The sequence below is a fragment of the Gymnogyps californianus genome, chromosome Z (genome assembly GCF_018139145.2).
Source record: "Gymnogyps californianus isolate 813 chromosome Z, ASM1813914v2, whole genome shotgun sequence".
In the NCBI taxonomy this organism is placed as follows: domain Eukaryota; kingdom Metazoa; phylum Chordata; class Aves; order Accipitriformes; family Cathartidae; genus Gymnogyps; species Gymnogyps californianus.
In genome coordinates, this window is record NC_059500.1 from 50,360,696 (window position 1) to 50,432,784 (window position 72,089).

Genomic DNA, 72,089 nt, shown 5'->3' on the forward strand with positions numbered 1-72,089 from the left:
GGTATGCCGTTTATACTGTTAGACTGCTTGCATAAACTATTGCAGAGTTTTGTTTAAGAAAAAGATTTCCTTTTGCCTTGACACAGTAAGATTTCAATATCCTTCTCCCAGCTTTCCTCTGCCGTCTCCTGAGATGGAAAATGATTGTTCAGACTAAAAACCACTTACTACTATGCTCTCTAGTTTTTGAGTCCTTTGAGAGGCAGGTCCAAAGTCTAACCTTTCTGTTGACTTCATAAAGATATACATCAGGGCTAGTGCATGCTATACCTTATGTTGTCTATTATCCATACAGAGGTTTCCCCTACGGCTGTTTTCAGTCTGGAGGTTGAATGGATTGCTAACTTTGCACCATCTTGCCAGCCTATCATTTTCTTTTACTACTTTTGATCTGCTCCCATGGAAAATCCACACTGACTTTCATGGATCAGGTTCAAAAGCAGAACTTCCAAGCTATGCAGTCCATTTCCTCTCCATTGGTGAGACTGGCAAGCAAAAGAAATGCTAAAATGTGGGGTAACATATTTAATGCAGCCTTCAAGAGGAAGTGTAGCTCATATCTATTTGTATTGTCTGTTGAAAGACTTGGGAAGTTTTTTAGGGATTGCCTACAATACTTTTTACTGTCTTTCTTGGCAAATGTCAAAAAAGCTTCACAGGTTTCCCAGCTTTTAACTCATGTTGATCTTTGTTATCTCAATGGTATGGACAGGGTCAAGTGAGCTTAAGACCTGTTCTAATAAAGTCAGAAGGATTGTTGTGGGGAGAAGAAGCACTTGTCTGCACAGGCAAAGCAACGACTCAGTGGTGTCCAGCTGAACACCCACGTAGTCATACTAGTAATAGCAATGATGATGATAATAATAGTAATAATAACATGAACTGCTATATTATCTGACAGCCCTGGCTAAGATCAAGACCCCATTTTGTTAGCCATCCAAACAAAGAGTGAAATGCTTTTCCTGATGACTTCATCAGGAAAGACAGAGTCAGGATGGGAGACCAAGTCTGTTATGCTCCTCTGGTACAAATGGACAACTGGGATGCAAAGAGATCAAGAAAAGCATCCAAGACCACACAGGAGTTCTGTGGCATTGGACCGAGAACTTCATTTGAGTCTCGTTAAGTCCGAATCATTCCTTAACTACAAGAAGTATGCTCTGTATCCCACTGCAAAAAGTAACTGAGAAATGTAACGCAGGTACATCTTAGCAAAGGATTGCTGTGGGACAGATGGTAAGGAGCTCTTCTGTATCTCTTAGATATTAGCTAGAGAGTTTTGTCTCTATAATTGGGCCAGCTCATCTCTATAGACTTAAAAGTACAAAATAAAATAAAGAAGAAACTTTAAGCACTGTGTTCTTCTTGATTTATTCTATTTATTTTACATGAGAAAGAAATTCCTACTTTTTCCTTAGCAAATTGGATAAACACTATTTGTACTTTGCATACTGGAGAAGGATTTTGCTTTTGGGAAACTACCTATGTCAGTATTTGTGCATTTATAGCTACTATCCATGCATTAACACATATTTAATATCCTGACTTTTCCCCTTATGTATGTAATTTTTTTCTGAAGAAATTGCTTGGAAATTTGCATATATAAAGCAGTGTTCTATTTTCTTGTTTAATTCTACTTGTATTTTTCATTTTGCCAATCTCTCTAAATGCTTCTCTTGCTGTCTGTACCTATGTTTTTGCTGAATGAGCACTTAAGGACAAAAATGCAGCACTGTCTGCTTATGATTGATAGAAAACAAAGCTTCCAGGCAATGCAGACATTTCATTGACCTCCAATGGCTGCAGGTGCAGAATTATAGTTCTCATTTGAGTACACTGTCAGTGTTTATTTAGGTGCAGTGACTTATTTAGGTGCAGAGATTCAATGACTGGTGATTTTAGTACACCTAGATCTAAATCATATTTCTTCCTAGCATAATATACAAAGAGAAAGAGCAGAAAAGTTTAATGTACTACTATTTTTTGTGTGTCACTTAAGTTCTGCTGACCTGGGATATTGTAAATATTTCTTCGAGTCCAGGGAATTACCTCCAAAGTTCACTGTAAATCAGTTTCCTTCTGGTATAATTCAGCCTAGGAAAGATCAGATAGCCTGATGGGATTCTGAAGCAGCTTGTTCCCAAGAGTATTATACATGCTGCTTTAGAGTGTCCAGTTGGGACTCTGATGTATGGCTGAACTTGGCCTTGAGTGAACTCTCTCTTGATTAAATCCCATATTAGTTAGGAAATATTACATCCAGGTTCTCAACTAAATCTAAAGTCAAAACATTGAGGAGAGACAAAGAGTGAAGGGGACTCTCTCTCAGCAGGGGAGAGCAATAAGCAGGGGAAGAAAACATTTGCAAAACTGACGTTCCACTTTTGAGGAAATTTTGAAAGGCAGATATGCTTTGTGAGAGTTATTGCAGTTGTCTCTAATGCCAGTGCACTGTAAGCTTCTATCCTTCCCTTGGATGAATAAATTTATCTGTTTGACGTGCTGGTTGGAGCTAGTTTTCCAATTAAATGAAGATTGTGAAGATGTGTCTTCTAGGGAGAATTTAATGTTCTGCATAATCATCTATCCTCGGCCCAAGCACATGATCTGTTGCAATTAGTCAAGGACTTCTAGGGAAGTCTAATGGTGTGTGTTGGGCTGGAGGTCAGCCTGGATGAACATCATGAAACCTCCTGACCTTACAGCCTATGGACTCCTTGCTGAATAAGGATGTGGCTGTTAAACAGGTTTATTCCCTGGCTCCACATTAATCTATATAGAAGTCTAATTGAATGTAATTGAAAACAAGTGAATGCTAGACGAAAGAAAAATATAACATTTTCCACTTTTCTGGATGGAGTGCTGTCAGTGTAACAGAAACCATCGTTTCCTTTATCTCATAACAGGCAAGCAGGATTTGAATCTATACTCTTTCATGTCATGAATAATAAAGGAGTAGAAAGGTAGAACCAAGTCTTTTCTTTGTGACAGCTGTATAAGCCTACCATACCCAGTAAAATAAAGACATAAATTGATATTTGTACAACAGAGACAGGTGCTGAAAGTATGAGACCCCTTTTTTCAGGTACACGGTGGCATCTGCAGTGGTCAGCAAACATGCTGACATTTCCACAATACCATACATGTTAAAGAGAACCTAGGGTTAGTTTTTTCCCCGATTCTTTTAGCAGGACTGAATCTCTAGCATTAGAAATCTGTACCTCTCGTCTGCAGAAATATGAAATGGCTGTGCTCCCCAGAGTAGAAACACCTCTCCTTTGAAGAGCATGCAGTTTTGAGCACCTGAGGAGTGTAGTGGCACGTTGGTAACATCCTGTATACAGCACATCTCCAGAGATGAACACACATCTTTCTATACCTTTGATTTTTAAAACATCAGTACTTTTCCTTTGCTTAACAGAAAACAAACCTCTGATTTACCTACAGGAAGCTGATTCCCAAAGACAGCTGAAATGTTGGGTGAAACTAGAGCAGGCAGAAGAAAGTTTATGAAGTTTAAGAAAAAGCTTACTTAAGAAATAATTCTAAATAATTTACTATGGATTTGTTTTAGATTGTTGGAGTTCTGCTTTTGTGGTAACTTAGTTCATATCTTTCCCTCAATTTTCCAAATTTCTGGAAATCACACAACTTGTTAGCATTTTAGCTGTACCATATGGAACAAAAGTGTCTTCCTCAACTTACTGTATTTTTAATTACAGGACAGTATCTATTTTCTGCTGCACTAATAACAGATTTCCTACTTTTAAATTTTGAAGTATCTGTCCTATGTAAATATCCCATAGGAAATTAGAATTCCAATCTGTAATGCACTGTGCAGACACTTAAGCATGAATCATTGTCCTGAAGTCTAAATAAACAAAAGGCTAAATTTATGATCTAAATTAAAGAGAAAATAAATAATGTCTGACAAAGAATTGTTCCTACGTTGCAGATGGGAAATGGAGTCAATGCAAGATTAAGTGATTTGACGTGACCAGGGTCATGCAGGCAACCTGTGGCAGCTATTGGCATTGAATTGCTGCCTCCTGACTGCCAAGCTTAACGGCAGAACCATCTTTCTTTCCATGATACCTTCTCTCTTTTTAACTCTTCCATGTTTTGATCTGGTAAGTGGATGTCACAGGGTGGCAGAATGCCTGCTGTATCAAGCACTCTTCATTAAGAACATGTGTCAGAGCTAGAGTACTTCCTGTACTTTCCCCTTCAATGAAACCTCATCTACATACCTCCCGCACAGCTGTTCTAGAAGACACAGTTTAGCACCAAACGGCCCCCTCATTCCTTCTCCCCACCATTTTGCTAGACACATATGTTTTCCTTTCTGTGGTAGCAGCACTAACGTTCAGACTTTGTCTATTGCTAGGCAGATGTTAGAGCTGTAAGGAAGAGTTCTTCTGCACGACAGTGGGTTTTTTGGTTTCTCTTTTTAAAGCACGGAGAACAGGTCACCTCCACACCAGTACTTCATCTTGGGTTTTTTTCACAAGAAGTATAAGGAAGTGGTAAACCCTGCTGGAAAGCAAAAAAGCTAGGTTGTGTTTGATGTGTTTCAGGTAGTTACTTTCTTATGAAATGCAATCGGCTCCCATGGAGTCCTACATCCTAGTCTACCAAACTCTGGGCTGTTCAATGCATTGTCAAATGAATCATGCCTGCAAGTTCATAGAAATAGTCTTTGCTGTAAGCACAATTGCTCAACACTACCCCTCCTGAGCTGCAATGTGAAAAGATTTTACAGGGAGCTATGTCAAAGGTTTAGAGAGCAGAGCCTTGTCACCGATGGAAATATTATACTTTAGCTCTATAAGGAAGTTACAGTGATCAGAAAGAGGAATGCAATGCTAAACAATGTTATCATCAGTGCACTGAAGGAATGCTTTCACTTCCTATAATGTTACGGGGGGGACGACCTCAGCCTGTATGCAGCACTGCGCAGCACAGAGTTGCATTAGCTAAACTTTTTTGACCTTTTGTCTGCAGTAAAATTATATCCTTCACTACAGCTGAGAAAGATGGAAATTCTCTTCCCGTCCATCTGCCTAGTCTCTCTAGCAGAGTTTATGTTGTTATGCTATTTGTACTCTTATGATATTTAGTTTATACTAAAAGTATCCAAATAAATCCAATAAGCAAGAGGGAAGAAGATAACTTCTTTTTTAATGCACACCCCCTTTCTAGCACTGTGCACGTAACTGTCCTGTATGCTACATGATCAAAATACAGCCCATGTGAATGCATAGAGGATGCAATAGGCATCCCCCCTGTACTTGCTAGGATTCAGGTTCCCAGGGAGCACTGGTATCAGTCTGGACAGTTTGATGTAATCCTACCAATGTAGCTGAAGCTATCTGGGCTCAAGGATTTATTAGTTGTGAACGTTCATTTTTGTTTTTACTGGGTTAGTGCCAGTAAATAAGTCACCAAAACCACTAGCTGAGTGTCATTTGATAGGAAAAGGCTGGGATCACAAGTAAGCCTTCTGTCTCTTAACAAAAAAAAAAAAGTGCTGAGGTAAGCAGTGTCAAACCCAGCTGCATCAACATGATGGTGGGAAGACAAATGAGAGCTTTCACTGCTGGATACAGGGGATAGAGAGCCCACAGTTCTGAAAAACCTCTTCATATCCCAGAAACAGCTGTCATAACTGAAACTGCAAGGGACTGCTTTTTAAACCACGAGCTTTGATAAGGAGAATTCTCTCACCAGTCCTTTCTCTAGTCGATAAACACACTTCTTGCAACACAGCCCATCTGAAAGGTGACTGGAGATTTAAATACCTTCAAAGGTTTCCAAACTCCTCTTTTTATAACCTCTTCCAAACACTTATGCTGAGTTCCCAGCTGGTATTTCTGAAGTATCTATCACTGTAGTATCTAGCTGCTGAGCCATATGAGCTCAACAATTACCATGTAATGTAAAACTTCTTAGATTTTTCCTATGGGAGGCTGAACTTTACGAAGTTACATCTAACATTTACCTTGTTATCGGCAACAGTGGATCATTAAAAAAGACACAATAGAAGGGACATGGGGTCATTTTAGAATAAATATTCGGGCGATGACAGTTTTGAAATGTTCTGTCGGCCTTTCCCGGTGTCTATTCCGGGAACAGGAGGTCACGCGAAGTCAAGGGTGATGAAATGCATGTGCTCGTGGTCTGACCCACTGCAAGGAGGGGAAGGCGTGAGCGACATGCAAGGGTCTAAGCTCTGCATGTGCAAGTGTGTGTGTGCATGCACGTGCATGCAACATTTGTGTAGGGGAAAGAAGGAGAATGGAGAATCGTGAGGCGGGGGAGGGAGGTGTTTGGTGCTGGTGGTGCAATGAAATCCAGACAGGGACTGCTTTTTCTCCACAGGGCCCGCCAGCAGCTTGTGGCTGTTGCCTGGGCAATGGCTGGGGAATTATGAGGAATGCTTGGAAACGATATCCTTCTTTTGGGCTCATGGATGGAGCAGAAGGGGGTGGATGGCTTTTCTCTGTCTGTTTCTTTTTTTATATTCAGCAGATTAGACAGGCAGGTTGCTGTGGCGACGACACGGAGGAGGTCTCCTGCACACCTGCACCACAAACAAGGGGTCCTGCCAACACAGACTTAAGGAATCCCGAAGGCATCTTTTTTTTTTTTTTTCTTTTTTTTTTCCTATGGGGAGTGCACAAGAGGAGGGAAAAGGGGAAAAAAGAGGAGGAGATGGCAAAGGAGGAGATGGGAGGAGGGAGAGATGAAGAGAAAAACCAATCAATATTCAATCAGCTTAGCTGAGCAGCAGTGTTTGCTTGTTGCAAAACAGGATGTGCATAAACAAGACGCACAGGCTGTCCATAGGAACACTCTGAGCAAACTGCCATTAGGAGGGAGAAAAGAACAAGCATTATTTTGGTTTTACCTACTGAGTGTCCTGCATTTCATGATGTCTCTGGGGTAACTATGTAATAAAGTAACTATGGAAATGGCAGAACTCAGGCACAGGAGACGGAGATGTGGATGGGGTATGTAAAGCTGGAAACTGAAGTTACTCCTTTGCATCAGGCTAGGGAAGATGTATTTGTGTTTGTGTGTGCACATACAGATATACAATTTCATTTCTGAGGGGAACCCTGCCTTCAGAAAAAGAGCTGCAGAGTGGTGTGAAAACTGACATTATATGCCTACTCCTTTGCTAAAAGAAAGTATCCAGAAGGAGGTAGATCTGGGAGGGGGGAGTCAAGAAAAAAAAAGAAAACCTTTATAACCAAAAGGTCCTCAAGACAAACGTGTTGCTCTGGGATGCCATGGCATTTCTCCAGCTTCTCCTAATGAAGTAGTCAGTTCCATGCAGACTTACTGTCCTTGCCTCACCTCTCCTGGACATCCCACTGTCTCTTTCAGGGCTGCCTCTCTTCTCTTCCCCTTGTCTTCTTTCTCCCACCTATCCCTTTACAATCCCTTTCAGTAATTTTTCACATCATCTTTTCCCAACATCTGAAATGATTGTTTGCATGCCTACAGGACTATCCAATGTACATACAAACAACAGATTAAATAAAATAAAAAATGTGTGTATAGGAACACGTAGTGAATGCACAGATGGGTCCTTGTTTCTGCATATGCCAAAGTGTGGCTGTTCAGAGACTTGTTTCACTGCCCTGCCTGTGTCTCTTGCCACTGGAAGGATGAAGGCTCTCACCAACCAGGATGTTTGATACTAGGGAAAAAAAAAAGTTTGAAGTTTCAAACTGATAAAGTTAACAAGCACCTGGAACCTGCACTATAAACAGTGAGAGAGGAGGGAGAAGTGGAGATGCAAAGGGGGCAGAGACTTTAGCCACTGTCTGGTTCTTGGATGCAGCAGGTGTCAGAAGTATTTCTTAGCCTGTCAGGGAAAAGAGCACTTTGCTGTTCTCATCACTGCCCCCCTGTCCAGTTGTTTTTCCCATGCACAGAGTTTCCTGTAACTGGAGAAGGGTGCAAGAGAGAGTTTTCTGCAGATAACAGTGATAATGAGCTTACAATTAGAGTTCAGATGACCCAAATGTAACGAAGTTCACTTGTTCTCATGACCAGTTTCATCTTTGTAAAGAGTTGCACAGTCTATTTGTGAGATGAGACTAAAAAAGCCAAGTTTCTCCTGCTCAGCTATCAGTAATTTTGATGGAAGGTTATCCACGTTTATCGAAGGTAATGGCTTGTTCAGGTCCTATTATTAGATTTCTCTTTCCTTGCCTTTGTTTTATTTTAAGGCTGAGTCTAGCTTTCCTTCTGGATATACTGCATTACTGTGTCTGCGGCCATGTTTATAGATAAAGCACTTTTTGTGTATAATTTAAAACTACCATAAATGTAAAATACAGCCTATTGCTCATCAGTTTATTCAAAATCTGAGCTTAGAGTTCATGTCAGTAACATCTTTGGAAGAACAACTTTAAAAGAGATTGCACATGCTCTGTTCCAGCTAACGTCAGTGCATAAGGCCTCACTTCTTCAGTCAGAAACCTAGACTGACCTGAGGGGCCTCACACAGGGACATGTTTTTACTAGCGATGGCTGCAGGTTTTTTTCATGTCCTCTATTGTGCTCCGTTGAAGTGATATCCCATGCTGAACTCTATTCTACACAGACAATCCAAACAAAGCGATGAGGGAGCAAGTATATGATCCTGGACGTGATGGCAAATGTGAACTGACTGTTCAAAAAAGCAGACTTTGGCCTGTCCAGAGCTGGCTGAAGTCAGTGGGAGTCTTTCCATGGGTGTCAGTGGATTGCTGATCAGGCTTTATACATTCAAGGAATAAAAAGTCAAGTGTTTTACTCCTCTCCCTCTAGAACCAAAATGTCACCTGTAAGGAGTCTATGCAAAAGACAAACCAATGTGCAAACCATGATTATGTGTAATGAAGGAAAGAAATTGAATTGAGATACCAAAGCGAGGGAAACAAAGGAGAATTCTTGGAGGAATTGTCCTTCTCCCTTCCTATGTACTGGCTTATGTCTACCACGTTTACTTCCCCCATCTACAGGTTTCTGAGACCCACATTGCCCTGCCAAATCTACCCCAAGCAAAGCACTCAGAGAACAGTGGCACGGGAGATTGGGACTATGTATAGCTGGTGGGTCTCCTGAGCATGCAGAACTCTGTAACATGATCCAGCCAGTGCTGGGAACATGAACTGAAAGATGTCAGGGCTTTCTGAGGTGATACCCATTGATCAGATACAAGAAAGGAAAGGAAAATCAAGATCTGTAGACACTGGAAGTATTTTCTGTTGTAAATGAAGTAGATACTATTCCTAGAATTTTATCAAAAGAGCTAAAAATACTAGATTCTGAGCCACATTCTGATCTGATGCTTTGTAAGCCTCTTTTCATGTTAAGGGAGTCACTCCAAACTTACAGTGGAGTAACTAGGTGGAAATCAGTCCATGGTTATTTATCAGTAATACCTTTTGTTGGCTTTCCTTTCAAAATGCTGTATTTATGGGTTTAGCCCAGTATTTCAGTGGTATTTTAGCTGCTTACCTGCAGTAAATATTGAGGCAAACCATTTTAATCATGGTAGAATCAGACTTTGCTTATATTTCTACCTCCTTGTGAACCTATGTTTTTCCATCTGTTATAGAAGTCAAGTTTTCCTATAGGTCAGTTTATGATTGTGTATATATATATATATATAAAAATATATAAATCTATCTATCTAAATATATATAATTTTTTTTTTTTAAGAAGAGACCAAGGGTGTTCCTCCTTCAGTGGACAGTACTGCATCAGAAAATATCAACTGCAAAGAAGACACTAGAATTCAACCTCTCTGAAGTGCTCAGATGAAAAAGAATTTAGGATAAATAAGAGTGTCTTTTAACTGCATGTAATAAACACAGAAAAGACAAGCCACTTGCAGAGAGAGAAAGAGATTTTGATTAAAGGAGCATTTGGTCAGTGAGCATTAGTTTGTTTTAGTTACATGAAAAAATGATGGATTGTTTGTTTATAACTGAACTGAGCTGAACTTTCAACTGTGCTTGCAAGTTAAATTTAAATGAAAAAGATGTGGAATGGTCCGTGCCTGACACAGAAATGCAACAATTCAGAAATCTGCATAAAACACCTATTAAAAGAAGATTATCCTTGGACCTTAGTAAAAAAGGTCATACATTTTTCTTTTAAAATACTGCATGAAAATATATGTTGTTAGCATTTTGCAGCCCCTGTTACTTCCCGGAGGAGGAAAAACCAAAGGGAATGCAAAATGTCTTGAGAGTCCAGCCATGTGCGAAGTGAGGTTTTACAGAGGCCATAAGACACTACTATATGCTGTTTAGTCTGAAAGCTTTTAAAATGCCAGATATCGACTCCAGATTTTTTTTAAGGGTTACAGTCATTGATCTGGAAAACTAATAACATCCAGCCTGAGCAGGTATGTGAGCAGGGTATCTAGGAAGGAGCTACTGAAAGCTGTTCGCCCTCCTTTTCATATCTCTAGATTTATTCCCAAGAAGAATGAGAAGGTGGAAATGGCCTGGTCTCTGCTTAGGTGGCCCCACCTCTCTGGAAGGAGAGGAGTGCAGCTGGTGGATGTGCTGCGCCACACTGAAGGAGACCTGCTGTTCTACTCTGCTCTTCTAGTCGGAAGCACAACTGCAAAAGTAGCTCTGAGTGGGAGGGAAAAAAAGGGACATACGGTAAAAATCAGGGCAGGGCTGCGTCTGGAGCCCTAGGCAGCCTGAACTGCAGTTAATTCCCTGCAGATACCGTAGGAAAGGAACGTGGGCTCTCATTACACTCTCCCCAGGCATGGCCATCACATCCAGCGTGCAGGCTTCTTCAGAGTCTGAGGCGAGAAACAATGCTTTACAGCTGGCTGACACCCTTCCCCTCCTTGTCTCCTTGCGGAAAAGGGGAGATCTGTTTGTGTGGCTCCCCTCAGACCGAGTTGTTCTGGAGTTGCAAATTACTTCAAAACTGTTCAAGATGAAGGACTATGTAAATGTGGGACAGTTATCAATGTAGGCTGAATGCACATGCAAATTAAATACTATGAATGTGTTTGGAATGAAATCAACATGTTCTTGCTTGGAAATTTGGAATGTGATTAATCAACGTGCTCTGAACGACTTTGCAAATATTAGTGATGTATCTATTGCCAAACTATATCTGAGAAATTTAGTAACCATGTAAGGTACTCAACTAGGTCCCTGGAAAGGCATCTGTACATATACTATAGTATATTCTCATCAGCCTTCTTAAAAGCACTAGTTTAAAAATAAACATTGCAGAAAGCATCATGTTCCACTTTTAAGCCAGTTCTGAAGTGTAACCACCTCTGGGCTGAAATGTGCCAGCTGTTTAGCAGTGCCCAGTTAACCCTGCCTTCCATTCTTGGAGAAGTGAATAATACAACATATAGATTCAAACCGTAATAGGATTTTAGATGAAATATTGTTATTTATGTTGGAATTTGATCAAGAAATGAGAAAGGAACCCTGATTCTATTGATTTTCACTGAAATACAAGTATTACTTTAGGGTTAAGTAACTTCACAGAGGATCTAAAAACTGGTAAATATTCTATCTTGGTTAAGTCTTTCCTTCCTTGTGAAAATTTTGTTTTCCAAACAGTGTTTTATTTTACAAAATATGGTAGTGTTACAGACCTGTTTTTAGATTCTACTAATCTCTTAACTTGATGCTGGTTCTCTGAGAGATCATTTGAGCCTTCATTGTCCATTCCCAATATTCTTGGTTTTTACCTGCATGAAGGCATTTCATTTTGAGCAAACAGTGACAAATTAAGATTAATTCTATATGTGCTGATTCCTTAAATTCCACTCTTCTTACACACTGCCCTTCAGATATAAAGTGTTATTATCTAGTAATGCTAACTGTTATTACAGATTCCTTCTCTTCCAAAGCATTTTGGGAGCTCAGTGTTACTCTGGAAGCTGCTCTGGCTCAAGCTCCTCTGTCTTCTTCTTCAGCCAAATGTAACACTTGAGGATTAAAGACTCAACATGTCTTCCAAAGTTTTCATTGCATTCAAACCCATGGTGATGAATTTGATTTATATTTTTTGTATGTTAACTGAAGTGAACAAACGGGAAGCCCTGGATAACTGACTCACCAAATGCAGTAATACCCTGAGTAACAAAAGAGATAAGGTTGTTTTTTGGAAAGACTTTTCAAAGTCTTTCAAAATTTTTGCCAATAATTTGTACATATACATGCATATGAATAATTTATACATATGCATGCATATGAGTATGCATGTGTCTGATTTTTGTTTTTCTGTTAAATGATTCTTGATGTCCCATACATATAGTATGAGACCAAAATCAGGACAATGGACAATAACATTCCATTGCCACATCATTATTCTGTGAGTTGTGCCTGTGTGGTCTCTCTTATTTATTAATAAATTAGTATTTCTTGAAGTTTTTCCAGTCTTTAGCCTATCATAGGCACTGGACCCTAACTGACTGCTTCCTCCTTTTTGACTTTTCAAATCTAGAGGATTTTACCAGGAAAATTCTGCTTAGTTTCATTAAGGTTAACTGATGTTAACAAGATGTTTTCACCTTCAGCTGTACTCTGCTTTATTGCAGTAAAAGCATCTAGGTTACTCACTAGATAAGAAAGACCATATTTTCAGGCATACAGATATTATAGCTATTTTAGACTGGGATTTGGATGTGATTGTACATGCAGCCTAAGGGGGAAATTTCAATGTATAATGCTTTATTTTTAATTAAAAGAAAAAAAAAAAGGAAGAAGTGTAGCCAAACTGCTGTAGGCTGTTATCATGACAGCATAAACTGTTTAGGCCTGCAAGCATGTCCTGCACTGCTATTGAAAGGGATATTACTATTAGAATTGTTATTAGACAGCTTGATTTCTCAACCTCACCAGAGGTACTGCAGATAGATGTGAGTTCAGCAGTGGGCTTTATGGGCCAATGGGTCAGATCAGAAATGGTTAGGAGCGTAAATCCTGCTAAGGATATGGGCAGAAGAGATCAAAATAGTGTGAATTTGGAGAATGTGGTCCACGTGGGGTTTGCAGAAGTTCTTTCCAGTCATCTGTTCACAGGGGTTCAGAGGCCTGCAATTTCCACTCAATATTTTAAGCTGTTCTGAGCTAGGATAAAGACAACATTTCATAACAAAATCAGTCTATTTTTCAGGTTTCCTGTGATGCCTCTGAGTTTGCAAAAGTTTTCATTCTTTGAGAAACTCTCTTTGAGGTTTATCTAGGACACTCAACATGTGACCAAGCACTTCTGGTACAAAGCCAAACTTGAGCCAAGCTCATATTTTGTTATGAAATCTATTCCTCCTTTTCAGAGACAGCAAGAGAATTATCTGCTTCATCTATCTTACAAAATAAACTTTCCAAAACCAGGAGTATGTCATACTTATTACTGCACTCTTCTGGGGCAGCTACAGCTCTGAAACACATGTAAGTGAAAATGGTGCTAGAGCACTTCTGCTCCATCTCGTCTAGTTAAAAGATCATATGATGTTTGCCAACATTTGCAGTTAGGTATGTTTTCCGCCTGCTTTTTCGCAGTCACCTTGTAATCTTAGGGTTAATGGACCATGGATTTGGGTTCAAATTCAAAGCTGCAAGCAGAAATGTGCTTTATGATCTCATCCTACCTCTCTCCTCTTGTGACCCAAGCACTTAGCCAAAAATCAGGTTACTGGAGGTTGTTCCATGGTATGGAGCCAGATATCTTTCTTATTTACAAAGGAGATAGAAATTCCTTTTTTCCCTGAATATGGAGAAATCAGGCAGAAGATAGCTGTTTACTCACAACTTCAAATCTTTTTCACCTCATACTAAAAGCTGTTTAAACTTGTTCTTATATCCATTCTCTGTGGGCCAGGCTTCATGCGTGCCTTCTTTTTCAAGCTTTTCTATTTTCTTTGTTCTTTCACTCTGAGGCAATTGATCCTTCAGAGAATGAACTCCCACCATATCACTTTGTACTATTGCTCTGGGTAGCAGAGAGTGCCTGCATTGATGCAAGGGCCATGTTTGTTTCAGCTGTAAAGGTACTTACCAGACCTCAATGGCTTCTTTGCCTGCAAGCTGGTTCTTATGTTCATGGACCTCCATCCTTGTAGTGTGACCCAAGCCCTGTCATTAACTTCCAGCTGAATGACTGATGGTTACATAAAATAGAAAGAAAATCTTGTAAACTACTGCAGTGGATATATGAACATTAGCATCCAGGGTTAAAACATAGAAAGGCATGTGTATTAAGTTTTTCCAGCACATCTAGTTTCTAGGCATCAGTCTTAGAGTCACAGTTCCTCAAACACAAATGTGGATAAGAAGGTATTAGGATGCAGTTGTTTTACCCTTCCATTGACTAATAATGTATCTGTTCCTCACCCACATCATTGTATTAATTGCCTCTAAGCTTTTTCATAGCTTAGTAAAGAAATATTAATCCAGCTAAGTGTCTGGAACAGGCTACCGCTCACACTGGCTCTACCTATTTGAGCTATTTATTCCCCCACCCTCAACACTGCTTTTATCCCTCATGGCTTTATTGTAACTCCTCTGCAGCATACCTCCTCTTTACTCCAAAAGTCAGGGTACACTGCTCTTGCTAACTCCTTTGCAGAAGAACTTGATTCAACCTTGGTGAAAGTCAATGCAAATCTTTCAATAAACAGGAATAGGCTCAGGTGTTATTGAAAGAGACATGAGGTCAACATGTCCATAATGCTTCTGGTTCCTGCCCCGTGTCAAAATGCTGCTGCAGTAAAACTTTATTGTTTAACCTATCCACATTAAGAGCACTGGGGCAATTCTTTCCCACCCAGAACTATCTGTAGAAAGAGTTGGGAATACAGGGAAATTCTTCAGTAGTTCAGACTGTAAAAATCACATTCCTTATCTCCCCAGATGGCCTAGAAAGAACCTTCAGACAACACACATTAAAGATAAGCTTTAAATTTCCAAGGAAAATATACTGTGGAATTCTTGCACATCTGTGGCATTTTCTCACTCTATGCTGAAATGATGCAGTGAATTGAAAAATGTCCTATTGGGGCCAATTATTTATCGTATCACACATAGAATTCTGGAGTCAATCTAATGAATCTGATGTTGTTAATAGCTCTAAATTTACCCTGGGACACTGGAGATCGGACTGAACTGTGATCTCTAAGGCAGCATGGGAACAGCCCGCTTGTCTTGAATACTTAAGCTGCTTGCCACCCTCTTTGTCTTCTTCTTCTGTATTTCTTTTTTCCAGGGTAGCATTCTGGACTTGGAAAAACAGAAGAGGAAAAATACAAAGGCAACAAAGTAACTCCAAGATCTCAACAGCTTAGCTATCCCACCATCTGTTTAAAAGGACAAAACGTTAAAACAGAACAAAACTTGTGGTCCAACAGCTATGTCTGCAAAGGAGAAACAGTGCTATAGTTGAAATTCTATGCAACATGCTTTGGATCAAAATATTACGACAACAACAAATAGAAGTGACCACATTTAATGGATACTCAAACAGCTAGGCCATGACTCAGATTCCTTACTGTTGTTTGGAAGTGAAACCTGAGAGCAGAGAAGAGAGAGGGAAAGAAACCTTGTGTTAAGCTGGCATGCACCAGTGAATAAATGGCTGGCATTTGCAAAGCTGCATTGCAGGGGAGCTTTTAACAGTTTGCCACTGCCAGCTGATGTCTCTTTAAGCATCACTGCCAAGAAGCCAAAACTGGAAGCAGGTGCAGGGGCAGAGGAACTGAATGTGGAGAGGGAGAGAAAAAGAGAAAGAACAGAACTTCTCTTGTTAAAATTCTGTTGCTTTCATTAAAACCTAAACAAAGCTTTACTTTAAACTTGAATAATAATTTTTAGTGTGATAGACTCCTGCCTATCCGGTTTGACAATCCTCTTACATTTATGCACTGAGCTAAAAGATTTTTCTTGGTTTCCCCCCCGCCCTGTAAAGCCTTGGATTGACTGAGAGAATGCTGTATACTGATCACAGCAGCTTTCCTTTGGAGATTGAGAGCATCTGCTTCTTAATGCCCCTTGTTCCACCCCCCCAAGCAAACTGCTTTTTACACACTCCCACCCACATTAGTCCAGGGCCTGGGAACAGAGCTGCTTCCCCAGCTCAAGTCTCTGTCTGCACTGTACCATGTCAGCAGTTTAGGACCTTAGTACACCGTTATCTGATAAAATGCATAGCAGGAAACATTGGGTGCTAAGAATTTACATTCTTAAATACACTAAGGCAATGTGCTGCTCATGATTTTGTGACATGTCTTCTGTTCCTTTTCTAAAGATCAATTATAAAAAGCAGGGAAAGACAGGTATGGGCTGGACTGTAGGGTAATGGTAAGTTCTGCAAGAAACTTTGCAAGAGGTCTTGGCTACCTTTGGGATACCTCAAAGAGGAAATAAATTCCTTAACTATAAGGAAAACAAGGTCAAAAGAAAAAAAGAAAACTTTTTATGATGGCAACAAACCAAAACCTTGAAATGCATGTGGCAGAAGGTAGGAAGCTTTTCTTCAATTCTTTGCTATGAACTTTGATTTTTAATCATTTAGTAGTTACTGTTCCCACAGATTAGAGAAAAGATGTGCCACCTTCTAGTCAGAGCCCTGAATTTGGGCTTCCTTATTGTTCTCTACCCTTTAAGAAACTCCTACTACTCTCATTTAAAAGATTTTCCTTTCTGCTTTTCTTTTCCTATAAAGAAAAGGCAATAGCTAAAGCCACACTGGGCAGGGTAAAAAAAAAGTAAATCAACATACATGAGCGCTTCTGTGCGCCTTGTGTTTTAAAATCATTCCCTTCCCATGTTCTAGATACTATGATTTTAGGTCACAAACTGTGCTTTCAAGCAAATTGTATTTTTTTTTTCCTCCTCTTGTATCTCTCAGAAGAGATTGTTGAAACTAATTTGGTCAGTGTCTAACTGTTTTGCAGTAGCACAGTCTTGACAAAGCCTTGTTTTTCCAGTTATACAGACTGTTTATTCTGAAGGAAAATAATTTCACTTTTTCAGTTTATACTGCGTATTAAACCACATTTGCATTTATATTGACAGTGAATTTTCTTCTCTTTAACTTTTCCTTAATATTCAACTACTTCTTACTCTCCTTCTTTCAAAAATGTCCAGGAAATTAAGCACTGAGATATAGACTTGTCTGTATTTCCATCCGTCACTCATCTTTTCTTTATAATGGCACCTTGTTTGGAAGGTGCTAAGGGACTGCTTTAAAGTGATATTCTTCCTCTGGGTCAACAGGAAACATTCAGTCTGCCTCAGGATAAAAAGTGTACAGAATGCAGCATGGTGCAAAGGAGAACTTACAAATCAACAATTAACTCGGCCTGAGCATTGATCAGTAAGTGTGAGCAGTCCTTCAATTAATGAAATTGATATAGACATTTTAGGATTTTCAAAATATCTACCCTGGGCTTTCACGCTGTTTCCTCCAACTCTTACAACCTGTGGAGACATAGTCTTTATTCTGACGAAAGCTGAGATTCTCAAAAGAACGACTCCTGTAGCTAGAGTTTGTTAGAAAGGCACCAAAATGTTTGGATAAGAATAAAATGGAAGTAAGCCTGTGATCTTTTCAAGAAGGGAGAATAAACGTAAGTAAATCTATTCTGTTCTCTGTGAGACACCACTACATATGAGGGTGCCCACATGTGTTAGAGCATCGAGGCTTTCTTAACACACAGGACTTTCTCAAGCCCTGTGGCCTTGTTTTAGATATGCATGGGTAGTTTTGACAGGTCAACTGTCCTCATTAGGAACCAAACTGAAGTTGGTTCCCAACAAAAGTCCCATGTGTTTTCATGTGGAACATAGGCCAGGCTGAAACATAAGTGCAGAAGTCTTCGAGCAAGCTTCCTGGAACTGCCATGGATGAAGTTGTCCAGAGTCTATAAGAACTGGATGGAGCACCAAAAGCAATGATATGCATTCATGGTCTGTTCTGATGTACGGTGGGAAGTAAGTCCTACAGGCTGGCAGTCTCTGTGTAGATGTTGGATATGAGACCCAGAGGAATCAAACCCAAGTCATCTCTTTCTGCTGTTCATTTTAATCCTTGAACTGACATCTTCTTAAATTTTTTTAGGAGCATTTAAATTGATTGGAAGAGAAGCTGTATTTCAAAGGATTAACACAGCAAAATGGAACACTGTAACTTTAAGCACTTGATCCCTGCTAAACAATGCCATAACTTCTCTGATTTTATTTCTGCAGCACTCAGGAAAGCATTTGAAACTCCAAGCACTTTGCAGTTTTTGTGCATGATTACAGTTTGAAATAATGAGTGTTCTAAGATAAATATATATATATTTGTATGTATAGATAGATAGGTACACACGCAAAGACATGCCTGCACTCTAACAAAAGCATAATAGCTCATTTATAAAGTCATGAAACTGCTAATGGGGTACATTTTCTATAAACTGAACTAGCTTATAGTTATATATATATATATAAAAAATACAGCCAAGGCCTGTTAAATGAAACCATAGATGAAGTGAACTTATGTCATCAGTGTTTGAATTTTGTACATTTTGAACACTATCCAAAAATTATAATCCACTGTTTGAAATATTATATCAGTGGAGAAGCAGAAACGATCTCCCCATTACAAACTTATAGCCTCAAACATTCACATCCTGCTGTAAATATATCACATACTGTATCATGTTGCTTATGGAAAATGACTTTTTTTTTGCTTTTAATTTTCTAACCCTTTTGCTGAAGATTAGTGTATGGCAAAGTCAAGACTCTAATTGTTCCTTTCCATTTTACTCCACAGGAAATAATGCTCTCTCTGATCTAAAATAAGTTATTTTATATTTCCATGTTCACCGTGATCTGTATATACAAATAATGAAATCCAATGCACCTTGAGGATCATGTGACTATATGTATGCCTGTGGTTGCTTAGTCTCTGAACTACAGTATTTTTGTTTCATGTGCTGCTGCACTTCATGATCTTTACATTTATAATGTGCTGCTTGGAGGGGCTCTAAGTGTTGTGTGTCTAAAACCATAATAATAACAAAGAAAATATGTAGCTGAAGGTCAAGCTAGCTTGAATATACCAATAACAAGACTAAATAACTCAGCATAAGGAAAAATCATTCTCACTAGAAACGAGCATGTTTGCTGCTGGGTATATTGTGCTGGTGGAGTGCCAGCAATACCTCAGAAACACTCAGTACCTTCCAGGATGGGATCCTCAAGTATTTGAGGCCCAATTTCTACAATAAAACACAATATTAGGTCATTATTAATTTCTGGCATATTTTGAATACATGAAATCAAAGCCTCACTTTAAGCTTTTCTTGTTTTATATTCTGGTAAGTTGCAACAGGACTGTTCCTCTGTAGCATAAAAAAGACTCTACTTCCATTAACAACGCACTTGCTCGTTTCCCTTTTCAGCACTTTTTCCAGCAAGTATCATTTTTATTGTGATTTCTTCGGTGAGGAAACAAATGCTGCCATATAAGTAGCTTGCAAAGTATTTATTCACTATTGAGCATGGCATGAGAGAAAAGATTTATAATGACTGTCCTCATTAGTATACTTCTACAGTATAGTGTATTTCCTTACATTTGTGACCTATTAAAAATGTCATTCTGGCTCCGTACATTTTGGGCAGCATCACCTCTCTGATTTATCAGTTGTATATTCTCTTACTGTTATTTGTGTTATTTTTACAATATTAAAATTTAGTATTTGTTTCTCAGAGCCCATGACATTTCATCAGCACCTGGTAATTGTCACATTTCATATAGTTATGAGAAGTGGAATGGAGGAGGGTGTCCCATATAAGCAAATAGGAAGTCTGGCAGCAAAACGAAAGAACACAAACAGGACATAAAAATTGCAAAGCCAGAATCACTGCGAGCCAAGATACATAGAATGGGAGTTGTGGTTTCAACTGGGGGGAAGCCAAAATGAAGTAAATAATACTACTCCAGATTTTTATATTAATGGAAATGGCAACTGAAATTAAAAGTTTTCATAATTCTTCACTGTGCATAAATAAAACCTGAAAGGTAATGTGCATTACTACTGCATACATTTGCCTTGGTAATTGGAGGTGATTCTGTTCTCAGGCATGGATGGGTTTTGGCAATTTTTTCCTATAGGTGTTGCAGCCAGGAGGAATGAAATGTAGATGCCTAAAGAAAAAAGCTTTTCCTTGTTCAAACACACACACGTTCTCTGCTATAAACTCTTGAAGAAGGGCTGAAGCAGGCCACAGTTATGTTCAAGTTGGCTGCTGGACCTCTATCCCAAAGTAAATTCTGTCATTTGGAACACATTTTTTTGCCCCAGATACTATACTCTCTTCATGCTCTGTTTCACCTTCGCCTCCTCCTTCTTTCTTCACTACTCATGTGCACCCAAATTTGCTCACTTCTTGGTAACAGAACAGTGTGTTTCAGCTTGTTGTACAGCTGCTTTTTCCAAAACTTTGGACAGAATATAAGTGAACTGCTTAAGATACAGAAAACAACTCTTTTCAGCTATGATATGAATACATTTTTTCTGGCTGCTTTCTGAGTAGAGCAAAAAAAAAGCTTCTAGATACAGAAGACCCAGAATATCAGAAGCAATTGTAAAAATAACTGGAAGGTTATTGGTAGGCAATATACTATAGTAGAGAACAGGACACATTGCAGAGTGAAGATGTCCTCTGCAGAGAGGTCCTGAACACGAAGGTACTATCTAACTCCCTCTTGCTGCTAAAAGGGACTTAAAACTATTTGCAGGTTTTGTGCAACCGCTTTACAGACAGAAATCCTTTTTTCCTGGCTGTACCAGAAAAAGTAGCTGATATGTCTTATTGCCTTACATATTAATGCTAAGGCTATAGATTTATTATTTTTATGGATTTTCATAGCAAAAAGATGCCTAGGCCTTAATTTCTAGCACACTAATTTTTTTTGAGATGAAAATGAGTGCTCACCAGGACTGTCTTGCAGTGGAGGCTAGCTGGGATCTCACCCCCACTAGAAACAAAGTTCAGCCAAAGGCAAACATGAAGAAATTACACACCTTTATTACTTGTCAACAATAATTGCTTCCTGATAAAACTGATCAATCATCAGCAATGATGAATTATTTCACAGGGAGTTTGGCAAAGACTACTTTTGCCCACCATAGAAACAGGCAAATGACAAGTTTGTTTCCTAGCATCACTGGGGATCTCTTTCTGAGCATTACTGGGGTTCTTTAATGCTTCTCTGGTCACTCTGACTTGTCAGAGCACCATCTAACGTGGACTGTGCAATTTACACTGAAGTCAATTGGAAGTGAGGGCACTCAGCAGTTGCAAATCTGCTTCGTAGTTCTCATGACCTGTGGGTCACACAACTGTCATTAGTAGGATTAAAATTGTCATAGAATAAAATATGGATACACTTATTGTGAGATATTTAAAGCTGCAGGAGGTTTTAAACACTGGCTTCCACAATAGTTAGTAAGTTGACTGCCTAGATCCCTTTTGTTGTTGACTAGAAATCTCCTGCTTAATTCTTCTGCTCAGTAGTTGTAATCTGAACAGTTGTTTCTGAGGTTTTTCAAATTATTTTGAAATTTCAGAGGGCCATTGACCCACAGAGAGAACATACATGATTGCAAACTTTGTTATTTCAACAGGTCAGCATTTTTTTGTTTATCTGAGAAGAACAAAAAAGTATCTAAACCCACTATTTTTTCTATTTTGGGGGGAAGAGTTGTCTAGCTCAAAGGAAAGAAAAATGTTTATTTTTTGAATTTGGATGGAAAGTGGAATATATCATTGTACTGTGTACTTTTTTGCTCAGTGTTAATTATAATTTATAAATTACAGCTGAGTCAGAAACCACAATTTCAGATATGGTTCCAGTCTTCCTCCAGAATCTGGGAGGTGTTCAGTTTTGGTTCTGTTTATTCTTTAAATGAATAATGGTAATAGTCCTACAAAGCACATTTCATCAGTAAATCAAATGTTTTTATAAAGGAGTCATTATCCTAATTTTATGGATGGGAAAATAAGAAACAGGGAAAGAATGGCAGGTCTGAGGTCAGTAAGACAGTCAGTGTCAGTTCTGGGACAACAGCTCGCTCTGTTTACCTGAGTATCAGAAGGAACCACCTATCGTTACTGATAAGTAAAACTCCACAAGTTCAGCTGTTTGGTTTGGATAAAACCCTCAAACTTTGAAGACTAATCGGAATGAACCTAATCTTTTGGTGTTAAAACACTGAAAAAACTGCCTGTTGTCTGAGGGAAAGTGGAACACTGAGTTGTGAGGCAAAGCAGATGCATTGTAAAATTAATGTATTTAATCTGGTTTTGTTTGATATGCATTCTGCATATTGAAATTTTGCCTGAAATAAAAATTTTCCAGAGGCAAGGGTTTTCTCTAGTTCTACTGGTGTGTTTCTAACCAGAATATTTTTAATTTTCTACAGCAGTCCTCCAATTTTTCCTGACCATTCTAACTTTACCATTGCAATGAAGGCAAACAAGCATTTCTTTCCTTTAGAAAACACTTCTCTTGAGTCATCCAACAATACTATTCTATGTATTGGCCAGTTTTCTAAGAAATGCTGTTTTGTAAATGAGCTTGCAGAGCATTTCAACTGCCTTTGGGTTGTATGGTAGAGGTATAGTGATTCAAAATGGTAATGGTTTCAAATCAAGCACCACGTTAAACATTTTGGGGATTGCAATGACACTCCCTCTAACTAAAGAGGAGTTATTTTTGTGTGGATCCTGTAATTCCTAAACAAAAACAGGAACAGACACAGATAATTTACTTTACGTGCCACACCTGCAAGAGTACAGACTTGTGCTAGTAGCAAGTTGATAGGACAAGGGTAATGCCTTTAATGTTTATTCAATAACTCCATGCCAAACAGGCATTTTTCATTCCAGTATGTCTAAAATGGCTGTTCAGGTAGGGCTCTTGATGGGTGATGAAAATGAGAGACAGGCCTCTACTGAGGATGCTAATATGTGCTACAAAGAATGACTTAAAAAAAAAAAACCACAACTTTTTTTAATAAGGACTTTTACAGCATTGATTTTTTTAATAGGTTCAGTATCATAAATCACTGGAAATCCTTTATTGTCAGAAATATAAACCATACACATGGGTGAAATTACGGCCTTAAAGGGCTATTTTAGCATGAACCATAGGTTCATTTTAGAAACAAAACTAATGGTCATTTGCAAGAGTTTAAAGACAGAATGAGAACAAAAACAGGCTGAAAAATACTCCTACTCATTCCACATGCTTATTCTCTGTGTCAAAGATATGTGTTTGTTGGCAAAATTAAGGATTTTCAAAATCGTGACAGCTAGACTCAGTTCTTGTAAATACTTACTTATGTCTGGTTGTTTCAATGAATTCATACTTTCAGAAGAAAGTATCAAATTCAAACTGGTCAGGGAATGTGAAATTTCAAAGAGGTTTTACCTTCTTATATAAAGTATGAGTTTGGTCCAGAGTGTGAAATTGTAAGCCAGCCATGCACTAGATATTTTGTGCGAATAAAGATAGATCTAATATATCTTCTTCGTATCGATATAATTAGTTCAAACTCAGAGCAATTAGGAAGTGATTCTGCTCAGAAAACAAATGGCAAGGTGGGGACTTATGTCTTAAATGTGTGCTGAGTTTTCTAGAAAAAAAATATAAAACCTGAAACAACAGCAATGGCAATTGTATCCCTGAACTTAAACAGTGATCTGAGAAATAAGCTGATCAGTTTCTCACCTATCATTGTCACTAACGGCCTACAAAACAAATTCTGTTATGATTTCTACCTTTGAAAGTGCTTCCACAGGAAATTTGCAGTGATGTATACCTACTTTCTGAACACACAGGACTTTTTCAAGCCCTATGGCCTTGTTTTAGTTATGCATGGGTAGTTTTGACAAGTCAATAGGTTCTCATTAGGAACCAAAGAGAAGTCCTGTGTCTTTTCATGTGCAACATAGGCCAGGCTGAAACATAAGTGCAGCAAGAAGTACTCTGCTCCTGTCCTTGAGCAAGCTTCCAGGAAGTACCCTAGATGAAGTTGTCCAAAGTCTGTGAGAACTGGTTGGAGCACCAAAAGCAATGGTATGCATTCATGGTCTGTTCTGAGGTGTGGTGGGAAATAAGGCAATAGGGAAGGCTGCAGTGCTGCAGGCAGTACAGGCTGGTAGCCTCTGTGTAGAGCATGGATATGAGACCAGAGGAATCAAATCAGAGACATCTTTTTCTGCTCTTCAGAATGGGAAAGGAGAGAAAATACAGCTCAAAGCCTCTTCTTCTTAAATTTCATGATTCTGCATGGCCGATGGAAGACAAGAACCATAGAAACATTGTTGTCACTAATGTATGCAAATGTGAACCTGAATCTACCAAAGGAACACAATTATTGAAGAAAAAAGCACAGATTTCACATAGTTATTTTTTCGTAGTAGTAGTATACTGCAATTAGTTTTTTGAGGTGTTTTTTTCCTAATAAAACCGCCTAAAATGGCCAATGTGTATTTCAATAGTAGTATAAAAAATAAAATAAATTCGGAGTGAAACATCCACTGATGTCAAAACATATCAATAGGCTTTCTAAAATAAGTTGCCAATGAAAATAATGCAGTATTTTCACTGGCATACTAACAGCTCCTTATATGTCATTATAAGCCCAATTTTCTTTGCTAAAATTTTGCATAATTAGAATACACATTACAGTCTAAGATGAAACCAAGACTGTACTTTGTAGTTTAACTGCAGATGGATTTGAGTCAAAAGTTTGGATAAAGTTCCAACCTTTTTCAAAGCTTAGAGGTGTTTGTATCTGGTATTGTGGTAGTTTTGTACTTCAGTGCAGTCAATGGAGACATTCTTGTAGGGTTACACAGGAGCTGGATCAGGCTCTCAGAATGTTATGTAAATGGACAATACCATAAATTTCTTTATTATGAGAGCATGGACTTTAGGATTTTGTAAGGAAAAAATTCTTAGCATTGATACTTAGCTTAAAGTGCAATCATATTTCCAGCTGAAGAGTTCTGTTTATAACTATTGAGGCAACTAGAAAATAGCAATCATCAAAGAAATGGAAGGATTGGGACTTGCTCTGCTTGATACACAAGCTGAGTATAAAATAAAAATGTGAAAAAAAAAAGAAGTTAATTTGCATGGTCATTAGATGAATTTATTCTTTATAACAAATATATCAGTCATTTAACTCCAGCTATAAAGGGGCTGACTGTGCTCTTTGTTAAGATCCTGTAACAATTCTCACTTCTAAATGAAGCTTTTTTCTAGCCAGAGGGAAAAAATAATAGTACGATATCCAAAATCTGTCCAGAATAAAATGTTTTTGGCTTTTCTGTAGCTAAGAAAACTGTCCAAATAAATTTCAGTCACATTTTATTCAACAGAAACCAGACAGCACACAAGTCTCTAAAGATAAATTCTATTTGACCACAATTAAAATAGGAGTGAGACTAGAGTCCAATTATTAAGCTCTCTCACCCAGGATTTCATAATAGAAAAACCAGAATCATTTGTGTGTATGTATATAGTATAGGAATATTAACCAGCTGCACATAACTAGGTAGCTGGTAATTACATAAGCTGGGTCAGACTTTCATCTGGAGTTTCCACAGACATACATGACAGCTGAAGATCTGTGCTGTTATTTTCCTACCTATTTTGTATGTCACAGACAGTTGGCCATCCTTTTTATCTGCAGTGTAGTGTTTATACAGCAAACAATGCCAGCTATGTGTACATCACGTGCAAGATTTCCTTCTAGGTGATTGTAGTACAACATCTTGCAGTTCTGGGCATGCCACTAAGGAAACATCACATAGAATTGGCGCTGGTAGCTTTGAAAAGAAAATTACTTCCAGAGAGGATATGTTAACAACAGAAACTGAGGATGTGTTGAAGGAAATATATAACTTAATGGGAATAGGTGAACAAATCCCTCTCATATCATCTAAAGACCTACCTCATTGAACTGGTGAGATTCAGGGAGGATGACCATTAAGTTCTCATTTGATTGAAAATTAATGCTACCTGCAAAAAACACTGAAACACGCTAAGATGCACCTATCGGGTTATAAATGCATACAGGTCCATATTGATACTCAACTCAGATTTTCTGCATTTTCATTCTTTTGCAAACCACTCTAGGAATTTTCTGTTTCTTCCTTTTACAGGCCCTTTAAATTTTGGAAACTTCAGAGAACAGTTCTGTAAATGTCCTCTATCTGGGGTTCATAAAACTAGTTCAGTCTGTAGGAGTGATGTGCCAAGGCAATGAAGTGCTAAATTCAGATAGTACACACATGCTGGGCAAAAGCTAGGCTGTCCTGTGGTCATCGTGTAATACTAAAAACAGATAAAAACTTTCCATTGACCTTTGCGTGGAGGGGGAGAAAAGGTGTATAAGCTCTGTGACCTCAATGATAGCCCACAAAGCCACTGGGTAGAGAGAAATAGACAGAAGTTTACATCACCACAAGTTTAAAAATATCTCTCACTCTTTGAAGAAGTCAGAAACTGAAGCATTCGGAGACTGTCAATCTCTCACATATTCAAAGACTGGGTATAGCAGGGGTGCTACAATGCCAGAACACTGTCATGTTTTTTATGGAGCTCAATTTTTATGGACCACTTACAGTGAAATGGCACTTCACTCTCTAAGGTCTTTCAGCTCTGTCTTTCTTAATGAGAAGACTGTTAAGAATACTGACATTTGAAGTTGTGATTTTGTGACAAGATAGTTATCCTTTGGGAAGAGGACAAAAACCACTAGCTTATTTAATAAATAGTATTGAGGGGACAATCTTCTAATTTTAGTTGCTCTTTCCACTAAACGAGTTTTAAATCCAAAGCTCAGAAGACAAAGAAACCCTTCTGAGTCAGGAAGCATCAAAACTGGGGTGACACTGTAAGGCAAGATGAACTGGGAGCTGAGGGTGACAACACATCAGCACAGGGATCCCAACCCGCAGTCAGTGATAGGGTTGTCTTTCTGCAGCCAAGACAGCCTGAGGATGACAGGATAGGGGGGCATACACAGAAGTCTCTGACTGTCCAGGTCCCATGGTTTACCTTAAGGTGAACATCTCCACAGCTCCCATCCATAGCAATGAACATGGCTGAGGTGCGTTGGGGCCAAGTAGGCATCTGGGCATTCTGGACGAACTCGGAGGCCACAAAACTATGGGCACAGTGGACTGGACAGTGCAGCCACCCCGAGAGGATGATGACAAGGAGTATTGTGTGGCAGGGTGCTGGTGCAGATGCCTCCTGACTACACTCCCTTTGCACTGGTCTGGCCATGGTGGTTGTTCAAGCCAGTGGCCTTTCTCACCACAGCAAAAGCATGATCTTTCCCCCCACCTGTGTCCTCACTCTTGGGATGTGGGGTGAGGTTGAGTAGTGCCCACCTCCGTGGGCTTCTCCTCTGTGGGTGGTAAGTAAACTAGAGGAAAGTGTGGCTGGGCTCCCCCAAGGGCTCTGGTGCTCTCTCTTGCATGCTGTCAGGCACCTCTCCAAATTGACAGTCAGGTCCAAGAGCTGTCCCAGGCTCTACATAGCTCCACTCTGGCCACCTCATCATTGAGGGCCGTGGTCAGCACTAACATATAGTGGGCTACAAGGACTTACTTCCTTCTAGCCAGTTCCCACAGCCAGCTCCATGAACCGGAGGGTGCCATTGGTGGCAGACTGGCTGCTCTGCTGGAGCTCCAGCAAGGTAGCATTAGCCATGGCTGTGGGATTGCTGTTTCTAAAACGCTGCTCCAGAGCAGTGAGGTGGGAGCTCGGGGCCTGGGGCAGGGGGCATTGCCCTCTACCTGGGGGGACACCCAGCTAGGCCATCCTGGAGGGCCAGGAAATTACACAACATAGAAGATGAGACTCACCTGACTAATAAAACCCTGTACCCTTCCCCTGATCCTCATCAAAGTGTTTGAGGAACTGAGGGGCAGGGGTTGCCCTGGGTGCAGTGGGTTAGGGAAGCCCGCAGGGCTGTGACCTGCCGCTGCATCCTGGCCCCATTTTGGGCAAAGTCCATGGCAGACGACCTCCATGGGACATAGCTGTGGGTGCAGCCCCTGGCATGGTTGTGGAGCCAGGACCCATGGTGCCTGGCTGTGCAGCCCTTAACACAGCCACGAGGCCCGTCCCCCACCTGCAGCTCAGATCCTGTCAGGGTTTGGCCCGGGACCATCAGTAGGAGGTGGAGAGGGCCCTGACTGGACTCCGGCAGCTCCGGGCCTAGGGTGGCAGTCATATTGGCTTGCATGCATGAAATCCAGAAGACATTGAGGAAAGGACACACACAGATAAATTCCTGTTTATTTGCCTGGATGGATTATTCCAGCAAGGTTTCCATGTTTCTGCATTGTCCTCATGCGATGAGATTTTTTTTGTTTGGATATTATTACAGCATGTGTAGTGGTTGTGAAATCACCTTTTTCTTACATTAAAAAACCAAAAATTCCCAAAAGCCATTGCAGTGTTGTTAGATTGATCCAAGACTGTGTTGCCAGATTTCAGTCATTAAAAAAAAAGTGAAATACAGAGAACAGAGCCACTGTTCATATTTACATAATGAATATCCAACTGTTACTAGATAGTCAGAAGTTCAGGTGCAATGAAAAGTGAGATATTAGCAATAAAATGCTTGCTGTCTATGAGGAATTACATCCCCAGCATACTCCACCATCACTGTTGGAAGTAAACTCTTGTTTATTTGCACAGATGGATAATCCTAGCCTGCAGCTCTCTTAATGTCTCTAGTCACACTAATATTTTAGGGACATAGTCTACTTGAAAGGAGGTACACTGTTCTCCCAGTGCGGGGGGTTCCTATTTGGGAAAGTGGCATCAACAGGGAGACAACTCGCTGAAAGCCCATGTTGACCCCTAATCCTTTGTTATCACCATTGTGAGGCTTCAAACATGGAGCAGTTTCTGGCCTCTGCAACAGGCAAATTCTGTGGCTTCTTCAATAAAACTGCATCAGATCACTGATATTCCATTTGCAAATCCATGCACAAATATCATTTTTGTCTTTTAATTAGGTTTTTAAAGGTGTTTCTATCACACTAGCCGTATACGTCTCTGCATTTCTGTCTTAGGCAGGCTGAAGAAGCTGAAGGGAAAAATGGCAATAATTTTTACTATAGCTCTGTTACCTTCACCCTCAACCTTGGCACCTCAGTATCCTGTCTGCATTATGTTAAAAGCAAGTCATTGACTTGAATATAAAAACCTTAGATTTATGTGTTCTGCAATTTCTTAAATTTCATACACTGGACCACTTAAAAACTTGAAAGAATCAGATTTTATATAGCAACTGTCAACACAAGAGGACGGTTCTCTGATTTATATCTAGAAATAAAGGCTAAAGTTTCAGGGTTGCCAAACCGCTCACTTGAAAAACACAGTAAATACAGGAGGGAAAGAAATGGAAGAAGTCCTCAGTGTTTACAGTCATTCCTTAATGGAACAGTTCTGTACTGTTTACTGTTAACCCCCTCCATAGGCTATCCCGCTTATAGAAAAGGATGACTATTTGTTCCTAAGGATATATTGACCTTGAATTACGCACTCAGTGTCAAGATCTAGCCTCACTGAAGAAAAATGGTATTAAAAAAAAAAAATATCTTAGGAGATGCCAGTTGTTAAATACCTTGTGTGCTCTGTGATAGCTTCTGTAATTGTGTAGCAGTCCTTATGCCTTGATGGGACTGCGAAGTTATTGCTTTTGAAGTTAGCTAATAACTCATGAAAAATATGAACTTCATCCAAATTGAAATTATTGCTAAAAGCTAAATTACATAGTGAAGTTATATAGCCTGGAGCCAGCTCCATCTGAGAGGGCTGAGATGGGTGAACACTTATTTTCTACTCACCTTCCCACCAGAGGCAAGATAGACACACAGAGTGCTTGACAAGATGCTCCTAGTTATTAAGAAAACAGTCCACTAGGGAAACATTGTTCCAGATGCCTGGATGAGAGACAGCCAATAGATGATTCCAGGATTGACAGAAAAAGGGTCTCCACAATAGAGCAGCAGCAAAGGTATAGAGCTACAGTAGCAATAGCTGCAATGGAGCTGGCAAATGAAAAGTCATTTCCAGCCAAAACACAAAGGAAGAATTGTTCCAAAACCACAACTGGAATAGAAAAAAATCATAGATGCTGGACTGGAGGAGGACTTTTTCATTACACCAGAGTGAAGTTTTGGTCTTGTGGAAAAGAATAAAGAACACTTCTATTAATTTCAAGATGGCCTAAGATTTTGCATTAATTCAGCCTATGGTGCCCTTCGTGAAGCTACTCCACAGCTCTTACTGCCCAAATAGGTTAACTAGTAGCTTACAACTACTTCAGAAATAAAAATACCTGTCTTGCTGAGTTGGCATCACCCTAGCTCAGCCTCATTAGTGTGTTATCGCTCTCCCTCTCATCCCGTGTGGCTGCAGCTCTGTAGAGAGAGCAGAGCTGCATACTCCTCAGTGGAATCTGTTCTGTTGCTTTCTGTTCGCTTTGTGTTTCCTGCATTTCACTCACACTTACTGATTTGATTGTATGTCTGTAAGGACTTTCTCTGTCTCTAGCTATCCACACTTCTTTTTCTTATTGTCAGACTCCATAAGACTTTGAAGATGTGGTTAGTGTTGCAAATCCCCCAGTCTTTGATGACAAACACAGTGTTCTTCTTTTGAAACAAATTCTGCCCTGAAGCAAATGCTGGTTTCCCACACGTTTGCTCAACACAGAAAAACAGCCTTTGGCACTTCTTCCTCTGACCCCGCCTTCCCTTTGCATACCCTCAACAAAATGGTGCCCTAATTTAAACGGTATGTTTATTTACCTATGAAAATGGAGTTCTACTTTGGGGAAATGGGAATTGGATGCAAGCAGAGCTTCATGACACATTACAAATATTTTTCTTTTTTGAAAAATAATGAAATGCAGGGTAGGAGAGGAGAGAAAAATGAAGCTATGCAAAGATGTGTCCTCCAGGAGACACAGAAATGGCAAGTGCTCTGAGGTACATCATGGAAGGTAAAGGATGAGATACAGAACTGCCAGGAACTCATGGAGAAAGGCTCAAAGGACTTTCTGCTTCTGTGGTTTTTCTATTTTCAGAGTGTTCATAGTTAACACCTAGATGGCTGTTCCCCAAGATACATACTGTATCTCTACTGTTAGGCAAGTAGGACAGCTAATGCACCCAGACAGACAAGGACAAAACCCAATGGTAAAACCGGTAGTAGTTGTAAATTTTGCTATTTTGGCTATTTGGTTGCCTGGCATATCTAATGTATCTAATTTTTCATGTCAACTTCCTTCCATTTTAAAAAGAATAAGTTAGAAATTGGAATGAATCTTTACAGGGTTAAGGTAAGCATGGCCTACGTATCAGTTTAAGACCAGTGAGCAGAGTCCTTTGATGCACAGAGACTGATCTGCAGTTGTTTCACATTTTCTGCATGCAGACTCTGCAGTCAAAAACATTGTGAACACTGAAGGTATGGCAATAGCCCTTTTGATAAAGCCTGTAAAATCCAACCAGGGACATCCTCCAGATATCAGACTAACCCTAGCATAGCTCCTGCCAGATCAGTAAGAGTTAGGTGGACCACAACAGTTTCAATTCCTACTCTTGTACTACCAGAGCAAGTGACCTCCAGATGCTAACTGCTTCGTGATAAGGCAAATCTAGTATTGACTCTTAGCTTCACATCCAAAATCCCCTCTTATCTGTCCATCTGGTCTCAAACTTAACCATGAATCTATATCTAACAAACTCACCCCTGAATCATACTTGTTTCTGACCTCTCTCTGTTAACTGTAGCCTGGCATCCTCCATCTGATCCAGTTCCTGCTGTGGCTTATCAGCCTATTCTAAGCTTGGTGGTCCAGCCTGGATCCAGCTTTCATTCCAGATCACTGGCTGAAACTTTATGCTCAGCTGAAACCTCACTCTGGGCCCAAATCATCAGCTTTGGCTGGAGACCCTTTCTGCTGTTAGTCCTTAATCTGTGAGCTGTAGACTAAGCTGTAGGCTTAGTCTTGGACATAGAATTCACACAGAATTCAGTCACACTGTATATTTTTATTTATATATAATATATAAATTATAATTATTATAGTTCTCTTGGACATAGAATTTTAAATTATTCTCAGCTAAGGGATGTACTCTATAGGAAACCAGTTCAGAAATATGGAGCAGATTGGAATATCTACTTTGTATTCCACCAGTTTCTGACTGGACTTACATAGACTATTATATTGGACTAATTATTTTACTGTTAATAAAGGACACGTCATGCTTATTGTGAAATAATAGTTTATATGCTTCATGTTTGGTCTCATTTAATATATTAGCCCAACACTCGTAAGTATAGAGATTCATCTTAATGACGCCACAGTAGTGGGGCGGATATGCTGTCTGCTCTTTTATGTTCTGGTCCAAACTCCAATTTCCCCAAAGAGATCTGACCTCTTTATAAAAGTGCACTGAGATACACTTATGGATATTTAGGATTCCTGTTCGTGCCTTTTTGTGGTTGTTGCAGTGATTAAGTTGGTGTTGGAGCAGATGAGTGAAAATCAAATCACCTTGCACCAGCAGGAGTATAAGGTAATGCACAATATTTCTTGAAACAGGAATTTTAGGTGAACTTGTCTGAACACTTATGCCACACACTCTTGCACTCATAGAGATTCACACTTATCTAATTATTCAAACACATCAGTAAAATTAGTTTCACATTTTGCTTTTTAAAGTATTAGCCGTTATTACTTGCAAGACACCACTGGGGAATAAATTCAGCAATTAAGGCTACCAGTGCTAATTATTCTATTACTAGGCTCCTAAGTTTTCTACTCTACTCCCTATTTGGTCAACGTTTATAAATCTCAAGGATTTTTGCAGGTTTCTATGAGAAATAGCATATAAATAACGTGATATAAAATACCTTTTCATTGCAACCCATTGTAAAGTAGAGAAAAGGTGATTAAAGATGATTTCACAACTGTTTGCATGGGAAGCTTTACAAGTATGACTTAACAGTGTGACTCTTACCTTCAGTAGACTGTAACCTGTTACTCCTTGCAGTTTCAGGAGCTGCTATTGTTGTGGAATCATGTGCAAAAGCTAAAAGCCGTAGGACATTTTCCAAAGCACAAGCTGTACTCCTCACTCTGTGTGCATGTGTGTGTGTGCGCACATATACATGCTTATGGATATAGATATGTAGATACAGATATATAGATACAGATATGTAGGTATGTATATCTCTATGTGTAGCCTCAAAAGTTTGCTTGATTCTTTCTCGGCAACTCGTTTTCAGGTTGCTATTTAGAACACTCATTACCATGTGCTAAAACTGTAAAATCATGTTTAAAACATCAAGAACTTTCTTGAAGGGATTAATTTCCATCACAAAGGCACTGCGATGAGTAGTATTGCTAACGGAATCACATGAACATTGTATTTTCTCCCAGGCCTGGGTGGGGTGCTAGGTATTAACTTCATCTGTGAGCAAAAGGGATCAAAATGAAAGTGGGAGCTTGTCCTTTCTGGGGTTACCTGGCAGCATGAGTGTCAATATTTTATGGTGGAGTGAAGTGAAACCACTTTATCTTGTCTGATGGGACACAGTACAGGAAGCAAATGTGTTAGGTAGGAATGCTTGTTCACAAGCAGACCAGTTACCAGCCAGCTAGGTTGTATTTGCGGAAAGAAAAGAACAGGAACTGTCTACTTGCTGTGGAAAAATAATACCACCCCATCTGTTCCCACTTCCCAACACCTTCTCTGCTTAGGAGGGAGAGACCTGTGAGAGTTGCTGTGCCTTGGGGGAAGAAAACTGTGATACAGTCTCTCATGTTTTGGTGGGGCAGTGAACCCCGACCTGTATGTAAGTAACTCTTCCCTCTCTGCTGCACTAGGAGACAACAAATCCTTCCCTCAGAAGAGGGAAAGCACATACCTTTGGCTAGGACATTGTTAGGATTCATCCAAACCCCAGGGAGAGGTGGTGAAACTTTGGAGCAGAGGTTGGAAGAAGAACCATAGTTCCTAGAATTTAAGCAGGGCAAAGGACATCCCAAATTCTCCTTTCTTCAGGTCCTACCTACCTTCCTTACATAACTGGAAGAACGACAAGCTTCAGTCTTCTGGGATGTCCTCCTTACAGGATCTTAAGAGGTTCTTTGTGAGTCTGCTGATTTTAGGGTTTTCTTTTTTCCAAGAGTCAAGGGACAGACATCTGTTATTGGACACATTTTGTGGTTCTACTAAGCAGCTACTTCTGTGATGGTTATTGGCTCAATAGCTCTAGAGAAGCTAGAGCTGGAAATTCAAGCATAGGAATGCAAAAGAGGTATCTTTCTGCCAGCTGGAGGAGTAGAGGTGGGGACAGGTCATCAAGGAGGGCTGATTTATCAAAGCAAATCCAGGGTTCAGTTAAAAGCAAAGGTAGAGAGAGAGGGAAAGGGACTGGAAAATGTGGTCTGCTGGTTGGAAGGGGATAGAGCAGAATGAATAGGAAAACAGGACAAGAGGAGAAGCTTTGAAAGAAACAACTGAAGACAGCAGAAAAAGTTCTAGGAGAGATGTATTGTGTGTGAGGGATTGGCCAGGGTTAGAAAAAGTCAAGAGCCAAGGGAGCAACAAAGGTAATGTCAGATTTGTGAGAAGGAAGGAGAGCAAGAGCATTGAAAGAGAGGACTTTGAAAGAGGGAAATTTGTGATGGGGGTAGGAAGCGGGAGTGGGTAGAAATGTTGGAAATGAGACATGAAAAGAGGAAGGAAGAAAAACCCATACTTTACACTGGCTTTCATTTCTCAGTAATTACAGTGGGATGGTACTGATTTGGAGCCCTTTCCATTTAGAATGGAGTATGTCAATGAAGGATAAATTAAACATCTGATATCTGAAAATCTTGCAAGTGGTGAATTAGAAAGTTAAATACATCTTGTGCAACCTCCATGGGGTTTCACTTGCAATACCACACCAATTACACAGATCTTTCTATTCATAAAACACACTTGTGTAAGCATTACCATTCACAAATGACCCATTCTTGGAAGATGACAAAGAATTCATTGTATAGGGCTTTATAAAACAATTATAACAGGTGAAAAACTTCTGCATTCCTTTTTCATTATGTCTTAGGCACTTCTGGGAACAAGAAAGGTACTGAGCTGCTTGCATACCTAACCAGTGCCATGCAATTTTGAGCCTGACAAGCTAGTTAGAACTCAACTAAGCTGAGAGAGAATAAAGTCCTCATTGTTAAGCCAAAAGGAAAAACTTGCAGCTGCTATATGTGTGGGTAAATACATGGAAAATGGAGATGATTATATGCACCATGAAAACTGCTAGTTTATGTGTCCTACCATTTCTGGTTACATCAAACTGCACTGGGCGTGAAGAAGTGCAGATTTCAATTTAGGTAATGTATATGCAGTTGGAGTAGAGCAGGGGACCATGACCATGACAATCTATCTCCTGCAGATTAATGTCTGGTGCAGGCAGGTATGTCATAAACTATGGCTTAATATGGAGAACCTCTCAGTGTTTCCCTCATTTTCACTAATGCATTGCGTGTGCTTGTGAGAGATTCACAGTAGATGTAGGGCTATTGCTTTTAAATGTTGCCTCTGACCCAGATAATGTCAAAATGTCTGAATGCAGGCTATGCTCTTTTTAAAAAGAGCATCTCTAATGTAATGCAAATGCACATTGTGGGGAAATTCCAGCTGAGAAAATGAGGCCTTATATTTCTAAAACCATATACATGTCAATAGCCCATTATTCTCCAGTTTTAAATGTAATTGCAGCCCAGCTTGGAACGAATTCCTGAAATAATAAAATACACTGAGTAGCAGTTACTGAGTCTTCCAGTTATTTTATGCTCCCCCCTGCCCTGCAAAAAGAAAAAAAAAGAAAGAAAAAAAAGGAAAAGTGAAGTGAAAAAAGTGGAGGAGAGAATGGAGTGAGGAAGGGAAGCAGAAGATAAAAGTGAAAGTCATATCCTTTTCTTTAATGTGTTATTGGAACACTCTGTGCAAAAATATGCTGGGCTCCTAAAAGGTATTACGACATCAATGCATCTGAAGCTTTTGTATAAATGTATCTCAGTCCAATTTTGTATGACAAATTATTTCCAGGCAATTAAGAATATTTATAATTGTTTTCTTTGGTTGGAACTTTCTTCTATTTCCAAATTTCTTTTAAGCTAATGTTTCCTATAAAGCCTGAACACCCGTCATTTTGAAAGAATTCTGTCTTAGTCATGTGAACTGCTGCTTGCAACCATCTTTTTCTGATAAATTTAACATGTGCATAGTACAGCCTTTATCTCCAGTATTGGTACTTTTTAAGGTATCATTATTTCATTGTGGAGTTCCCCCCCTGCCCCCCAGCCTTTCTTGGAAGAACTCCAAGAAACAGTTTCTATGATTAAAAACAATATAGATGAATATTGCGGTGGTGCTGAGCTTCAGTATTTCTTTCCTTTCTTTGCTCTCTTTACTTCCCTCCCAGCTTTCCCCTCTTAGCATGAAACCCTATACTTCTCGGTAAATGAAACATAAATGGTTCAATTGCCTAGTCATATTTCTAGGGTGGAGAACATACACATGGAGTTCCTGAAAAAAACAGTATGCTAGCAACTGCTTAACTGCTAAGGGATTATTATGCAGTGAACCCATGATAAATAGTTCTTCTGAATACTAAATTTGAGATACAAATATGTGTGTACTGTAAATGTCTTGTGAAGACTCAGAAATGCGAATTTAGTTTGTCAGTGGAGGTGGTTTTGTGGAAATGGGCAATTGCAGTAAGAACCAACTTTCCATCTCAGTTTCACACAAAGCAAGAGGTAGCTGCTGATACGATTCAGCATGCTTTATTTCCCTTTTGGTCTTTTTTTTCCTTCACTTAAGAGAATCTGGGGTCTTTCTATCTGACTTATGGAGGCGCTGTTAATTATTTAAACCTTTCATCTTTCTTTAATTTATGTCGTAGTGTAAGCATAAATTCCACTTTTTATCTGTTTCTCATCAAGCTGCATTTCTGTCATTGTTTGTAAGCCTGAGGATAGACAAAACTGTAAAATTAACTGTGCTTCAGTCTTTGAAAGAAAAAAATACAGATAAAAACAGTCTCCTCAGGACTTAGTGCCTCTGGTAGTTGATTAGTCCCTGCAGTAGGGAAAATTAAATTTTGTGGTTGAGACCCAGCATGCTTGGATGGTTTAATAATGCTGTGGCCATCATCCAATGGCTGACAACCAAGAACTGAGGTACTTTCTGTTCTTTACTCCCTCATGCAACACCTGAAAATCCCGGGGCAAATCAAACAGCAAATTAAAGCTCAAAAAACCCCCTCACCTGCAAAGCATGTATAAGGAACTCATTTTAATGCTTTCAAGCTGAAGTCATTGGGACAGGAGCCCAAAAAAGAGCGACAAAGATATCTTGGTAAGTTCTTAAAGCACCTTTTTCAATTTGTGGTGGCTCCAACTGTGCTTGCTGTTTTAATGTATTTCTGTTTCCAGTGCATGTATCAGTCAGTCAAAGCCAAGTAGCTACTAAAAGCAATCAAGTCACACAAAGCATTTCAAAAAGCCAAATCAGTGATTATGACTAAAGATACAAATGAAGTTTGTCTCAAAAGTAGTTGTGTGAGGAATTTCCTCCTGACAGCTAAGCCCAGACTAGCGCCCAGTATGCACTCTGTGCTGCATCTTGATTCTTAACTGGCCAGGGTGGTTGTTTGCATGACGCATACATTGCCTGTGCATCAGGGCTGTCCCTGAGGATGACTCTCTGGTGGCCATGTCTGCCAAGGGAAAAATGGCTTTGTTACCTGGCAAATGAAGAGTCAGCTGTAATGACATTTGCTCTGTTATTCTGAAGATGAAAAGCAGGAAGGGTTCAGTGAAGTGTGAGGTTGGATTTGGATTATACTATGTAGAGAAAATTCTCAAAACAAAAATAATATGAAATTGCATTTTTGTGGCCTCTATAAGGTATTTGCTACATTGTTTTTAATAAAAAACACAGGAAATTTGGATGAAAGGAAAACAGCCATTTTATACATCAGTGCTGAGAACATGGTGGATATTTTTCTTCCTAAGGCAAATAAATACCTTTAGATTCACAGCTTTGGCAAGTTCTGGTTGGAGTTTTGCCACTCTTCCCCTTTAATGCCACATTCGCTGGGGAGAAAGGTGACGTTTTCTTTTGGATCAGATATATTCTCATAATAATCTTGAAGAAACAGCTGTCAGCTTTGTTCTGTTCTGGTTTAGACTGAGGCTTCAGTCACAAAGAGAGCAATTTCTTTTTTTATCATTCACTGCAGTATAGTATCAGAAAGCTGCAACACAAGCGTCGCCTTAAGAACTATACTCTGTTGCAGTGTCTTGTTAGTGTTTTGCTTGAAGCAGGACAGGGTGGAGTAGAGAAATGAGGCCATGTACTTTAGTGGTAGTTCCTTCAGCGAGATCTCCAATTATAGCCTTTGAAATTGTTTCCCTGCCTTTAAATTCTGTTTATCAGGAGTGCTTGCGAAAAAAACCCTACACAATCACACTGTTCTGCTTGTTGGTCTGTCTGTGCCATCGCATCTAACAGTTTCGCAGCCAGTGGTCAACTTCAAAAAATTTGAGAAAGAAAGAGGAGTATCAAGGATATTAAGTCTTCATCAACTTTTCTGAAAACAGACAACTGGATGGGGAAGACAGAATTAAAATCTTAAATCAGAAGGATAAGCAATTGCAACTCTGTTCGCTTTCTGTACTAAAAGGCTGCCCCATCAACAAGTTTGACTGGCCAAGTGAAGTCAGAGACTACCTTGAATCTGCTATGGCATGTGTTAAGTCTGGCTAACCAACCTGGAACAGACATAGAACAGAGTTGAGAAAAGTGTGTATGCAGAACATCAAAAAAAGCTAAGGGTACTGAGAGATTTGTATATGTGAATTTAAAACACAGACTTGTAGAAGTAAGCTGGGTTTTTGTAAAGATGTTCTTTGAAGGCATTTCTACACCATACAATTGGACTGCCCTGCATTAGGAAGTAACTGAAACCTGAACTCAGATTTTACCTTGCAAACCCTTTCTGCTTCATATCTTTAGGGAGATGAATACACGGGCTGGTGCTCAGCAGGCCCCCAGGTTTAAAATGTTCAAAACCCCAGTCTGGAGATGAACTTTGTAGTTTAATACTATTTATTATTTACCTAGATAGGTATTTATCTCACTCCTTCCTTATGGCCAGCCCTTTTTTAGACAGGGATATAATGCCATCCTCATTTTACAGGTGGTGCCTCAAGAACAGGAGAGTGTAAGTGATGTTTTCAAGGTTGTACAAGACACACATGACACAGATTAAAATGTCTGCCCTGAATGCAAGTCAAAAACTTAATCTGATGTGCCAGTTTTTCTGGGCCAGCCAGGCTATCTCTTGTGGTGACTTTTGCGCCTCAGGAATCTGGTAGAGTGATTAGAAACAAAGGACTCCCACAGGAAAGCAGAAGACATCAGCTCCCAGGGAAGTCAGTGTGTAAAGCAGTGTTTCCTCCCCATGTATATCTGGACCAAAGTACACAATTTGAAAACCACACAATCTTTTTTTCCCCCTTTTTCTCATGTTAAAGTGGTGGGTTTTTTAGTTTAATCCCTTTGTTGATTTCACTGCTAGTTTCTATAAGCAAGCAGCAAGATTTCAATATTCTGTTCTGACATGTTTTGCCCAGTTTAGACAATGTTCTTATATTTTTACCCAGCCTTCTTTTCCTTGTTTAGTTTTTACCGTAATGGCAGTCCTGATTTCTCTGCCACTCAGAATGGTTGATGTTGTACATAGTCTCAAGGGCATTTGCTAGTGCAGTCATTCCTCGAACTCTCAGACCTATTGGTAATGCTGTTTTCACAAGGGTGATTTGCATTCAGTCTAGAATGAAGTCCAGTACGTGCCCACAACATAAAATGTGCTTGTTATGAATGAAGTATATGCAGAGACTTTTAAGAATTCACCCAACGTAATTAGATACACCCTGGTTCATCTAAATGTTATCCAAAGGCTAAATATCTGAAGCTTTAATTGAAAAAGCTCATTAACTTTAAATACAGCTAAAGTTGTTGAAAAAATCTCAGTGGAAATAGTAGATTCTCCATGAAGACCAAAAATAAAAGCATTTGAGTCTGAAGCTATTAATCATAAAGTTGACTTGCATATTTGTGCTACTTTTGAAGTAAGTCTGAGTGCTTAATTAAAAAAAAAAAGAAAGGAAACTTGTGCATGCATGCTAACTAAATTTTGCTATTTTGTTGCATGTTCAGTGGCTCTCAAGTACTTAAAGGAGCCCAAAATAAAAAGAACTGCTTGATGTAGGAGCGCAGCAGACACGTCAACAGTCAACTTGAAACAAACTGATGATTATGTGTGATAATTGTCCACAATGTATTAAACCAATAATCCTTCCTGTTGAATGTCACATTAGCAATAAACTGCCATCAGAAGAACATTCAAAATGTGTATATATGAAATTTGCTATCACAGCTAATAGAATTTGGTACCCAGAGGTAAACAACCCTTAATAAAATAAGTAGTCTAGTGTGCAATGATGTAACCAGAGAAAGGTTGTACAACATGGATTGTATTGACAGTAAGCCTCCACCTGGAACAGAAGTGAGGACAGACTACCAGTCAAAGGTGAGATATTAGTAGAGCTGACAAACTTGCATAATCTTTACATGTGCTACAGAATGACCAGGATTAGCTGACACTATCACTTGACTTTCATAAATATTACTGGGTAAATACTAGCCTGATTGCTGCAAAAGGATTTGGTGTAATGTTGTTAATGCAATTGACATGGAACAGTGTGTGTTACTTGTGAAATACAAGCAGAAATACAGCTTTCACAGCTTCTCTGATATTCTTTTTATCCTGCTCTTGTGAACTAAAGCAGAAATGAAAATCAACTAGTGCTGTTACAGAAGTGATTGTGAAAGTGGCACCAAGGCAGATTCAACACCACAGCTCTTTTTTTGTTATTCAGATGCATATAAATTAGTCTGGAAGCATACACCAGAAAAATTAAAGAATTAATGTTAGGCAATATTGGTGAAGTGTAAATGTGCATTACAGTGTCTGACACATATGAATGGGAATTTCACAAGGATTTTAAACGGCATTCTTAATATCTGAGCAGTATTCTTCTACCAGTTTTTATGTGCCAAACCCCTGAACTATGACAGTCCTCAGAACTCATTTAAAAATTACTTTAGCTCAAACTAAACGATCAGGAGTCATTTCAATTTTCAAATAATTTCTGTGGGAAAACAGTTAATATAGGACCAGGCTTCAAACCACAATTGTCCTTCCTGAAAGGAACAGCCCTTACCATTAAAATAAAAATAATAAAATCCCAATCCAACCTCCCTTCTCCCTTCCTTTCCCAAAGAATCATCTATTAGAAATACATTTCTGAGATAGATATATATCAGGTCACTGGAATACACTGTACAAACTTTAATTAGTAAAAATGAAAGTAAAGATAATTGTTTTCAGGAGCTTCAGTTTTAAAACCATAAAAAGGTAGTGAAATCATAAGAATGAATAGTACTAGAACAGTCTTTCATTTGCTGATTTTTATGTAGTATTAAAACCCCAGAAGATAAATGAATAGCCATATTTTGACTTTAGCTAAAATTCATTTTCAGACCTCCTAAAGGAAAAGAGAAAGCATGACTTGAAGAAATGCAAAAGTCTTAATATAAACTAATAAAAATATAGACAGGTACAAAATATTATTTGAACAAATATAAACTACTACATAAATGTGCTATTTGTTCTTCAGATAATTAAGCCATTTGCATGATTTTTAGTGATAGAGGAGCTTGACTTATTTGTCCTGAAGCTGGCAGTCCTGCTATTTTCTTTCACATTGTTAATTTTCACACATTCAAGCTCTCAAGAAAATATTGTACCTTTATAAGGATAGTCATACATAATTCATGGCTTCTAAATAATGTTTGGGCTTTTTCCTGATAGTCACATGTTGTGAAAGTTAACAAGTTTTAAGACTGCTAAAAAATCTACTAAATAGATTCAGTGGCTGTTTATTTAGTAGATATTTGGTAGACATTTAGTAATTAGTAGATATTTTAAGAACACGTGACTGATGCTGTGTTTAAACCTGTCACACAGAAACTGAGGTCAACATTTATAACTGTTGATGCTTACAGTTAGCCTCTAAGAATTGTTCTGAGTGCGTGGAGAATTCATGTGTTTCATCACAAATTTTAGATGCTTATAGCATCTTAAATCAGGCTGCTTACTTTACTGCCCAAGCAGCTAAATTAGTGCCTAATCAGAAGCCTCCAAATTAAAAAAAAAAGAAAAAAAAAGTGAGCTGTTATTTTTCTGTAATGCTGATGGAAGAAGAAGCAAATTTGTAAATGGGATTGCTAAACCTAATCTGTGGTTCAGAGAGGTCACTTTTACCCTCCTTCCTAGCAGATTTTTAGTTAGTACTCATTAAACCAGTCCTGTTCATGAAAATATTTGAAGAAAAGGCAAATGCAGGTATTTTCAGTTGTTTTTGATAAAGCCCCTAGTTATATCTAATCTTCATACACCCAATTACTTGGTTGGAATGTGACAAGAAAAGTGAACATAAAGTCTATTTGGCAGTTAATAAATCTGGCTTATATCTTTCTCTTGTTGGGAAGAAAATCAAATATTTTTCAATCTGGCATTCTTGTATGTAGGCAAATATAAAACTCTTTCCTGTTTAAAAACATGCAGGAAAAATATTTCAGGTATCAAAAATTTGCTGGACTGCTTTATTGACTCTCTTCTCACTCTAAAGTGGGTTTTCATCTCTTTTCTCTTGGGAGAGGTTGTTGGGGTTTTTTTTGCCACTGTTTCTGCTTGTAAGATGAAAATCCCCCGATTGGCGAACAGAAACTACACCCGTTACCATTTGACCAGACTAAATACTGGATTTAAGATCAAATGCTTGCAGAAGTGGTGGTCTTAAACATGTATCATGGGAGATGGTTGACCAAAACACTTCATGAGTACATTTAGAAAAGTTACAATTAAGAAGCTCACTTCTACCATCATGCTCAATTTGCAATCTGTTTAAGAGGGAAAAGCCCCAAATTTAATGACTACTTTGATTCAAGAGTGTTTTTATCCACATGTAGTCAAAGTGAGACAGTACTTGCCTTAAGAATGGAAAGTTCCTTATACACAGAGTTCCCTGAAGATACTACTTTCAGGTAAACATCCAGCCCTCTTCCCCCTTGAAGGATGGTTTATTTCTTTTTCAGTTAAGGCTCAGGTTGCAAAGGAACTGGGTGTGATATTTACATGCCTCAAGGTAAATGTATTAATACACACCTAAACAGTTTTGCTGAAAGGTAAAGCCTTACCTAATCAAACCAGAAATCACACTCACTGCACCATATGCTGGAGGCTTTTAAGACCCAGAAAATGTCCAGAAAAACTGCTGATTTTGGAAGAGTCTCCCTTTAGACAAAGAAAAAGAAATTTTCTAGACACTTAGTAATTAGCATTAAAAAGCTTATGCTCTTTTTTGGACAAAATGTTAAAATAAAAAATGCTTGCAGGATTGCATGAGAAGGATTGTTCTGTACAGTCCTCAAGTTACCAGGGTTTTGACATGGGGTTTTTGGGGTTTTGGGGTTTTTTTAAAATGTTTTATGAGGTTTAATGCACATGCTTCAAACAGCAAATGCCTTCCTGAACCCTGAAACTGCCTTTGGAGGCAGGACTGGGATAATACAAATCCAAGAGGAATAAATTTTTCCTAAGTGAGCTTTGAGAAAATGCAAACCAACAAACAACGTAATGACTGTTGATTGTCTAAAATATGATTGATACTCAGAACTTTGTGCAAGCTTTATACCAGCAAGACTGTCACTTGCTACAGTTAGCATTGATGATAGGTTTAAGCTATAGTCCTGGTTGGTCTGGTATGTCATGCTGTGCTCCAAGCAGCAAAGTTTGCTGCAGGGAGTAATTACATGATGGAAAGGAAGGCGACTAGGGACAGAAATAAATAGGAAAGCAGGTTGCTGGAACTTATGAGTAATCAAGCAGTATTAGATTTTTCATGTGAGCTCATTCTACAGCAAGTGTTGAACAGCAAGGAAATCTGTTTCAGATTAGATGTCCTTGCCAGTCAGTCTCAACCCCTTCCCTTGTCAGAGAAATAGGATATGAATTTTGCACAGCATCTTGTGGAGTATTGTTAATACAGAGCCATTAACTTTCCATACAACATTTTTGTTTTAAGTATTGCTGTCTGAAGGCATTGATGGGTAACAAGAAAAAATGGGTCTCTAGAACTGGATTAAAGTAATACATGTATTTGAACTACACAGAGGTCCTCCTTGTTCACCATGAGCACAGTTGTTAGTCCAAGAGACTTAAAAGGGTAACAAAAACATCCTAAAGAGTCCTCACGAAATCCTTCTAAAAACCAGAGTTTGCTCTGAAAAGCAATATGGTGAAAACTATCCCTCTCCCATTTCTAAATTAGATCTACTCTCTGTCTGAAATCAGCTGCATCCACACTTTTCTCACTGACCATAAGGTAAGATTTTACTATTTAATGTATATGTGATTTGTAGCCAATGATAAAAAACACAACTAAAAAAAAGTCTCTGTATATGAAGGAGAAATTGACATATAAGCTGGTTTTTTTTCTGACTAATTTCATTCCTTTTGCTCTATTAAATAAAGATCTGCAACTGCAAACACTTAATTAACAATTATGTTGATAATGCATGAAAGAAACAAGCTTATTGTCCCCTAGCTGGATTAGTTTCTGTGAAATAAAGAGGAAAAAAGGTCTATTTATGTTCAAAAAACAAAACATATGTAACTCAATGCAAACATGAAGCAGTTCTGTTGCATACACACCATTTTTACAGTCATTCTTCTGACCATAAACACAATTTAAGATGTAATTTATGCGGCAAAGTGGTAAACTCCACCATGTAATAAATGAAACAGAAAAAGACAGATTACAACCTTCTTGTTAAAGTCACTGAGCCAAATTCTGCTCCAATACACATGTACACTGGGAGCTGCTTCACCGTCTGTGAAGATGGCCTTCATAGGCAGAAGATGATAACCAAAACCAGGTGATGATGAAATGACCGAGTGGGTTTATAACTTTCTTCTTCAAAGATCACCTCTTCAAAATAATCCCTATTTTTCTCATTTGTCTGCAGTAGTAGGGACACTGACACTAACAAATGTCAGAAGAAAGAAGAACATAATATTGATACAGGGAAGAAGTGCTGTTAATCAGATGTATCAAGCAGGTGGCCTTTGAAGCAGACAGGAAACCATGGAGGATAATTAGCTACATTTTGCTTCATGTTGTGTTATTGGGAAAGGCAGCTGAGAATATTTGGTGTCAGGCTACTGCAGTTAACGCAATTTTGATCGTGACTGGCTGTCAACTCCATACATTCCCATGGGACCAAATCTATCTCTAGCAAAGATACTTCCTTCATCCTGGTCTACAGCAGTGTAAAAACAATATTGTGACTGGTCCTGCAAAGGGTGTCTTTTATTGTTTTGGACCAAATTGGAAAAACTGCTGGAGATCCTAAATATTGACTTCCTCAGGTTCCTTAACTTTTGATAGGGCCATATCTTTTACATAGGAAAAAGAAATGTCTGGTAGGAGATAAAGAAAGCAAACAGGCTTGGCATGATTAGTAGCTATGACTTACAGTATGAACACAGAGAATTGAAAAGTGATATCCCTGGGACAGTATTCGTCTGGTCTCATAGGATACTTGGTCCTGGAATTGAAGACGTCTCTTTACAAGTATTCATGGTTTAGAAATAAGTGCGGGTTCTTAGCTATTGGTTTCACAGTCCTGACCTTGCTTGAGGCTCTGTGGTCAGTAGAAAAATCACCCCCTGCCATGGGCAAGGGCGTTAGCCCAAGTAATCTGTTGTATATATTCCACTGATGGAAACAAGATATCCCAGTCCTAGCAGCTACACCTAAAGGAGCTCACATACCTTGTTCCTGCTTGATCTCAGCTGCTGTAGGCCCATCTTTTGTTTAGGCTCCTCAATCCAAAGTACAAGTAGTCCAGCAGCACATGGTATCCACTTTTCTGTAGTACCTCATGTTATTTCTACCCTATTTTTGATTATACAATTTTTGAGATGCTCCTCTGTTCTAAGACCTCCTTTAGTTAAACTGGAATAAATATAGGCATCGTGCATTCCACGATTTACATGAGATTTTAAACCAGAAATATCACAGAAAATCCCTTACATGGACAAGCCAGAAGTTTTCATTCTCTCCACTAATTCATCATAAAGCTATGAATCAACAACCTGAATGTGGCTAAATTTCAACAAACAAACAAACAAACAAACAAAAACTTTCTTAAATATTAAAAAGTGGTCTTTGGTCTAGCCAAATTGTTGAACTAAGACTCTGAAGACACGACAAAAATCCCATCCTGTGCCACAGATGCTGGCTGATCTGAGGTATGTCACTTTTAGTTTACACATCTTTGTCTTTAAATCAGGATAACACTTCCCTACCTCAAGTGCATGTGGTGAGGATAAAACTGATTAATGATTACTACCCTCTTGAATACTGGGAATCAGACAGTCCAGTGAAATGAAATGAACTGCGATAAAATGCAAACTGCACAAGTACATAAACCAGCCTGAAAATATTTCTAAATTTCTACCTGCATAACCTCCTAAATTTCCTTAGTTCTGTGTCTATACCTAGTATTATTTTCATAGTTCTGCCACTGATTCAGTACAGAGCCCTTGTTAAGTCAGATCAGGACTTTGTATTGCTTCCTAGTTAATGTCACCATCCTCATTTTGTACGCTTGCTTCTGTACACAGTCTGTAAAGTATACTCAAAATGCTCGATTTTATTCAGTGCATATGTAAGGGCATGGTAGACATAATAGTATAAAGTAGGAACATTGCAAAGAATACAAGCACAGCTAGATGCAACAATTGTAAACCTTAGAGTAAGATCTTGCAGTTGCTTACATCACTGAGAGAAATATCAAACCACTTAAACAAAATCTGGGACTTACTAATGACTAGATATGTTCAGAGATGGAATTCACAATTACCTTTATCCACCTCACAATACTAGTGTATTTTCCTATTGATTCCTAGATGAGACTTCTGATCGTTCAGGATATTACGGAAAGCTGTACCCTCATATCAAAACGTGCATATGACTTTCGGACTCTGATGATGCACTGTTGTGAGTGTGTCTCAGTAACACTGAGAACACTTGTCTATTTCTTATCCATTTGGGAAAAAAAGATATGAATATTTGAGAGCACATATTTAGTTTGCAGAAGCACATACTCTTTAATCAAAATATGTTTATAATCACCAGATGAGATGAATGTGTATTTGTAGGTAACTGCTCTGATTTAGAAAAGAAAGGAAAACCTCAAAAATTTCATATATCATGTCTCTCACTCCTCTGAAATAGCAGTATGAGTGTACACTGGAAATAGCTGCAAGATCATTCTGATGGTCTGATTCAGATTTCATAGCAGTATAAATCAGAAGTTACTCTGAGTACACTAACAACTGAACAGTTTGCAAAAAGACTTTTTTTGTTTCTTTTGCTTTAGCTTTTGATTAAATGGAATTTTGAGAAAAAACCACTTTCTACTAATTTTTAAATTTTATTAAATTTCAGGTAATTGCTTCTGCCGAAAATTATGATTTTTAAGTGGAAATTTGTGGGGGTTTGTTGATGTTCTTCAGGGCATAAGAAAATGAGCAGAAGGGGAGGAAAAGAGAGGGGGAACATGTTCAGACCAGCTCTAACAATGGAGTTATGCCAGTCAAACAGAGAATGAGGATTCATGTTTTATAACTGGAAAGCATGATCATACATAATGTTGTGCTAACTGCAGGTATGTTATTTTAGAAAATGGCCCCTGAAAAAACACTCTTCATCATTCTCAGTTCTAGAAGTTTAGACATTCACGTTAGTAAACAGGTTCGCATCTTACAAACGCTGAGAAAACAGATGCAATAGCTCCTTAGTGAAGAGTAATACCTGTATCTTTTCCATATCACTGGCTGTACTGGGATGATGCTGCTTCTGTTATTTCACCTCTGATTACTTCAGGACTGGAAGCAGTCAGTCACTACGAGTTTGGCAGCTGCAAGATCCAGATGTGCAGCCCTTGGAATGAATCTCTGGCAGTGGCAGCTGGCTACCACTTTCCCTTTTCTGTTTTTCTCAGCAGATGTGATGTGATTGTGCTGTTCATCACACCAACATTGTTCATTTTCACACCGTTTTCTTGTAACAACGGGGAACTGACTCACTGTGGCATGTTTTTGATGTGGGAGAGGAACACATTATACACAGAGGTCCTGTTTCTCTTGCCTACATTTCTTTACCTTCTTTGACCTGAGTGGATTTAGCCTTGATTTAGATGGACTGAGGAGAATAAGGTTCATAAAGCATGGTAATCCTACACCATGAACGGACCAAATTCAGCCCTCCTCTCTGTTTTTTTAAATAGTGCAGAATGCTCCAGTCAACTTGCAGAAAAACTAACCTGGACAGTAACTAGGACTGAGAAGGAGATTCTTATAACTTCTGAAACAGTTTGCCAGCAGACTTTAAACCAGAGTTAAGCTAATTAAAGTAATACTGAAAAGAAAACAGTTGACAGTCATCCTGGAGAATAGGGATGGGCATGAAACGGAACAGCCTGTATAAAAAGAAAGGCATAGATAATACAGAGTGATTTTAACTTAGGCTACAAATACATTTTCCGTACACCAACGTTAGGAAAAAAAGCTTTTAAACTGATTTCTGTCCAGAACAATGACTGAGTAAGAAGTAACATGAAGAGCAGAGCCCAGGAGAATAGTGTACGCTGCTTATTACTCTGTGACACTAGGCACTGACTAGTCCAGATAATCTAACCATGGATAATCCAGAGTTGACTGCACATGTGTTTATTGTGTAGTCCTTTGTTCAGGCTTATTCTCTTCTTGGACTGTGATGAGTTCAACCACAAGCAACACAAGAATGAATTGGACCTAATTCTTCTGGGTTTTCTAATTAAAATCAAGCTTTAACTGAAATTTATTAAGGAAAGATAAAATCTCACCAGTCATTTTCTGTTAATGGCAGGGGAAGCTGTGAATTTCTGGGCTCTTCAGTAACTGTTCTTATGACATATGCAATTGAATTAGCAGGATTGCTGGCTGCAGTTGATATTGGAGTACACACTAGTCATCTCTGTCCCAACTGCTTCTTCTAAGAAGGGGACTGAAAGGGGAAAAATAAATGCATGGATTTTGTTTGTAAATACATGATCCTAGATATAATTGGAATAATTGCCATCCATTATTCTGGTGGCCAGTTTTGATTCTCATAGAAGTAATTTCTCCATGCATCTTTTTGATTAGTCTAAAGGAGGAATATTATCCTTTCCCCTTTGCACATGGCAAGAGTGTCTCACATGGGGGACTGACAGTGCCTCAACTCTGAAGTCCAAAATGCATGGGGATATATGATCAGGGCATGGCTGCCTGCATATAACCAACCCAAATTCATTCTTTGCTTTTGGCTCATGGAAATAAGTCTTGAAGTACAGACTCTGTGTTTTTCTTCACATCCTTTAACACAGCGTGTTAATAAAAGGAAAGAGCAAACATCACTAGCTTTGATACACAGACATGAAATACCGCTCTGGTGTCTCAGAGGGTTTATTGGGAAATACTTTTTACTCTGCATGGTAAATTTGGCAGCTGCTGTCTCCATTTCCTGATTCCTTTTACTTTATTCATCCTACGTCTTTTTGCTGGAGCCAAGTCCATTGGATTCCCAACTCTGCAACGGTTTGGGTCTGTATCTTGATAAAGATTCTAAGGGCATCCAGCTGCTACCGCCCTTTGCAGGAGGGTGCATTTGAAACCACTGAAGACCAAAAGCTTGAGAAAGGCTGTTTAAATAATTTTTTAGCATGTAGGTTTCTTTAATTTCTTGAGTTACATCCCAGCAGAAAGATCTGAGCAGTAAAATCAAGTGGACTATCAAAAACTCTTTCTTTTTTTCCCCAGTTCTAGTTGTAAATTTAGTTTGTGAGTGCTCCCATTTTGCTGTCCTGGACCAGCAGATAAGAGGTAGACCTCTGCTTTTTAAAATTCTGGACAATGTGGTGGAGGCCTGTTGGCTTTTCGCTTGTTATGAAAATGAGGTGTGTGGAAGAACCTAACCAGGCTTTTCCACTGGAATTGCTTCCAAGCTGGCACAGGTAGAAGTTACGTGGTTCTGGCAACACTGTACCTTTTGAAGGTACAGGGTGCCGAATGCAGAAAAGAGAAAAACAAACAGAAAAAAAAGGGATAGAAAGAATTCATTTTCCCCCAACATAAATCCTTTTTTATCTTTAGCCATTTTAAAAGAGTGGAGGTGGAAGGAATGGAAGACTCACTTACTTTGCTCTTGATTAACCCTTTATTGCCCCAACATAAATTGCCAGTGATCTTTATTTTGTTTTGCCTTTTATTTAGTTTTGTCTTTCTTATTTTAAGCACCACAAAATCTTTTAATCTCTTTTTGGACAGGCTTTAAAAGATGCAATATAAAAAGTCATCAGGAACATTAAGAGGTCTAAATTTGTCAGATTAGTATTAAACATATAAGATATTATCCGAGCCAACCTAAGACAGTGAATTCTGCTTTGTACCATCAATAAGCCTGAGACTTCTGCTGGTGCTTACGTTATGTTCCTTGCTTCCCTATTTTGTAAGGACAGTATGTTTATTGGGTGGTAGCAGAGAGGGAGAGTTAGCATTTTCAGTTCTGTACAAGAGCACTGCTAAGGAAAGACAGTTCCCTTTACATACAAAAGAGCTTTCCCACTCCATTCATCAGCTCCAAACTCAGCTCTCATGCCCTAGCAGACTTGGACACGATTAGGGTAGCTGGGAACAGAATTACAGTTTGATGCCTTCATCAGCTTATTCTCAAAGGCCCACGAATAGCAAGTTATGCTTTTCTTTCTGTGCAGAGTTCTATAAGATTAATTTTCCATGTCTTTTTATTACTTTTTGCCTGCAAAGCTTCTACATCTGGAACAAAAGAGAGCCCCCTAATTTCATTCTTTCACCCTGAACAGGATCATAATCTAAGTGCTTGTGGGGAGAGGCATGTTAGTAATAAGAGAAGGAAATAGGGTCACCTGGGGCTGTGAGAGTCAGTCCAGATGAGATTCAAACAGAAAACTGTAGTGATGATTTTTGAGAAAATTCGGTGATGGGACTTCTGCAATGCACAGTCTGATCTGGGCTTGGCTGAAAAATACCAAAAAGCTTAGGTCAGAGCTGCAAGGTTCAGTGCTTCTAAACATATATAATAAGGGAATGCTGTTGCCTTGCCTTTTCTCCCTGCTTAATAAAGTTTTTGAGCCATATTTCATGAGGACACACAAAGCTTCCTAAAGGCTACCTGTATTTCTGATATCTTTTACAGTTAATTCAAGAAAATGTATGTTTTTAAATGCATATGGTTGTAATTGTCTAGCAAAATGGTTTCGATCTAGAAACAACTGGCAGAGAAAGGAGGAAAAAACTGAGAACAGTGCAGGCTCCAAGTACATTCCCAAAGGACAATATTTTCAACAATAGAAAGATTAACATGGGAGAATGAAAGGCACACACTACAGTCACAGCCTTTTTAAGCTCTGTTATCAGTTTTTCTAGGATCTAAATTCTTTTGGAGACTCATTTTATTTATAAGCATGAGAACGATTGACAGCTTTAAATGAGGGGTAGGTGTATGTCAGATTCTTGGCAAACAGTCAGAGCTGCAGCTCTTGGGTGGTGTCAGGGAGGGAGGGAGGAACACAGTCCTGAAAAGACCTCAGTACCGCAAAAATTCCAATCGCAGCCCATTTCCCTAAGCATTTTTGTTATGTCTCTATACCGTCTTTTTAAAAATATGTAATTTTCAAAGGCTGCACACATGCAATGTTATATAGACTGGCTAGGTCAATGTGCTTTGCTCAGAAGAGTTTGTGTGCTCTATTGTCTCTGCCACAGATTGTGGTAAATGTCGCTCTTGTGTTACAAGCCTTTTTCTTCATTTTTTAATAGGAGAACAGCTTTCTTTCCTTCTCTTTTTGTGTGATCATGTTACAGTTAACCCAATTCCACAACTAAAAGTAGTCAAACAGAAATGACACAGTGTGCTTACCCAAATACCTGGGGACTACACTGTCTCTTGTTACTGACAAAATTTTCATTACAGGATGACTCAAGCTCTGTTTTACTGTAAGAGACAGACTGGGAGAGGGCAGTAAGTGTTGGCTAGTCTCTCTGCTGGTTTTCCAAATGCAGTTTGGCTTAGGACATAACATGCACAGACAGCAAGCACCAAAAACAGAGACACAGAAAGAACCCAATCTCAGCACAGATAAGTTTAAAATAATAATATAATAAAAAGAGCAAATAACATTTTGCAGACATCTAACACAGAGTAGTTTACCCTGGCATGAACCTTGGTCTAATGATGAAATTATATTTGGCACTGCACTCAATGACAACGGCTGCACTGTAGCTTGTGTGGTTTATACATTTGCCTAGTGCTTTACTTGGGACAAAGAATTTAAAACAGAGGCAATGCAGAAAAAATAAATGAGCAGGTTTAAGTTTACTGTAATATAAATACACATACACATTGCTGCAGATGTTATTCATTGGCAAGCGCTGCCACATAATTATGCTGTGAGCTTCATAATATTTTAATGAGCTTTTACCCTAAATAGCAATGAAAATGAAACAATAAGAAGCTCTCAAAGAGTAAAAAAGTTTGGGAAGAGGGGAGGGTTCTTATGTATTTTCTTTTGGGGAAGACTTTCTTTGGGGAAAAACACATGATATACATTGGAAAATGTCAGGATTGAAACGTCTGAGTTTAGTAAAGCCGAATCAACTCTAATACATGGGTAGTCTGCAAAATAAAAGGGTCGCGTTATTTACTTATTTATTTGTTGGATTATTTATTTATTTATTTATTTATTCATTCACTCATTTTTTATATAGTTCAGTTATGCTAACAGAAAGTAAGAAAAGGTACTAGTGTAATTCAAGTTGGGTTTGTTTTTTAATGCTGGGGAACTCTTAAGCGGCACTGTGACAATAGCGCTGTTAATATACTGTGCCAATTAAAGTCTTAAAATAAATAATAAACCACTTTATTTATTGTAAATGTCATGGTGATTTAAGCATTGTTATACATAGATTAAAAATCTTTGGGGATGCATGGCAAGGCAGTCAGTGAAGGTTTTGAGTTACTTTCTCCTAAAAAAAAAACCAACCACAAAACACAAACCCAACTTGACAAGGGAGAATTCCAGTGAAAAGTGGAGAAATCTGATAACCACAGTAATGCTCATCATTTTAATTCTAATGATCTGTAAAAAAGATCTCTATTCTCCCCTGCATTTGGCATGCTACCAGCTACCTGAGCAAATAAAAAAAATAAATGTCCACCTCCTCCGACCCGAAGCAGCGTAATCCACTTGGATTTCATTTCAGCATACCCCCCATTATGAACTGTTTTCACAGACCCCTCTGTACCTCCTGCTGAGGCAGTTTTAAATACAGGAAATCTGCTTTTTGTTTGGGCCTCCTCCCAGTGGATTCATGGGATTCTTGCCGTCGATTGCACTGGAAGCTCTTTCTCCTGCCAAGGGATGGGATGAGCAGGCAGGCAACAGCCGGGCGGGTGCAGTGCCTGCCTGCAGTCAGTCTTTGCCAGCGACCCTCCCATCCCTGGCTGTCCTCCCGCTCCAGGGGAAGGGACCAGAGCCGTTCTCCCTGGGTGTCTGTGCGAGGAAGCCAGGGGTCCCATGGCCTTGATCTGCTGCAGCCACTGGAAGCGCCCATGATGGTTGAACATGGGAATGAAATCCAAGCGGATTATTGTGATGCAAGACTGCGATTGAGATGATTTTGGTTGAACTGGTTGAATCCTCAGTTTACCTTGGGATAACCCATGTCTCTCCTCCCAGTTTTCTCTGCTCTGATTCTATGCCAAGCCGGAGGATAGCAGCACTGACTGTGCAGAGATCATCTGGCAAAGTCCTCCCTGCCTCTTATTTCCTGAAATTGTGCCTGAACTAACTGGTGAGCAGGGCTGTACCAATTTTGCTTTTATACACTTTCAAACCTCACACAGGGATACATGGAATAGAAAACTGGTGTAATTTGACTCTTGAAGTCTGTATTTCTATAGTGAAAAGTGTAAGATCTGGAGTTTCTTCCCTTCTGTAGGGCATTTGCAAATAGACTTAGATGCATAAGAGTAAAGGGAGAGATTTCCTGGAAAGCTTTCTGACGTAGCTCATGTGCCATCAGGGGATCCAGATGTTCCAACGTCTGTGGGTAAAACTCATTCCAAACCTGGAGTATGGAATACTGGCCTGTCCTCTGCATTCCACAGGGAAGCACCTGAAAGGAAGGAATGGCTGGCCTGCCATCATGGAAGGACACAAGAAGAGGGGGAAAAAAGGCCCTAGGACGTTTACCATTTCCATACACAGAATTTGTACGTTACACACACAGAATCTGCCAAACTGTTTTTATTTGTTCACAAATCCCAACTGATATGTACAGGAGCATATTCTGAACAACAAGGTCAGGGCTTGATTAACATGGAAGCCAAGGTTTGCCTGTACATTTTGTCCAACTTATTAATGGAGGAAGAGCAGGTGGGTAAAGTGACTTGTAAAAGAAGGTGTAGAAAACAATGAGTAGAGATGCGGGAAAGAGTAAAGATTGCTAGATGAAGATGGTTTTCAGACTCTGTTTCTGTTCATCCTTATTTTCTTTACTCACTCACATCTTGAGGAAACACTGAATTGTTCCTGCTGAGCTTGAAATTCTGAGATGCATTACGAGATGAAAACCAAACTTATATGAAATTCATCCAGCACAAATTTCTATAAATCAGTAGAAGGACACATGATTTCCACAAGCTGGCAGAAATTAATCTTAGGATCCACCTCCTGGAACATTTTAATCCTGCCCATTAAACTCCTACTTAATTTAAAAGTACATGTGCACCAAATACTTTGGGAGGAAGCTGAATTGACCATGCAGTCTTTTTACAATGTTCTTTCTTTTTGACGCTGTCTTTTGATCAAAGAATTCAAAAAGATAATCTGTCTAGGAAGAACGATGTGGGCAGTACAGATAGCTTTTCTTTTACTGGGGTGATTACTTTTGGTGATAAGTTTGAGAAAGATTGAGTCTTGTTCTACTGTACTTCTACTCTGAAGGCCTTTACCATGAACACAGCAATATCAATGACCTTCATGGACAAATGTGTGGCAGAAAAGCAGCGGTCAGCAGAGGAATATATAAAAGCTGCAGAGGGATCAGGGAGCAGAATGGTATGTTTTTCATGAAGACGAGATCTTCACTGATCTTTGTTAGCCCAATGCTGGGAGTTGTAGATGTGTGAGAGCTATGGATGTAGTTGCTTACTAAGCAGTGGAAATGATGGAAGATGTTCTGCCATGTTCTGTGATGCTGTCATGCACCTTCAGTATTGACAAACTACTGGTCAGGATAGGCTGGTTTGTTAATGCTAAGCAATAGTCTGTAGTCCATGATGTTTTCACACTGAATTAAGCATTTGTGCTCTCATTGCCTTACAGCTAGCAAGAAATCATGACAGAAGCTGCAAGGTCGTTCAGGAAAGATGGCCGTATGTGGGTGTGTTTCTATTGTTCTGCAAAGTACTAGATCAAAGGTCTTTAATCTTCTTGGTGCTAGATCAACAGATCTTGGTCTGAAAGCAAGATTTATCTTTTTTTGTGTTACTATTTTTCTCCAACTTGAAATGTTCAGAATATAAATCACACATCAAACTAAACTTTTTTTCTAAAATAAATTGTCTTTTTTAAAAAAACCCACATACATATAAATCACATTGCTTCAAAACTTTCCTTTTTTTTTTGGCAACATTGAACATTTCGGACTCTGGTTTTCCTTTTTATCTTCTGTTATTTGTTTTCACTGAATGCAATATAGTGAATCCCATTCAGATCCTTCAGAGGATGAAGCTGCTGTATGTATGTTTTTTATTTGGTTTTAGTTTACTTCTTTCCATTTTGATACATTTTAAAACTGCCAACTTTGGAGAACTGCAAGGTGTTTACAGTAATAATGGAGAGTATATCAAGATGATGACAATGAAATCTGCATGCTGTCCTCCAGATCTTCTTGAAGCTAGACAAGTTTGGAAACAAGTGGAAAATGGGGAGTGGGTTGTCAGAACTGAGATGGAGAAATACATTGAAATCAATATGATTGCTTAAATATCAACCCTTGGGCTGTACTCAGTGACAAAGAGAGCAGATAATCACTGCTTATTTTAAAGCTTAACATTTTTTGAAATATATTTCATCAAGCACTTCAGAAAGATGGAGGACTTTTAAAGCTCCTGTAATGGAAACTTTTACAAAAATTGGTTTCAAACTTTTTAGTCTGTCTTAATAAAGTGGCTTTAGATTTGTTTACATCAGGACTGAATTTGCTGTCCTAATGTTTTGTATTTATCTTTAGGCTTTTACTCACTTTTAAGAATTATGCAAGTTTTAAAACTTTTGGTAGAATACTGGTGTCTCTCTCTCTCAGAAATTGTGTGTGTGGTATGATTCATAGTACAGCCACATATTTCAGGAAGCTGCATTGCATGGTGGAATGAATTATCCTAACACAGCTGCCAAGAGCACCTAGTTATTGAACTCACCTTCAGCTTGCCACAGTGTCATAAGTCCAAGTCTATGGACAGGGAAAAAAAAAAAATATATATATAATTTTTGGCTTTTTTTACAAGGTACAGGAGAATAGCTGGACTGTTAATCAGATTATGCCTTATCAGTAGATTTATTGCCACAGATATTAATATATGTTTCTCAGGCCCCTAAAAGGATAGAAAGATCTGTTGAGGATCTAGGAAATATGTCTTCCTCTTTATTTAAATGTTCTCTGCTGGATCAGTCCCTACCGAACATTAAGCTTGTTGCCATTGTGGATGACTAAGTACAAATTTATGGCATCATACAGGTTATCATGTCAATGGTGGACTCAATCATCTCTTTACTGTTCCTTTCCTTCTAAAATGTAAACTTTCCAGATTATTATTATTATTATTATTATTTTGCTGAAATAATGAAATTTGAAGAGATATACTTAGTTTATAGGTATAAGCCAGTGTGCTTTGCCCTGATGATCCCAGCGTTCAATGATATTACATCAACTTCTCTATAGCACATAGAATTACTGTATTATGTTAGTCATGAGGGAATCGTTGACTTCCAAAACAAAACAGCCCTTCCCAGATCTTGCAAAAAAGCCTTGAATTTAGACATCACAGTCCACTGGGAAAAATACAGTGCTTTTCAATCTGTCCTCTCTAGAGTACAGTGTGCCTGTTGTAATGTCTCTTACACAGTGATAATTTCTCTGTGGCTCTACAGTAGGTGAAAAGCGTTAAGAGCAGCAAGTAATTCTTTTCAGGGTAGAGGCCATGTCTTTTTACGTTTATAGTGTGTCCATTGCAATATCTGTTACACTTTCTGAATAGAAGTGTAGTACACATATTAAATGATAACTCTAGATACAAACAGTAGGATGTCATGGAAGCTTGAACTCATGGTTGAGGGAGGAAGAAAGATTCCCCTTCTCTCCCCCTGCTCCATGCCCTACAGATCAACTTGTCTCTATTAGCTAAAGACGGATATCCTATAACCACATTTCTTTTCATCATACTTTTGAGTGAACAAGAATTTACAGTGGCCTTTTCAGAGAAAATAAAACTCCACCTGACCACTTACTAAAAGTAATTAAGAGAAAATTAGAGACTCTTGTTCCATCCACTTAACAATCAGGTTTTGTTTTGCAAATAAGTGAGGAGCTACATCATTTCCCAAGAGTCACCATTCTCCATTGGGTAGCATTTGTTGATTCAGTAGTAATTATCTTCTTGAGATAGCATGGATTAAAAAAATGCAACTAGAAAACTCAATACCAGAAATAGAAATTCTGTACTGTTGACTGCACCTTTATATACCATAGTAAAGCTGAAAAAAAAACAACCTAAGGCTTAAACAGAGGGAATTGGTTTTATACCACTCTGTCTAGCCAGTATAAGAAAGATTTCTGCACAATTCTCCCTTCATAAGCTATGGATGCAAAGTCTTTTATACGTCTGTCACTGAGCAATCAACAGTACAGAAAGTACTACGTACTGTAGTTAGGAAGACGAAGAGCAGTGAAGAAAGTATCTTCATCAGTGTTTTTTATTATCCACATAGAATATCTCCTAGACATGAATATGGCAGGAGATAAATGTATATCAGCTATATTGCCTTCCATTTATAACTACAAACAATTCACTATAAAGTGAACTTTACTGAGCAGAAGAGTAACGTTTGCTGTTTTATATACAAATTCAGTAGTTAAAAAAATCAGTCAGAAAGTGTTCCGAACAATGTAAACAACATTAAATGCAGCAATTATAAGATAAGCACCAAACTAATTTTCACTTGACAGGGTGTGGGTGCGCAGAAGTAAACCTACTGTCTGGTGGTTGTTGCAAGACTTGCTTCCATGCCAGTTAGGGTTTATTGCTGCTAATTATTAAACACATTTTAAAATGGCAGTTATAAAATGGCAAACACACCTGAATGGCAATCTTGTAATTGTGTTCAGTAAGTTACTAAGATTTTCTCTATCACAAAGAAAGTTGCTGAATGAGAGCAAGTAGCATTATCCTATCTTCTCAAGATCTCTACAGACATACTCCATCCTGAAAATGAAGTCATTACTGGGATATGGTAGTATAAATTAGGAGCTGCTACAAAAGGAAAACATAACTGGAAGTTAAGCGAACTTCCTCCAAAAAAAAATTGTAAATGCTCCGTACAGAAGGAATCACAACAATCTAGAAGATAAACTGTACATTATATTTCTATTGCATATTCAGTATAGGGTGTGTGAATCCACAATCATTTAACCCATGATGGTGCAACCATATCACTGAGCTGACATGTCAAGCTCTGCAGAAATATGATGTGTTTTGTCATGACAAACAGTATAGAAATATAGTTTGAGTAGATACGACAGGAGGCATAGCACCACAAATGTACTCGTACCTGTGGGCTACTATGAAATAACATATTTGCCCTTTTCTGGGAATCTTGTTTTCATAAGACCTCATGACAGCACATCAGCACAATCTCTTATTGGGAATTTTTCTCCTGCATAAATTCTGGGAAGTCTGAAACTGGAAGCTAAACCGAGCAAAGGCAGATTAGGTCATCCACATTTGGCAAAGGGAGCTGGAGAACAAACATGGCTCAGCTATGACAGCCTTTGGCTGAACATTTTCACTGCAGTTAGTGTGAAGTGCTAATATATCTTGTAAGTTATATCATGGTCCTTCTGGTTGTGACAGACTTGCAACACAGGACCAATGTTAGCATTTGGATAAACAAACGTAAAGCTTTTTAGGAAGGAGAAAATCTGTAGCTGAACCTCATTCAATCCTGCCTTCTCCGAAGTAATGTTTTCAAAAATATTCCTTGCCTCTAGGAAAGAGAGTTTGAGATTAATTTCAAAGTACTGGTGTCCAGGTATTCCTTTTCTAAAGTTCCACTGTTGCAGCTATCTAAAATGTCTGCATTAGCCAATATTTTACTTCACGGTCCATTAGAATTTTAATAATACATTTATTTCCTTGTTGCCATTTGAAAATCTCTGGCACATATTTTAAAATCCCTTACATGTCTATGTATTCTACTCCTAATCTAAATACTGGGCTGCTAGTACTAACATTTTAAAACAATAAACATTTTGGTTATGTTTATTGTTATCTGAGGTCATGCTGAAATAATTTACCTTGTTTGATTCCAGTGTGCCATTTTTGTATAAAACGAACCCAATGAAGGGTAGAAGTAGTGGTTATGTGAAGCCAGAATTTGTTCATCAGAAAAAAAGGATGATATAGTGAGTGTCCAAAGAAGGGTAACTGGAATGAGAGGCAAGGGAAAAAGTTGAAGAAATTTGTTTCATTTAGTTTGGAAACCTGAGAGGAAGCTGAGATACAATGACAATCTTTCAGTACATAAATGGTTTTACAAAGGAGGCTGTCATCAGTTGCTCTCTGTGGCTACCAGGGTGTCAAATTCTCTTTTTTGGGGGAGGGGGGTGGGTGGAAATTTACATGGAACATCAGGGAAAGCTTTCTTAAATATGAAGAGATGACCCAAACAGGGTACATACATACAAAAGTTGTAAAATACACTGTGTTTTAAGAACGGGTTGAATAGACATCTGATGACAACAATCTGAATATACGTATTCTGTCCGTGAAAGAAGTTAGTCCTAAAGGTATTGTGGTGGTTTTGTAGCCCACCATTTCTACAGCTATTCAAAATCTGGTTTTGATCTCTTTGGCCATGCTTGTGGTGTTATTTAACACTGTAGAAACTGTTTGGATGAAAATGGAATTGTAAGAGCCTCCTGTAATTCTTTGTCCTCAGACTCACAGACAGACCTGTGCCTATCTTAAATTAAAAAAAAAAAAAAAAAAAAAAGAAAAAAAGAAAGAAAGAGCTAGTTTTCTGGTTAGGAACTAGGAAAAATATAGTTATCTATACATTAACAATTGCACCTGGCTCCAGCTTGGAGAAAGGTCAAGATGTGACTACCTGATTAGAGAAAACAAGAGGAAGGTAGGTAGGAAAACATAAAAAGAGAGCATTTGAGATGCAACAATAAATACTGCTTATTTTCTTTCTTGATCCATCCCTCTGTCTCTCTGTGTTTGTGAATTCCCAGGGCTCTGGCACTTCTCATGTTCTTTCTGAATATCCAGATATGCTTATAAATATGCTATAGTAGAATGGGATCAGCCTTGGTCATTGATGCCCAGAATTCATTTTTTAAGCCATCTCCGACTTTGATTCCTTTCTTTCATGGGAATCCTGGCAAAAATGGGACGACTGCCTCCAAGTACAGAAGATATCAACCTAGTGCTCTTTTTAGCTCCCAACAGTGGCTGCACTGAGCACCAGCCCAGTCTCTGGAGAGTGTAGAATAGTCATATTTTAACCAGAGCTGCTGAAGACATGCCTTCTGGCTCATGACGTTCTTTTGATAGAACATCAAAATCAATTTTCCTTTATGCAAAATGAGTCAGTAAGACATCTGAATAAGCAAGAACTTAACAATCGGAGTATACTGCTAAGCGTGGATTGTTTCCTTTAACACTTCTTACCTTTCCTCTCACATATTTCCAGGCACTTTGAAAGCTCAAGGTGTGTTTCATTATTAAGGTTCCCAGCTGCACATTGACTCAGATGTCAGGATTGTTTTGAGACCTGAGGTTTCAGTTCATCCCACTTTTGGTGAAGAACCACAAACCACTCCATCTCCTAGCGTTGCCCATGATGCTGGCTATCTGCTGACCAGATACAGCAGTTAGGTTCACACTAACCTTTAATGACTCTCTTCAATCTGATCACATACTTATGGATCGTGGCACTTTTTTCCTACATGGGCAAAGTTAGGCATGGATAAATGGAGTGTATTTCCATTAAATGCTTCAGTGGCTGATTGTCAGGGATCGGCACAGAAGGGAGTTCTTGTACCTTCTCTCTTTATCCACTGAATGCCACCCCTGTCCTAAACATTAGGTGATTTGTGGTTAACCTGCAAGTCAGATTGTAAAGAAAGCAATTATACAAGAACACACTGCTTTGGCAAACTGCAAAGGAAGGTACATGACTACAAGGTGGTAAAGAGGAACTGTTTAAAACTTGGCAGAGCACAGAGTGAATTGGAAATGGTTAACCACAAAGACTTCTTGCTTCAAAGTTGTTACAGGAATATCACTTTCCCCTCCAGTGCTTGTTCTATGGAAATATCTATGTGACGTTAAAGTAGTAATAGTGATTAAAAAAACTTGGCTAGACTGCCTCATAGTACATTAAAAAAAAACAAGCTATGCACATTCACCATCAATTTCATCCCAGTGGCATTGCTTAGCATAGTTAGTATTAAGATTTGGAGCTATTTTGTATAAATAGGATGACAGCTCAACACAGTTGGGGGTGTTTTTATTGCCAATTTAACTGGTGTTAAATTAGTGGGTATTTAAGAGACACTAAAACAATTTAGAGTCTAATCCACAAAAGTCTTGGCTCCAGAATATTCTAATATCAATGAAAAACTCAATTTTCGGCTTCTGTTCAACTCATTGCTTTGTAGCAGGCAATCACATTCAGTTTAAGTGCATTGCCTCACTGAGTACTATCCCATCTTGCTATGAGAGCAGAGTCTCAGGTAGGTGGTCTCTGAACCTGTTCATGAGGACTATGGATGCATAGTCCAGTTGAAAAGCATACTGCAAGATTCACAACCCTAATTCATAATCATAATAATGAATTGAAAGGGTTCATCCAGGGCTTTCAGCACACAAAATATACCTACTGAAGTTGTCAGCACTGTTAGGTTTGTTCCCCCGCCACCAAATAAATGATTAGTACACAGAAATAAAAAGCTCCAACTCTAAATTTGCTACCCTCCTTAAAAAGACCTGCTGTGCACTTATCTACCAGCAAATGTATTATTATTTCTTTGGGTGTTTTCCCAACATAAGGGATGAATTATTCAGAAGGCCTGATTTCATATACCTATTGTGTCTGCTAGTTGAGGAGGCAGCATGCTGCAGCACCAGGAGAGCTGGGCGCTTTGCTTGCAGAGCTGTGTGCTGTGCCTTCCAGGGGCTCCTGTGCTTTCGGGTTAGTGGAGCAAGCACGGGGAGTTAATGGTGGCATCAGCTGTGGAGGCAGCTGTTTTGCCCACCCTCTGTGCTAGAGGAAATGTGCTGCAGGTTTCTTTTCTTCTTCTTCTTCTTTTTTTTTTTTTCTTTTCTTTCTCACAATAGGGTGTGAATGAGAAGGAGTAAAGGAAAGATTTGGAGGATCAAAGAGAGATGAATGTTTCACAGTTAGCCCTGCTGTTCTTTTCCTTTTTTTTTTCCCCTCCATGTTTGAACATACACTGCAGCCTCCAAATTGTTCATGAGTCATTTCATTTGGTTAATTTATATATTTGAAGATTTTGTTGGTGGATTTCAGAAATGATTTATTCTTCAGTTATTGCTTTATTTACTTACCTAATGGATTGATTGATGTGCCAGCATCCCTCAGGCAGCAGAGGCCCTGTTTCTGTTTTTTTCAAAGAAATGAATTGCTAACAGACAGGAGTTTCACAAACACGCTAAGTCAGACCTTCCTTATTGTTCTGTGTTTATAATAAGTTCCTGTTGGCCCACATACAGTACCTGTCACTACCTATCTGTTGAAACAGAATCCCACACCAGGCAGTTGTGAGCTACAGCAGACACTGAGCAATAAAATACTGCAAAAGGCTGTAGAATGCAAGTGGTGTTTTTCACTGGCTGGATGCTCAGAGGATGCTGCTCTCTCAGACAGCACTTTCCCAAAAGTAGCAGGACTGTTCCATAACAATGGGAATTATTACAATCCCATCTGGTATTGCTTATTTGAGATGAGAAATGTGTAAGCACAGTGGACTACAGTGTGACTTACTAAAATGGAGACTTCACATTGCCTGCTGCTTTGTGCAATTATCTATCTAGCTCATTTTAATTTTGAACTGCGTATTCTCTACTAAAAGAGGCAGCAATCACTGGGAATAGGGGCAATCAGGAAGATAAACACACTATCAGTTGCTCACACACACTATCACATGGTCTTTCCTCCGCCACCCTTCCCATACTCACCCTTCACTACCGTTACCTCTTCTAATTACCTTATTTCTTCTCCCATCACCTTGTGGTGGATCATAATATATTTCAAAGGGGAAAGGCTTTGTAAAACCGGTATGGGACTGTACTTGTGCAAATGTTGAAGCTGTGGATTCAGCTGGCCCCGTTTCTACCTTTGTTCCCCAGACTGGCATTTCCAGCTGGCTGAACACCTCTGCAGGTTTGCCCCTCACAACAGGAAGCACTAAAGCCATATAAAGGGTTGTGGGTGAAAATCAGAGCAAATGAACTGGGGCATGGGGCTTGGATCAGAATCTCCTGCTTTCCCTCAGAAAAGCCTGGGATTGTTTTGCTGTTGTTGTTTGATCTTTAAAGTATTTTTACAAACGCAACTAAGCAAGTCTCACAATCCTCTGCAAAACAGGTCATAGGCCATTTCATAGATGGGATATAATCAGGAAGCCAGCTTACAGCAACAGAAAAAGATACTGTGAGACCAGGAAGAGATCCCAGATCTGTATTGAGACTGTTTGACCGTGCTGCCCTTGATTCGACATAATGGAAGAACAAAAAGCAGCACAGCTGATGGCGTGCACCAAACTGCACGTTATTTGATTCAGTTCAGATTCTAACCAGCTGGTCCCCCACAAATCAGGGAGAGCATTTGAGTGCTCACAAATCAACAACCACTGCTTCTCATCAAACTGTCTTTGTAGTTGTTTTGGCACCTTGCTGTACAGATAGGTATCATATTATTAGTATGGGACTGAATATACTAATGATGAGGTAATGTTCCTATGGAAGTATCTATGCTAACAGATGTGGTCGTACAAAGATCTGTAATATCATTATGCAGCCGCTCAAATGGATGCTTTTTTTTTTTTTAAACTTGCCGAATAATTGTATTCTAGAATCTCAGCTTTCATCAGAAATATTAAACACTTGCCTTATGGCTGGAAGGATAATTAGTGAAATGTAAGTAGTGCAGGGGCCTGAGTCTGCAGACAGCCTTACACATAGCTCTAAGACTATTTGAACTTCCATTGCTGTTACCATTATTTTAATTCAGAACACTACTGGTGGCTCTTTAATTGTTGATATTACTCAGAGAATTACTGATAGTTTAATAGAGCTATGAAGCATGTGGTTAGCTGTGCTACCAGTATTGAGAAGGGGATGCTTGCTGGCTAATGCAGAATTCAAATTTTTTCTTCTAACATCCAGCATCAAAATCCAACATAAAAAAATGATCAACACCTTGAACTGAATCACTGGTAATTAATTCCTTTGTCAGTACCTGGAAATTGAACCCAACTCGAAAGCCTTCCTGAGGGCAAGGAGCCCTACAATTGCCCAGTGGCTTCTTCTACCACACAAGTACACGTGGCATATTTAAAACCAACTGTACTCCCTTTCCCTCCCCAGACTCACCAACACATAGAAATACATAAATAGAAACGAGGATTAAAAAAGTAGTAATGTGACATAGCAGCTATTTCACTGATAGTACAGCACTCTGCAAGAAAGGCTCTGAGGACGTGATACCAAGAGAAGGGATGTTCTTACTCGTAGCATTACAGGGTTCTTGCCAAATAATTCAGATCTAGTATACAAAGACAGGGCAAAAGGCCTTTGAGTATGCCCAGAGTCATGCAGAAGTGTTCTGAAGCCTTAACAATGCACAGCCAAAGAGAATCAGGTAGTTACTAGGAAGTTTTCTGGCCAAATAGCCTGCCTCACCAGAGTTTAATAAGCATGACACCCTCCCAGAAATGGTATCAAAACAAAGATCTAACAATTATTCAACGAAAAAATTATGAGGCAACAGTTAATATGTCATAAATAATCATATTTGTAATTTTGTATGTAAGGTTTGCCTTTTGGCAAGTTAAATGAGGTAAGTTAGATGATTTCAAATATACCATTTGAAGGTTTGAAGACCCATAAATTGCCATTTGATATTAGTTCTGTACGTAGGGTATTTCACAGAGTAATTTCACAGATTTTTGAAGGATTACATGGTCCTGACATTGTAATAAATGATGATTTAATCTGGATTGTGACTGATATAGAATAAGAAAACCTATGGAAGTTCCTTATAAAGATAATGGAAATCTCTGAATTACAAAAAGTCTAAAAATTGGTTTAGCAGCCATTACATCTATTAAACATACACTAAAAAAAAAAAAGCCATAATTGCTAATTCAAATTAAATAAAAGTAAAAATTGAAATACTTCATGCATAGTATAGAGTGCATCTACACGACTTTTGTGTTCAGATTAAATTCTTTCTCCATGTGCTGAAAGTCAATAGGCCCTCAGGGGACCTGCTGGAAAATTACTTCACCTGGTATTAGACAGACATTTACAATAGCCATTTAAAAATTATTAAGATTTAACTAATCAGTTGCCTTATCAGTACGTTCTCAGAAAAAAAAAAATACAGGACAGCCTTGGTCACCGCAAAGGAATTCTGCTCCAGCTTACAGCTCCATTGCAAAAGGCCCTGAAGTCCACTACCTTGCTGCATGGCCGATTGCACAGTCCCTTACCCTTCTGCTCTGACCCAGGCTATCTGCCACATCAAGGGCTACTGCTTCAGGAATTTCCCAAGGTGCTTACACCTTTCTTCTTGAGTGTTTATGGCAGCTGTATAAGGCAGTATTCAGTTAGGCCCCAGATGAGCTTTTCCTGCAGCGGAGACAGCCAGCTGTATTTGCATGTGGATGAGCAAACAGGGCCAAGAAAATCTGTGTTCAGACTGAAAAAAGAAAAAAAAAGAAAAGAGCCTACTTGTAACTTCATCAGCTTTTCTCTAAGTACAATAGCCACATGAGTAATGTAATTATATAAACTAACTGGAAATAATTCCAAAACTTCCCTCCCCCACAAAACAATACGAAAATGTTTTAATGTTCCACTATCCTACACATGGTGCTGAAACTACAGAAATGTGTGGCTGAACTTACAGCTACATTTTAAGAAAAAACACCTTCCAAAAGCCATCTTGACAAACAGCACACACTTTGTGGGACTCGAAATACACGGGAATCCAGATCTGTCTCCAGTGTCATGAGAGAGTCTGGTGTCAGAGGAAGCACTGAGTATTGAGTCACTGCTGACTCCAGCATCACTGCTGTCACAGTGTCCAGATAATACCAGCTGAGTTTAACATAATCGAACTGGACTGAGTCACGGTGGTCCTGTGTTGTGAGACAGCCAGCCAGATACAACAGGGACAGGATACAAACAGCATAGACTAAGTAAATGAACCGGTAACTGTATTAGATGCTATACGCACCAGTTACGTGCTGTTTCAAAGATGAATGCGGTCAGAGATGAATTTAAATAACGAAAAGGGATGTGTGTGTGGCAGGGGATGGTTGGAAATGTAAGTCTGAATATCAGCTTACTGGTATGGGAATGGGTATATTAGCATTGCTATGGATGGGAAGCAAGGCCATGCAGCGGCCAAGAGTTGAGCCTCTAAAGCATGTCCAATGTGAAATAGTCATTTCCAGAAGCTAGAGCAGACCCAGCTGTGCTAATTATTCATGCCATTAATAAGTGCTGTTTCTTCTTTCCAACCAACCTGCCTCCTGAGTACTTATTAAATATCGCAATCACTGCTAAACCTGTTTATGGGGAATAGCTTTATCAAAGTGATGAAATTATCAGAGAAAAGATTCAGGAGTAGCAAAGGAGCACTGTGGTGAATGACAAGCAGAGACTGTTCCAATAGCTTAAGAATTTGGCAAAGCAGTAGTGGGTCCTTCTCTTATGAAGGTCAATTAAAAATTCTAGCTGTACTGTAAACATCATTTTCCATATAACAGTGCCACACAATGTCCAAAGTAGTCCCTTAATACAAAATATCAATTTGATTTTCCTCAGGAGATTAGCTCTCCTTTTGCAATGCAAATATTTTCAAGTGTACTAAACACATTCTAACACCTCAGTATAGGGACTAAACTATTTGCATGCAAAATTACCCAAAGTAGGCAGACTGGCACAAGCTTATGCTTCTGCCATATGTGCCTAAGAATTTGAGCCAGGAAACTAGTAGTATCTGGATACTATTTACAATTTAAATTTGATTTTACATTATTATTCAAAAGAGAAAATAAATAAAAAGCTTTCATTAAAATCAATGCTATATGTAATGCTAAGTTTACCCCAATGTTATCTGATTACACTTTTCCAGTTAAAAACATGGTCCAGGAAACGCAGAGAATTTTCTCATTACAACTGTGGCTTTTTTTTTTTTTTTCTCTTAGTGCTTCTACTTTTTAGATACTTTTTTAAAATCTGAAAAGCAGTATCCCTTACATTTCTTTTGGACATTAGTACTTGTGTCACTTCATGTTATCTCCCACATGCTGTGTGTAGCAGGTTATCACTGAACTTTGTAGTATGGCAGAGTAAAAACCAAATTTTTTTGCCTGGGTAGGGATTCAGGGCCTACCTCGGCTTTTGTTTGCACCACAATTAAGTTTGGAGGAACTCCACGGATTTTGGATAAGCTGCTGTGGTTTTGTATTGACTAATGGAAAAACAATTAGACCTGCTGTACTTATCAGTGAAATACCAGAATGTGAAAAACACAACTCTTGTGCTTCAAAAGTTCATAGAAACACCATTTTCCAGAAACAACAATCAGCATGACATAGGATGGGGGATGGAAGGAGGGGATTTTGCCTACCATTCCAGCTGCGCTTATGCTCTTGTTAGACCTTTGCCCGCAGCACCCGTTGACAAACCGGCTGGTAGCAAAAGCCACCTTCAGTGCCAGTGCCACAATGGCCTGATGGCACGGGTGCCATCCGCCGAGGGAATCTGGGCTGGTGTGGCTGCGCTGTGCTGCCTACCCTACCCGCTAGAAGCAGCAGGGAGAATCTGACTGAAGCCAGCTTTGTGCCCGCATGTTAAGTGCCGGAAATGTAAGTCACAGATATAATTTATCTGGCTTCAAGTACCATCACCCTGAGGACCTGAGTGTTTAATAACGTTTCCCTTGCCTCAGTGCTAGGTGGTGTCTCTGTTAGTATCTTCAGGTAATATCTATACTTTGCATTTGAATAACTTTTAGTGGGAAGAATTACCTCACTTCCTTGGCTCTTTTACACTTCGAGGAAATCCAAGGGCCTAAAAGTGGTAAGTAAGGTGAAAACAAAACAAAATTTAAGGAATGTGCCTTCAAAATCAGTTTTGAACTCTAGGAGCAAAACAATTTCCAGACAAAACTGTCCAATTTATTTTTTCCTTATTTGTGTCCATGTTTTACCTTAATTGAGTCTAACAGAGTGGTAAGCAGATCTGCAGAGTGACCGGGAAAGGGGAGCTATCAACACGAAGCATTTCTCCCTCTCTGGAGCAGCAGAGATGCCACCAGAGCACCTTGCCCTGCTCACGCTCACCTTCACTGTCAAGTCAGTGGAGCCCTTCCTGTGGAAACCTGTTTTCAGTCAAAATAGAACCTTTTCCTTCTACTTGATGTTTAAAAACAAATCTAACATTCACTTGACTCACAGAAGAAGAGAAGTATAAGGAGCTAGTGCTTGCTCTAGTGCCAGCATCCCAAGCTAGCAGATAGTCTTCCCAAACAGAAAAGTAAATGAAAATACTAGGTTTTCTTTCTCTCCTAATGAAATCTGAACACAAAGAGAAAATTCTTTGCTGATACAAAATTGACATACCTTCTGTGGCCCCTTGAGTATGCCGAACTAAACAAAGACTATTTTTTTTTTCTTATTGTTGCTGCTTTGCAAGATAAAACCGATCAAGTTTGATCTCACCACAACCATGGCATCGAAGTATGCCCATATGTTTATCCCACTTATGCTAATATCACTCAAAAATGCTTATCCCCGTGCCTCTCTTCCTTTAAAATGGTTACACTGTCACACGCCCAAACCAACAAAAACACGTTTTTAGGTTTGATTCTGTCTTCCTAAAAATCGTCACGTTTGATTTGTTTTCAATCTCAGAAACGCTGAACAAATGCCTTAGCGCATGAACTCTTTCCTGAGAAGATTTCGCTGTAAGAGCCAACATTTCTGCTGCACTGACTTTCCAAAAACATCCCACAAAAGTACTCAAAATTTGCGGTTCTGTAGAAAGTTTAGTGGAAATTCTCCACGTTACTTGTCTACCCTTGCATATTAATACCAGTGCATTTTAAACGGTGGTTTGATTTCAAACATTGAATTAATTAAGTGGCAAAAAACAGCCAAGTCAAACCTGCTACCAAAAGGCATGCCAACATCTCCCTCTACTGCCCGCGGGCGGGGAAAACAGCGGCTGGGCGCTCCTGAAGGGGAAACCTGGGTTTTCATCCCAGGGCACCCTGAAAGTGGCTGGTATTTAGGCTGTGCGGTGCAATCAGCTGCTCACTCGAGCAGTTTCCCAGTTCACTCACTGCGAGAGTAAACCCATTAAATGCAAGCACTTCCCTTTTGCATCTTTCATATGACTCTTTTTTCTAGAACTGTGCATTGCTGAACACCCTGTGTGCATGGTAATGAACTCTTTGGTGTCTTGCTCCCTCTGCCAAAAAAAATCAACTTGCAGGCACATACTAGAAAGTACATGCTTGCACAATGCAAATCTGAAAGGTGTCTTTCACCAGCATTTCTCTCCTCAGCTGCACAGAAAACCAAATCTCCTTTGAAAAGTCACTGAGAAACTTTTAGAAGCCTGTTTGGCAACTTTAAAATACAGAGATGGGAATATAAAGTCAACTTTTGTATGCACAAACGGAGGGTAAGTATTCTTGAAAATTAGGAACAGGGTTCATCTGTGGCTGGCTTTTGAACAAATGTGCAAGCAAGATGTGCAAAGTCCCTCTGCCACACAGACATCTTCTTGCTAGGACCATCTGTGACAGCAGATACTGCACCGGGGAGAGAGTGGCTGTGGTGTCATAGTTCCCCCTTCCAGGCAAAGAGAATGACCTGCAGAGAGAGTGATGCCTGCCTTCTCCTATGAAGAGTGCTGTGTCATTGCAGGCGCTCAAGAGCACCTCCAGAAGGGCTCTTAGCTGTGACATTTCTACCTCTTTTGAGTATGGGGTGGGGCTCAAGTTAGTTTTCAAAGGGTATGACTCCAATAGAAGAGTCATACCCTTTTGTTTCTGTCTCTGTGATTAAGTTTTCCTTCTTTATCTAAACCCATGCAAACCTGTCAACTGCATCACCCATCTCTGCTTAGAATTGCTATCCTCTGAGCACCTGAAATAACATATGACAGACCTATCCAGTCTCACTCATTTGAAGTGAGCTGTCTCCTCTTACTTTTGGCTTCATTTTCATGCAGCCGTAAAGATTCACGGCATATATCAATGGAAAATGTAATATAACACTCAGAAGTTTTCAAATCTCACTCATTCAAATGAGTGTGACTTGACAAGTCTGATGTGATAAAATAATGCAAAGGGTTTTAAAGATTTCGCTTAAATGCACAATGAAATGAAACCTTTTTTCTTTCCTTTCTTTTTTCTGCCTTTTTAAAAAACTTTAGAAATGAATTCTAAAAAGCTGCATCAAACTGATAGAAAATAGGCAGACTCTTAGCGTAAAGCCTGTCATTTCTCACCGCAAAGCAAGAGTGCTTTGCAGTCACCCTCACTTACACTGGCAGAATTTTTCAGGAGGAGATGGAGAGTGGGGGTGAGGTAGGCAAATGCAAAGATATGAAAGACTAAGGAATTGCATACAATGGAGCAGTGGCTTTATCAGAATAAACTTACAAAGAAAGAATTATAAATGAACAAAGAAATTAGCTGCAGCACAGCTTAGCTTGCATGGCTACCACATTGTAAATGCAGGGAAGAGAGAGGAAAGAACAGAAAGAAATAAAAGCTGGTAAAAAAGATCACCCATCTGCTTCTGGATGGGTGCTTCAGTTGGTGGATTAGGTTTTTGACTGCTGGATGATTAGATGCTGTGGTAGTGAGCACCACTTTAAAATGGTTAGATTGATTTGATGGGAAAATATCTACACATACTGAAAAAGCAAAGGGTTTACAGGTGCTGGTGAGTCCTAGTCATCACAAGTATTGGAGACATAAAGCAAAAACGTCAAACATGGGTAGCTAAGCATAGGCTTCTATATTTCTATT